At 40.9% G+C, this 72,089-nt stretch overlaps 2 protein-coding genes across 2 annotated transcripts in view; both read left to right on the forward strand.

The window, feature by feature from the left end:
• The first annotated feature begins 908 nt into the window (after window positions 1-908).
• Window positions 909-23,220, forward strand: LOC139912258 (AN1-type zinc finger protein 3 homolog). Its single transcript, XM_071900016.2, has 6 exons — window positions 909-1,249; window positions 10,927-10,967; window positions 11,723-11,911; window positions 13,823-13,888; window positions 16,293-16,496; window positions 20,576-23,220. Exons 1-6 carry the CDS (start codon window positions 1,173-1,175, stop codon window positions 20,728-20,730), a joined length of 732 nt encoding a protein of 243 aa, XP_071756117.1. The 5' UTR covers window positions 909-1,172; the 3' UTR covers window positions 20,731-23,220.
• Window positions 23,221-70,837: 47,617 nt separating this feature from the next.
• The window catches only part of mdga1 (MAM domain containing glycosylphosphatidylinositol anchor 1), a 187,054-nt gene continuing 185,802 nt past the window's right edge, over window positions 70,838-72,089 (forward strand). The window contains exon 1 of the mRNA XM_071900079.2: window positions 70,838-70,921. Coding sequence (XP_071756180.1) covers window positions 70,855-70,921 — 67 coding nt within the window. The 5' untranslated portion in view covers window positions 70,838-70,854. The remainder of the gene's footprint in view (window positions 70,922-72,089) is intronic.

A 72,089-nucleotide genomic window follows, 5' to 3' on the forward strand; every position in this document is an offset into this window, starting at 1 on the left:
GATTCAGAATCACATTTTTATTTCAGCCTATGCATCAGTAGTTAAGGTTAATTATTAAAGTTATTAGGGACCAGTGATGACCACTACACAGGGAAGATGACATACTATCACCAAAGTTATGTAGCTTTTAGGGAGCAGATAAATGTGCTTTCCAAAGTTCAGTGTGATTCAAAACACCAGTGTTAAGAGATGTTCCCTGAGCGAGTTATTCACACAAATATGAGTAGGCCTATGGGTGCAAGGCATAGGTCTCATACCTACCTAAGTAGCCTAACTCTTAAATGTAGGTGGTTATAAGGGTGGGGATGAGATGGGTCATTCTCTTACTAACCTACCTAACATGGAATGCATCCCATTATGTTATGGTGGAAAGTGAAGGAAACAAAATAATTTACTTCCCAGCCATCCATTAAATTCAAACAAATCACACACTCACTATATTTCCTTATTTAAAAAGTACATTGGCCTTTATGTGGTTCATCACTGTCACATTTTAGTTGCTTGATGTGTACAGGCACCAAGACTTTTAGATTATTGTTCCAAGATCAGATTTTATTTATTTATTATTATAACTCAAAATATTACAGGCCCTGCAAATCGCTGCAAATACATTGTAGTCAGTGAGTCAGTGTCGTGGGCTTCCTGGACTATTTGCAGGAAGATAGTATTGAATGGATCATACCATATTAACTTAAGAACTGCTCAAAACCCTACATAAAAACGCAACCATTTACTACCTTTAAATGCCATTACTAAGCATGACCCATAAAAAATATATTACATACATTTTTTTTTTTAATCACTTTTTACTCACCAGAAATACGTTTGTTTAACTTTTGATTGTTAATTCTCTACACACCACCCCTCTTTCCCAGTGGTTCCTTCCTCACTCCAGCTGATCGGCCCTGGATTCCCCGGTGGCTCTATCCGTCGTTGGCTGTAACTACTGCCCTGTCTTAACGTCAATTTAAACAGTTTTAATTGCTACGGTTTCCGTGGCCGCTCGTGTCGGCAAAGTATTCCGTGCCCACTGACACTTTAAAGGATATATTTGACCGGACTATTGTGTCTGTATTTGTTATTAAAGCCAGGGGATCTAAACACAAATACGAGGCCCTTACCCCATCCCCGGATTCACCTGCTACGCCGAGAGCCTCAGACAGAAGACCGACATGGGGGACACGGGGAGCGAGCGCAGCAAGCCTCCGAGTAACGTTATACCCCCGCGCTGCCCCTGTGGGTTTTGGGGGTAAGGCGAATAACCTGTAAAATGTCTTATTTGATGCTGTCTTGCTATGCAAAGATCTATTTGAATCGCTAGCCACTAACGTTAGCAGCTCAAGAAAGGATGAGCTGCTTTCCTTGTTATAACCCCCCTCCCTATTGTTTTGTAGCGTTAGCTGCTAGCTAACATTAGCTGTCTAGCTAGTTAGCTAAGTTGCTCAGTCTGGGCCGTCTCCTGCACAAGAGGCAGGGTTGGGGTGGGGGATGTTAGCTATCCAGGTACTGTGACAGGTGTGGCAATGGTGTTAAACTAGTTACCATTAATTAAGCAATTGGCTATGTATAGCATAGGCTACCGAACGATTGTTCAACCACACATTGAACTTGGGTAGAAACCGGTAGAAACCTAACGTTAGGCAGAGATGATTTTATGAGTGTCAAGTTTGCTGACAAGCGAGCTACATGGCATGATACTGCCACATAGCTGCCACAGAATAGCAAGGAAACCTTGGATACATATTGGTCCTGTTGTGTTGCACATAATTGGACTGTTGACTGAACTGAAACGCTACAGAGGTGTTTCCCAAATAAGGCCAGACCTCAGACTGTTCAGTGATCTTGTAAACATATGGGGGGCTCCAGCAAAAAAGTAAATACAAGAGTTGGCAATTGCAGTTTTCAATGGAAGCCATGTTCACTCCTGCTGCATGACGTTTTCTTGGGTACTTGGACTTCTAGGCCAGCTGATATTTAGTATTTTGGGGAATGGAGATTTTATGGAGGACATAGTTACAGTCCACAATTGTCAGCTCAGTTCTAGTAGAAACAACATGGCACCCAACCAGGCCAGACTTACTCGACTTGTCGTGTGCGGTTGGTTGTAGATAAGGTATTGAATTTCTTGTTTTCTTCCTGATAACTGACCTCTAGAGCAGTGTTATACCTACCTTCCTCACTGTTTTGGAAACCGTGAGGGCAACGGATTTATGGGTGATGTCTCTAGTTTACATTGATGTTCAAATTGCTAGCAAGTGCTATGTCAGTTAACAGATAGCTATCTCTCAAGACTATAATAAACTGCAGGCAAACAAGATATTACTTACATTCAAGCATTGGATTTCTCTACTCTTAAAGGATAAGGCTGGTGTTTTTTAATGCATTGCTTACCGTCAACAAATCCTATGAAAATAACAAAATCAGCAATGATTTTGTTTTGCCAACAAGTCTCGTCCATGTAGCCGGTGCCCAATGAAGCCATGTCCCAGCAGCCATAGAACTCCATTGTATTAAAAAAATGATTAAAAACACGTCAAAGAGCCATGCCATTGCTCTGGGCAACATATTTCATCATCACGATGCACCGGGCCAGCCGACTTTTTCCTCAAACAACTTAATAAGCCGGCTGTATAGTTCCGTAGCACTGAAAATAGTCCCCGGCGTAATGAAGAATTTGTTCCCATTTGAATTTGATTTGGTAATAACTACAGTAGTCGTGACTTTTCGTGGTAACAGTTAGCGATTTTTAAAATTGAAACTATGTCTTTGTGAGCTGTATTTCAAGGTTTTTAGCTTACAATTGGAGCCAATGACTTCCGGGTTGACGGCTAAAAACGGTACGTGGGAAGTCAGAAAGTAACGGGAGTAAAGTAAACGCATTGTTGATTTTGTTATTTTCATAGGATTTGTTGACGGTAAGCAATGCATTAAAAAACACCAGCCTTATCCTTTAAGTGTGTAACCTACTTATTGGATATGAATCTGCAGATAAATCATGTTGATCCTATCAATTTTGTGGTCAATTCTTATGTTCACTTTACCCAATGTTTGCATTGTTGGCTTGTAACATTCAACATGTCATAGTGTCCCAGGGTTACATTTTACATTTTAGGCATTTAGCTGATACTCTTATCTAGAGTGATTTCCTTGGTCAAGCAGTGTTGGTGAGAGGAGGGTTTGTGGTTCAAGCCACACTGAGGGCAAGTGCAACATGTAGTCTGAAAGAAACACAGATGTTAAAGAACTGTAACGAGAGTGAACGCTCTCTGTTTTACATTTTTAATAAAGCATGTTAACACTTGCTTTAGATACCCATAACCACACACATACACTGCTCTTCTGTCCTGATGGGAGTGGTCTCTTCTGGGATGACTTACCCACTGAACGGTTGGATGAGCATGAAAATGATGTAAACCAAAAGCTATTGCAATCTCGGTCACCAGATCTCAATGCAATTTGATTCCAGATTTGTGCCCGAGACTGTATTTTCCACTATCATCAACAAAATGTCAAATACATTTCTCATGAAGGAATGGTGCCACACCTCACCAGTAGAGTTCCAGATAATTGTAGAGTCTGTACCAAGGTGTATTGGAGCTATTTTGGCAGATCATGTTGGCCCAAAGCCCTATGAAATTGATGTTTTGTTCTAAGTTGGCGTTCCTTTTATTTTGGTAGTTAACACAACCACATTAACATGTGCTATTTGGTGGATGGATCTATCCAGTGTGCCTTAAAGTATCATGAGTCCAGCAGACAAATAGGCCTACATTTTCAACAACAAAATACACTATAAACATTTAATTTTAATCCTACACATAGTCTTTATTTGGGTGGCCTGCCCAGGAACATTTACCGCCAAGGGATTTGTAAAAATTGTATTCGATTTTAATCTCAAGTTCTCCAAATTCATATTACATTATAGAGAGCTGACTGTGCAACTGTCATGTCATGATGCACAAACCAGTAGCATTACACCCAATACAACAGAGCCCCCCGATGTGAAAACTAAAGTGAATCCAAACTCGTATGTATTTAACCATATTTGTAAACAGTAGCTTCACACTTAAATCAGAGATGTGTAAAACTGACCAATAGCCTACTCAAATAGAAAGTTAACGTGTGTGCAGTGCTAAAACAAGCATATTGCCCCAGTTCACCATTGGATTCGACTGGACACACCGCTCTCACTGTAGGTAAGGACAAATAAATAATCCATAACCTATGACAGGCTGTGATACATTGAAATAAACTAACAAGTAAAATGTCAACCTGTGGGAAACACTGTTAATAATAGTGTAATAGTTGATGACACACAAACCATATTAGTGAAATTCATGTTGTCTACTTACATTTGTAGTCCTCGAAATCAGACAACCACAGCGCCAATATCTTTCTTGTCTGCTGCTGAAAGTGACGCACTGCACACACAGGTTACGCAGCAGCAGTGGTTTACGGGACATCTTAGTATGTCTAGTAACATCAGGCAGCATACTCAGATAGTCTTGCCAATGTAGTGTACACCTGGGAACTTCTTGCGTGCACAAAATCAACAATACTATGCAGGGGAAAAACACTACATACTCATTTAACATCATGCATAGTAGGCAAAGTATGAGTAGTACCCGGTGTCCAACCAATCGCTCTTTCTTAATATGCGTTCGTGTGTCCTCCATGACACATTTTACTGCCAAAGCATGATTCAAAAACAAAACAACATAAGGACGGATAAAGGTCCCAGAAGTTTACTTGCCAGCCGAGGATGCATCGGATGGTGGTCTACAGTACAGAGCTGGATGAAACTGGGGAAAATGAACAGGTGTGCGTCTTAATTGATTGTGCGTGTGTGATGTCAAGCAGTCCATCTCAAACTGTAAGGAAGCTTCTCTGTGCTTACTTTCATGAGAAGACCATTCTCTCCAAGACAACTTGGGAAGAACTTTCTCCACAAGGATACAAATATCAACTTGGCATTCTTGGATTTGATAATCACCCAGTGTCTGTCTCTCTGCTTCTAATTTGGTTGAGGGAGGCACACTCAGGTGGACCCTGTGTGGTTTTGATTGCTGCTCCGGCCGTGGCTCATAAGCCTTAATTGCATCTGACATTTAGCAGGAGATGTCAAATTAATCCCCGCACCCCCTTTGTTATTCCCCCCTGAGAGCAGCAGGCTTGATTGGCTCAGAGTGATCTTCGACAGGGGAGGCGAAGGAAGAAGGGGAGAGGAAAAGTTGAAGCAAAGGGACTAGAAGGATTTTTGCCTTAGCCTAATTTATTTTCCCCTTTTGTCGACTTTTTTCTCAATGTGGCATCAGAGAGGAGTCTCTGGGACTCTTAATGACCAACTTGCTCCTGAGATTGCTTTAGTAAAATGGATGTTAGTCAATTCGGCTGTGCTGAGCTCACTTTGGCTTTTACATTTTACCATAATGAAGCAAGGATATTTAAGGTCTAGGTTTAGACTGCTTGTTTTAGGGGAAGAGACAAGCTCTTTAATCGTATATAGGCTAGGCTAACTCCAGTGTGAGTTAGTAATCACAAATGTGTTTTTTTTTGTTTTTTTTGAGGATTTCAGGTTATTGGGACATTCATCTTCCATTCACTTCCAGTGAAGTTTACCCTTTTTCTGCTTTTTCATCACTTGGTTATTTTCTTCTTTCTTCTTTTGACTTGATCACACCTGTAATGGATATATTTTTAATAAATATTGAGAATCTGCTAGCTTATGCAGATTCAAGCTTCATGTTATCGGTCCTGTTTGAACATTAGCTTTGTCCTTGCAGGTGTGGGTTGTTTGTGTTGGACTCCATTAGCTAGGTGTGTGTGTGCGTGTGCCTGCACGTGTTTGTCAAGGTTGCCTAGTGTAGCCTACCTGGGGCCTGTCTCACGAAGCAAGATGAACATAGGGTATCTTTGCGATAGCTGGCTTCACAAAACCAAATAGTGGCAATCCTAGCTAACTGGTCTCTCGAAGGTGGTTATTAACTTGGTCTGTCAACCCAGGATTTTCCAATCCAGCTATCAGCACGTTCACATAAAAGGGGTGGTGTTTGTAATGAATAGCCACGTGCAACATGGACAGATCCAGAGCAGCGTATTTAAGATAAGATAAAATTTTATTGATCGTCATGGGAAAATTAGGTTGTTGCAGCAGTAGAAAGTAATAAAATTCAGCAGGGAAAAGGAAATAGAATGTAAGTACATAACTACAATATAAAAATCTACAATAAAAAATACAATAATAAAACAATAAAAGTAAATTGGTTATAAATAATTGTAAGGTTATGCAAACATAATGCTATCGACAATTGTAAAAGTGGCACATATGGGAAAGAAATTGATCACTTGCATTTATGTTCTTGTCAAGAAGAACAAACTATTATAATGAATAAATATGAACAATACAAAAAATATAACACTGAAAAGTAACACTGTTGCTGCTGCCAACGCGAGGAGGATTGCTGAAAGAAAACTGCAGATAGTGTAATACGTAAGTAAATAGGCTTATCACTTACCCGTCATTAAGGCACAGTGTTCATACTTTTCATTGATTAAGTATTGTGTCGGCACACTGAGGCTATGAAAGAATTTTCTATTCACAAAGTCCGCTCATGTTTCCCAGGGCTGCGGTGATGGGAACATGGGGGCAATCTATTGCACAAATCCTATGAAATAATTTCAGCGCTCTTAATATGCAACAGTAAATTTCATTAATTGTTGGTAACTGTACTCAAATAATGTAAGCTACCTTCTATTTGAAGACCTCTTTAATAGCCATAGTGGGCAAATTGCCTATTTTTTTTATATCTGTGATATAATAAATCTTCCACGGGATCCAATGCAAATGGTGATACCATTTTTCAATAGAGTTGAATGGTGAGGAGGTGGACTCTTTATACAGTTGGACCCGATAGCCTGAACATAAGGTGCTCCAGAGTGGGTTAGCTGTGCAGCCTAAGTTACCATGGCGATATACCCTGCTTATAAGTGAGCCACCGTTTCTTGAGACCGAACCCTCAGGGTTAAAGTAGTAGTTCACCCAAAAATGAAAATTTGGTCATTATCTACTCATCCTCATGTCAGTAGAAACACTGGTGAAGTCTGTACTGTATATCCACATAGTACACTTGAGTTTGTTCTCCAAAACAAGGGGATTGCATTGTAGGTCCAAAAATCTAGATTTTACATACTTGTTCTGCCCTGCACCAACCATCACAACAGTAGCAAGCAGATGCTACCTTCAAATGCTGTCAGAAATACTGTAATTACCGGTAGAATGCGCTTGAATGACCCAAAAAAGTTAAAAAAATATTTAACATGATACCCAAGATGCCACAGTGTGACATTGTCACTCCAATAATAACCTTTTGCCAATGAACTTATTGGAATATACAATAGTCACCATAGTCTGCTTTTGTTTCAGGGTCCATTTTGTTATTTCTGACTAAAAAGTACTTGAATACACAACAAATTGTATTTACTGTAAAACCTTGATGTAGGAACTAACAAGGAGCACATGAAGGCAGCAAGACTCTTCCACCAGATCGCTGCAGGGTGACCAGAGCTCTGTGAGTGCGGAAAATAAGGAGATAATGAGGTAAATATTAGACTTTTGGACCCACAGTGCAGTAGTTTGGCTTCAGAACTCTTGGATTATGCTGCACAAGCTATTTGGAGTAATTTTATGGTTATTTTTTGCCCTTTTTGGAACATGCAGCACTAGCAAACCTGCTGCGTGTAATGTAGCTATACAAACTTCACCAGTATTTCGACTGACACGAGGGTGAGAAGATAATGACCAAATTTTATTTTTTGGGTGAACTATTACTTTAAGCCCAAAGTTAGTTTGGTAAGCCACTAATCTTGCTTCAGGAGACAGGTCCCTGATCCACTTGTGCTGTCTACATTAAAGATGACTACACAGCTGTATAAATCTAAGCAGCAAAGGCTTGTGCTACTTTGCCTTTCACAGAATACCAATATGCTTGTTGGTATAAAACTATTCAGATCAGTGTTCCCCCTGGAAATTTTTCATGTGAATGCCCCTAAATGCTCCATTGAAACCAATACAATTCAAATTCCTTTAGGTGGGGTGAAAGTTACTATTCACATATTGGATGCTCCTTACTTTTCAGTGGTTTGGTAAACACTGATCCAATAAAAAACAGGCTAATCACAAAGTGGGCTATTGACTTGAAGGTTGCCATTTTGACTCGTCAGACTTGATGGGGAAAGTGAATGAGTGTCCTCTGCCTCAGTAACTACCGTTGACGGGCCCTTCGGCAAAGCACTGAACCTACAACTGTTCTGATGGTGCTCCTCAGTGGCCAACAGTACAAGGTTGTGGAAGTACTGGCCATCTCCCAGGTGTGAGTGTATAAATGTATGTAACACTCCCCCTGAACTACTTTCCCAATGTGTTGCTGTAAATAAGAATATGTTTTTAGTCAAGTTGCCTGGTTAAATAAGACCTGAATAAATCACTCAATATATACAAGTAATGCCAAAGAAAGCCATGTTAATGTTATGGCTGTAATTCAATCTCGCATGGGCTGTGGTTGTCTATTGTGGTGCCCCTTCTCAGGCTGTATCTAACAGCATTAAAAACAGATGTAGTGATTGAGACAAAAATTCAAAAGCACATTTTCAGATTAGATGATGGATAATATTTTTACCACGTGTGACTTGAACAAACTTCCATCTCTATTTCATTGTTTTGCTTGTTTTACTGCTCAAGTCAACAGTATGTAATATAACTTAATCCCATTTGAAACTTATATCACCCATCCAACTCTTTGCTCTCTCTTTCCTGTCACTCATACGGCATCACCAAGGTGACGGAGCCCAGCTGCCAGTCTTTGCCAATCAGAAGTTCTCATTAGCAGCAGTGGTGGTCCAACTACAAGCGTTGACTGATTGTCTGGATCTGTTCAAACTTCACTCGGCTTAACAAGCATGCAATCTTTTTTTGTTTCGTCTTTCTGTCTGTCGGTCTATCTGTCTATCTTTGTTTCTTTCTTTTTCCCCCCGCACACTCTCATTCTCTTACTTTTTCACCTTTTTCATCTCCTTAATTAGCCTATGATTATGATTACCTCTGATTTGTGAGGTTGACACCAGGAAATGATTGTTGTTGTTTACCTACGGTTGACTTCCTGCCTACTGGTATGTTATGATGAGGTATCTCCTATCCTTCCTCCTTCCTTCCTCCTTCCCCTTCTATATCCAAAGTGACCCATAGACAGACTGACAGACAGCCCTCAGGTTGACTGCTACCGACCCCGCATTTAGAAATGGGGACAAGGGTGTGCAACGGAGCGCCCAAAATAAATAGGATGTGACTGATAGCAGCGACCGTCACGCTCGACGGGCGGACGGCACGGACGAGGGCTAGAGAGGAGACGAGAGGAGCCCTCTTAGAGAAAAGCCAGAGCCATCTGTTTAGAAAGAGTTGTGCCACGGAAATCGGCAAGGCCCAGTGAAAAGGCCCTGAAGATCGGCTACAGGAGTTTTTTGGGCCTTTGAGTTTTATCCCTAATTGGGAGGGAAAATTCATGTTCAGGTCAAACATTAAAACAATTTTCCACCTCAGCACATGGACGAGCCAACTATTAGAAGCTTGCCTGTAAATGTAAGCAGCAATAATGGGGAAAAAAACAAAAGCCAGAGAGGAAATTCATGAGGTTGATCAAGCCTCTTCATTCATTCCTCTTGCCAATACAGGAATCAGCAGCTACCCGTTTTGCCAACATACAGGCTAGGTGCTGCTGGCTGTCTTTTCATGGGACGCAACTGTGTGTTTACAGTTGCCGGGGCCTTTTAAAAGCCTTGAGCCGCTTTACATTGTCGAGTCCGCTGCTACCAAGCGGTACAAGATATTGCAGGAATTGATCATCATTGTCAGCACAAGGGAACAGTTCATGGTATATTATCAGTGGAATATAAAGTGGAATATATTCTACTACAATATATCTGGGAGAGGCCAAATATCCGCCTATAACATCAGTGCATCAACATCTGTTGGGGGTTAACGTTTGCAGTCCTTCCCAAAAAATGTTCAATTCAGTAACACTGCCAGGAAACAACTTCAATTCCTACCAGTGCGAAGAAGTTTGGATAATATTGCTTAGCAACAAAATGTGTCTGGGAATAAATAACAATCACATTTTTTTTTTGCACCCCTCGGTGTTGCAACTGTTACAGATGCCAGGTTTGTAGACAAGTCTGGCTAAGCTGAGCGGCCCACCTGAGATGAGCCCTTTAATTTCAGTCAATTCAACGTATCCCATTACATTGCCGCATGGCCATCTTGATAGGCAAACAGCAGGTGTTTGTAATCAAATAACAGTCATCCGTAATCAAATGGCAACAACAGCAAATGAGCTGTGCTTACAGCAGTTTGTCCCATTGGTAGGAAATGCAGGCAGTATGCCACAGAAGTATCATTAATAAGACTAGACTAGACCAAAGCTGACCAGCCAATGAATTTGGACTGTGTACAAACAGTAATTTCTGCTTTGAATTTTTAAATTGCAAATTCCTGGAGGGACTGCAAGAGCTACAGCATAAGATCCAAACAAAAGTCAGACTTCAGTTGATGTAGCCTCCTTGCTAGTTTGCTGGAGCTCAACGACCTCCTCGAATGGCAGCTTGGGAGCTAGATGTTTGACCAGTGAATAATTTAATGCTGTAGCCTGGATCACTCTCTATCTCGGGCTTGAATTTTTCTCAGCCAGGATCCCAAATGAGAAATTAAGTGTCAGCCTGGGACCTGGGCTCATGGAACATCGTATTACTCTTGCCACGTGGAGACCCACCAGCAAATGGCACATTACCCTTTTTGAGTCCTGTTCCATATTTTAGGAACCCCCACAGAAGCAGATTACTATTTAACACATTTTCTTTCCCTCTCCCCTCTCTCCTCAGGTCGAGCAAAACCATGAATCTTTGCTCAAAATGTTTTGCAGGTAGGTGCTCGTAATTCTATTTTGCTATGTGTGTTTGGGTGACTGACCTTTTGTCTCACATAATAGCATAGACCCATGTGTGTGTATGTCTGTATCATAGACTGTCTCACAGCAAGAAGAAGGCTGATAAAGACACCCAGGGGTATAATAGAGTGTTTATTTCTCCCCCCCAACTTTGTGTACATATTTTTATGAAAAGGTTTTTAAGACAAGCTGCACAATTTCAAACTGCAGTTTACCACTTTCTCAGAAATGTCTCATAAAACCTAGCCTGTATTCAACCTGAATGAATCAGTCTTTTTCCTTTATTAATTGTGTAAACGAAGGCTAATGTGTGTCTAGTCCACAGGCAAGTCCCGCCAGAATGCCTGTACGCTTGTACTTCCTCCTCAGACAAACCAATGCCAGTCATGAAAGGAAATTAAAATGCTCTGGATCCAGGCTACATAAAACCTGATAAATGCTCACAAGAGGACAAAGACCTTCTAGCAGTAGCATTGGCTTTGAGGAGGAAAGTAGAACCATTGGCTGTTTTCATCAGATTTGACATTTGACATTGATTTTCTGAGCAAAATTGAGCAAAATCCCAAGATGCACCAGAACTCACTATATGAGTGAGTTCCTGACTGCTCCATACCCCAAAACTGAGAGATGCATTCCACATGTATGCATACATACATACACACACACACACACACACACACACACACACACACACACACACACACTTTTCACCGTTTCACTTTTTCCCCTAGACATTCAGAAGAAACAGCCAGACGAGGATTGTGCCCCAAAGGCCGCCCCCTCCTCCAGCAGCAGCCAAGCAGACGTCTTCTGTAACGAAACAAACAGCAGCATCAGTCAGTCCCTGATGTCGATGCCCGACACCTCAGAAGAGCCTTCGCCAGTGGAGGCGGCGGTGACATCTCTACCTGCTCAGGAGGGTAAGACGGCGCTTCGTCAGGGAGAAACTAATGGTATCAGATTTTCCTTTCAGCTCAGATGGTTTATGTCGAGGGCTCTTAATTTATTTTTCAGCTCGGGACTCAAATGAGTGATTTACTCTTGCTTTGGAGTTCATAGTTCATTAAAAGATAGAATTTATTTTTCATGTGGGGACCCATCACAAATAGGCCACTTGCGCCTTTTGGCTTCTGACCCATAGATAGTGGAGCACTCCTTCTCTGAAGGGCCAGAATTGTTTTCATTCATTTGAATAATATAATTTGAACCGTATGTGATCTAGCCTGTTTGATTTGTAATTTTTGCCTAAACACATTCAAGTGATGTGGCTGTATGAACTATGGTCCTGGCATAATTTCTTTCCTTATGTCTGCATTGCCGCTGTATTGTATGGGAGGCTGCACCCCTTCTCTATCCTACTGTTTGAACTATAATGTTCTATCCCACATCTCCCTGTTTGAGTTTGTCATGCTGATAATCATTTGCCATTTTTGAGTTTTTCTTTTTGTTTGTTTGTTCTTTCTCTTTTTTTTTGGGTCAGGGAGGGTCAGGTGGTAACACTGTCAGTGGGGTAGGTTTCACACAGAGATTACAAAATGTTATGCAAGCTATTAAGACTCACTCAGAGGCTTTATACATGGAGAACATATTGGATGTATCACGTTCCCCAGATTCAGATGGTTAGAAAACAAAACTTGGGTGGAATGCCAAATAATTTAATTGCCAGTGAAAAAGCTGCTTCTCCATAGCAAGGCAAAATAATTTTTTTGGATCGAATCAAATTCTTTCTAAAACTCTGTCAAAATCGCTTTTTCTTCACAGAAAGGTTCTTTTGTTTGTCAAATTCAGAAATGTGGATAATGAGCAAGCCTTGTTTGGCCTTATTCTAGTGGTCAAAACCAGGTTATTGTAGCTTTTAGTCCAGAGCTTGATATTGTAGAAGACTGCTACTATTTTCTGCCAGGCAAAGCAGCAGTAGCAGCTGCAGTGCCCCTGCTCTGGCTATATTTGTCCTAGTGGCACAGATAGAGGGAATGATAGGAAAGGTTATGTATTCAGAAGAGAAGGTTTGAGGAAGACACTTCTGGTTGCCTGGGTATCCTTCATCACTGGACAGAGACAAGGTTATTTGTTGAGAAAAGAGGCTAGTGTTGCATATGGGCTGGAGGCTCAGTGAATGGAGGTGGTATTAAATGGACTACAGGACAATGCACTGGCCGCCAAACGGCAGTGCGGAAATTGAACCTGTGAAACAAATTTGCCCATGTGGCCCTGGTCCTGTGTTACAGAGGGAGTTATTTCAGTAAAATACATGAGTGCCTTGACTCTTGCTGAAAATGTAACAAAAGAATCATGTTTTAAAAGTTAACAATTATTTCAGCAGTTCAAAGCTTTCAACTCGGTAAAAGAAAAACAAAATATGATAGTATTTTGTTACATTACAATATTTTATTGATTTTTTTAAAACATTAACAAGACCATGAATGCTAAACATATACCACCATAAACCTTATAGTTGTGTATTAATGGGTGAATTGGTTAAACACTTTCATCGTCTTTTAAAACAATATCAGTACTATACTGATTTTTTTAAAAGCTATCACAACAAGCTTCTTTTAACAATGGTTTTGGGTTTTTTGAGTGGGAATTTTTAATGAGAAAGTAATTTGAGCAAGGTCGGGTTCTATTAGAAAAACAGTTGTAATCTGTATCATGAAGTAAATAACTTACCCTGTTGTATTCTGTTTATATTTCTCTCTCTCCCTCCCTCTCTTTCTCTCTTCCTATCTTTATTTCCTTCTCTCTCCTTCTCGAATTATCCATCTCTCCCCTGTCTCCTTCTCTCATCCTGTCTCTGTCTCTCTGTCTCTGTCTCTCTATCTCTCTTTCAGAAGTATCCAGCACAGACACAGCCTTCGGCACACTCTCCACTCCCACAAAACGGCCCTTTGAGTCAGGTACGCCTCAGCAGAACCTACAGTGGTTTCCTTGTCCAGGTTGTGTTTTGCACTGCGTGCTTGTCAACTCCACTTAAGGAGCCAGAATGGAGGAACCGGTGGCATCAGCCGCTTTGGATTGATCCAAAATGGCCGGGTTAATTGGCCTTCCAGGGGAAACGGCTGAGGGAAAGAGATTGGGGACGCAATAGAGCATGTCTGTTAGAGGGTGTAAATGTAAAGCCAATCAAGTGATCACTGGAGTGGATGTTGGTGCTGAATACATACAGGTCACAGAACTCAAAACCTGTAGACGTACCATAATAGGCTTGTAGACGTTCCATAATAGGCTTATATGGACAAAATCATGTAATGGTTATAGTAATTCACCCTTGGCTGATATCTCGTATATGGTTACCTGCAACACACAAGTACACATGCGGCACTCACACATACGTGCACAACCCCACCACCACCACACACACACACACACGCACACACACACACACACACACACACACGTCTTACGACAACTGCAAAGTAGGCACGGCTCAGCAACGGTGAGCGGAGATGTTGATCCCCTGTCTAATGCAGCAGGATCATGTGAGCACCATGCCATAACACACACACACACACACACACACACACACACACACACACACAGGATCATGTGAGCATTCTGCTGTGGGTTCCAGTGGAGACCATTATGCCATGTAGTCTAACTCTTGTTTACAATGACTCTAAGTGTATGTCGACTCAAAGCCTGGATTTACCTTGTGGCTTTAACAGAGTCTTTTGTGCAACCCATCACACTCTCAATTCAAAGCTACATTCTGTCAGGTTCCAGGAAAAAAAACATTCTCTTTGGCTTCAAGCGTCTTATGAATCTGTTTTTTTTTTTATGAACCTGCATTCTTGTTCAATCAAATTTAAAGCAGTGTTTCAACCGGTGTAAATTGGCCACAGAGATTTTTTTACCAGGATAACAGAAGGCAGGCGGGGAGGAAGCAGTTTTTGGCTCACACACATGCACTCGCACACCTACAGACACACATGCTCACACACAGGGATCGATGTGGCAGGCTAGGAGGATATGGCTGCTCAGCTTGGCCTAGTTCTCAGAGATTTATTGAGCGCTGATCTGCATTCGGCCGGGCCAGGGAAAAAGTCTGCAGGATTGATGAGAAAAGCTGAGTTGAAATTCCAGCCGACCAATGGAACAAGCTACATGCTCTTCCTGTCTCAGGTGCTGGGTTGAATGGAATCCAATACAGGGGAAAGATTAGAACTCAACGCATTATACACCAAAACACATTTTATTTAACACAAAAAGACATTTCTGTTCTGCTCATCATCAGGACCTCACTAAATCAGAAATAATGTCTTTATGTATTAAATGAAAGTTGTCATGGAGCATAGTATTAGAGATGCTATGTTTTCTCTCGAAATTCTAGCCTAACTTGCAGACCTTGATAAAATGGTAGATGAATGAATTTTGGATTTAAAAAAACAAAACAAAACAAAACAGGAGAAGCCTTGGCTGTGAGTGTAATGCTAGTTCAATTATTTAAAACCATTTCTAGCAGGTCCTTTAGCCTTCACATGCTTCTGATCTCTGTCCACTGTCTGTCTATTTAATTCTGTAATTCTGGCTAATTAATGTGATTATTTCAATTAGGGCAGCATGATTATGGCTAAAATGATTGTGATTATTTTGCTAGATATTGTGATCGCGATTGGTAATCATGATTATTAGTCTGGTTAATTTAAGATACCGAATTATTTTACTGCACTGTCTGCATTTTATATCAACATCTTGGCTATTTTCAAAGACTGCGAACAGGGGGAGGGAGGGAGGGAGGTGACCAGATTTGAGCTCAAGCTCACTCAGTCTGCGGGGCATCTGGCAGGAACCTAGCTGTAAATGTGCTGTGCTTGACTCTAGTAGTAGAATAAAGATGTCTTGTCCCCACTGTGGACCCAGGAAGTGTTTTACTATTCATTTTTACAAAGATAAAAGCTGGTTCCATATGTTCAGTTGTACAAAGAACTCTAGCAGTAGATGCATGATCTCCTACAATTTCAAACTGATGTGAAAAAATAATATGTTCAGTAAAAAAATATGAGGTACACTGTTTTATGTTGTTTATTGGAACCACAGTAAGGGTGTGACCTCTGTGATCTCTAAGAGACTGTGTTATAAATCCTACAAATGTGCCTAGATGTAGATTTGAGATAAAAAAATAAATGTATGAATATTGACTTTAGGATTACCAAACAGCCTCTTTACAAACGTAATTTATTGCTTTGTCTTTTCCCACTTGTTTGTGCGTGCACGTGTGTGTGTGTGTGTGTGTGTGTGTGTGTGTGTGTGTGTGTGTGTGTTTGCGCCTGTGTGTTTGCGTGTACTTACGTGTGTCTGCAGCCTCGGAGTCGGAGAGTGACGTTTCTCCCGAGAAGCGAGCGAGAGTGGTCGAGGTGCCCGGGGCCGAGGAGTCTTCATCATCATCGTCGTCTTCATCGTCATCCTCGTCTCGCAGCGGCTCCAAACAGCGGAGCCGCAGACGCTGCCATCGCTGCCAAACCAAACTGGAGCTGGTACAGCAAGAGCTGGGCTCCTGCCGCTGTGGTATGATCCTGCGTCTATTCAGTCTTCTATTCAGTCTAGTCAAATTTATGTTCGGAATTTGAACACCAATTCAGTGTAAAGTAAAGCTGGAGAAATATCTGTGCAAAAATGCCACAGTAATTTGTGGAACTTGGGCTATCAGCGGGAAACTGTGGCAAACAGTCTATTGTCGTCTGCTTGAGGTGAGGGAGAACCGCAAAAAATCTAAGCTAGGTTAATGGAGACTTTGTTTAAATTCAAGCAGTTTAGCAAAACTGCAAGTATTAACACTAACATCTTGAATCTACTGGACGTGTAACTGGCCTAGTTTTAAAATGATGTCACACAACAATCATCCATGAGATAAAGTTTATTGCACGAGATGCAGCGTACCAGGTAAAAGGTGGAGAGAGACCGCTTCAGGAAATTGATCACTATTAATTCTGTCCTCACTCTGCTACGGGATGTTTAGCTGGGTCAGCTGTGTAAAGACGGCTTAAGATATTCTCCTACCATGAAGTCTCTGTTTAGGGCCAAATAGAATTCAAGTTTACTTTGAACCTCTATTTATCTAATTATCAGTCACTGGGTATTTAGCCTTAAAAATGTAGACATTTTTGACACGCAATTTCAAAATGAATTTTGAATTCATCTACATTTCTGCTCCAAAAATCGAATTCGATTTTTTTGTCGAAGTGACAGCCCTCCTACATGCACACACATATACAGTAGCACACACAAACAGATGTACACAAATACATGCACGTGCCCACTCAAATACGTGTGCATACTTCATATACTGTGCTATGAAAGTCCCCAATCATGTATGTCCTGCTTCTACCCTCCAGTAGAACTGCCGCACCTTTAGCAGGTTATTCTTAATCAAATGTAAAATTGCAGCCTATTGTAACACGATACTCGTGTGACCCAAACAACTGGTATCAAGATCATTCCATCTGCCTTCTGACAGCTGAAAACAGAAATCAAATTATAAATTTGCCAAACAATTTCTTTTGTTGTGGAGCACTATCCCAGGAGTATTTCAACGCAGCATGCAACACATGAAGTAAAAAGCGACTTCTACAGTGGCTACATTTTTGCCTCAGACACATAAATACATGCTTGTTCACGCAGACCCAGTTTCAGTGAATGTTACGACCAGTGAAGTGCATTTTGTGTTTGTGTGTCTGGGGGAAATGTTGATGACCGTGGTGCTTTTGCGAGCCTCGGGGGAGCATTACAGAAGGCCCGACTGTTTACACATCGCACATAAAGCATAAGCCAATTACCACAAACTCTAATGCAGTTTAAACCAATACTTGGCCCGCTAATCAACTTGCTTGCATACAAATTAAAGTACTTAAAAAGTCACAACTCTTCACTGCTTAAAGACCATCTGCTTAAACCCACACAGTCATTTCCAAATTGGAAATTGACTCACCTTTCTTCACCAGGCGCCAGTGAATGTGTAGGCCATCCGTCCTTAAAATTCAAATCCCTAGTATGAAAACATATTTTATACAGACTGAATGGGATAATGGTGGTAGTTGCAGTGATTTCTGACTATTGCAGTAATTGCAGATTACTTTGCTAATGGTGCTGCATGAATGTTTCACAGTGTAAGCTAAGAAGGTCTGATAATGAGCTGAAAGCATGGGAGCTTTTTAGAATGTAAATGGGGTAAAAACGATAGCCTCAGCTGGGCTTCTCACCCAATGCTATCGCACTCAATAGACTTCCATTGTTGGCTAATGAGACTATAAGTAATTGTGTGTGTTATACAGTGTATGTATCCCTGTCACTAGGCCTTAGTATAACACAGAGTACAGATACTGGAACTTGAAGGCTGATAAAAGCATACTGGTACTCTTATGATGTGGGGAACCAACAGAAACGAGACCACAGACCTGCTACTACTTGCCATGTTGCACGTGATATTTACTATCATCAGCTTGAATAAAATTCACATTCACAAACGTAAATCCTTGAAAAAACATATTTACACACAGATGAGGTTTGCCTTACAGTTAACCAGAAATCATGTTCGAGATGACTTCAGGTCATTATGTGTTCCATTCGTATGTCTGTGTTGTTTTTATTATGCCCTGCCTCCATGGTACATGGTATGTCAGACTTTATTTCGTCATGGTGGTGTCTGTCTGTCTGTCTGTCTGTCTGTCTGTCTGTCTGTAGACATATCCTTTGAACTCAATAACTGAAGAGCAATACATGATACAAACATACTTACACCACAGGTTCCCCCTATAGAGCTGACGATCTGATTAGATGTTGGAGCACCTTGCTGCATAAATTTGCATATTAATGAGGAAAAACTGTTTCTTCTTGAAACTACTTGGCTATAACTCCTTAATGCTTGAGGATATGGAGTTCATATTAATACCACCCATGTGTAATGTGAAGACCAGTATCTTGACAGAATTATTTGCTTAATTAATGCATTAATTAGCTTAATTAATGCGCTTATTAGCATTAGCAAGTTTGAGATATGGTGATTATGGCTGGACATTAGGCAGGTTTTCCTTTTTGTTTTGTTTTCGAAGGGGGAGAAAAATATAAAATAGTTTTTGTATAACTACTGCAGTTTAAACAACTTGCAGTTTAATCAAGTGTTAGCCTAATTCATGTTATTATTTTTTTGTTTTGTTTTATTTTAGAATCGAAACAGCAATACCTGTGCTGGTATTGGTATAAGTCAAAACAATAATAGCCTAAGTTTGTAGTAGTGTGTCCATCCTTACAGCGTGTGTTCATATGCAGTAGTTCCCTAATTTGTGGCCCAATTTTCCTGAATTTCCCCAAGGGGATTAATAAAGTGCTATCTTATCTTATCAGACACCCCCAGGGGGGCTTTTTGGAGTGGGATGCTTTTGACTTGTTTTGTGTCACCAATTGAATTAAACCTAAATATACAAAAAGGGATGCAGAATGCCAGCAGTATAATGGCCACAAATAAAAGTGAAAGCAAAAGATAGTGTTAGAATGCCGTAAATAAAATAAAATGACACCATAACATCAAAAAATGCATAGTTTACTGCCCATAGTATGTCTTGGTTTGGCCCTTTGCACTTCTACCATGTGCGTCCATATGTGCTGTGAAACTCTTAGTTTTCAGATGCTGGATCAAAGACAAATTCCTGTGCAGGTCCTAAGCATATCGGAAGTGATTCTGGTTTTCTGCTGCCGCCCCTCTTGGCTTGGGCCAGTGTCCCGCAGCCTATCCTGTGCCAGTCTCAGCATTGCGCGTCTTTATTCCTTCCACTCCACTCGTGTGCTCTGTAATCGGCCAGACTTTAATTGCATAGCAACGAGCTGTCAAGCTGGGCTTTTAATCACCGCTCATTGAATGCCAGCAGTGTTATTATGTGTATTAATGAATGAATTTAAGACGATGAGAGCTAACGAGCTTCTCTGAGCTTAACGAGCCTCCTACAGCGCCAGGACCTTTTGTTGAGAGTGCTTCAGAAGAGACAGGGAGTCAGTGAGAGAGATGAGGGTTGTCTCCCTTTGTTGAATGGAGTCAAAGTGAGAAGGTATCAACAAGGTTGTCTCTGGTAACAATGGGACCTTTTACTCACATAAGCTTGGCTGCAATAGAAGCAATAAAGAAGCAATAAATATAATTTGCCCTTGGGAATTTAGAAGAACTTAGAATTTTATAAATATCCTTCAATACTGTATACTGAAGAATATATTTATAAACCTACATTGCCATTGTAATGATTAGCACATAAAGTGTAGCAGTATGTACTGCATATTGTACATTGAGCACTCATCTCTCTGTCACATGAGCGAATACCTTTGAATAGACAGAATGTTTGCTATTGTCTTAATAGTGGCATATGTTTTAAGAATTGTAAAAATAATATTGTATACATTTAGAGTTATATGTGTATTCCACTGTTCATAGTATGTCTTGCAGTGTCCTTTTGCACTCTGTTAGCTCCTGTTGCGAGTCAGTGTGTATTTTATAACACTGTAAGCTGTCGATATGTCTCTGTACCACTGTCACCAAGACAAATCCCTATACATTTACTGATCTTGGCTAACTAACCCCTCTCCCTGTCTCCCCTCCCCTCCAGGTTATGTGTTCTGTATGCTCCACCGGCTGCCAGAGCAACACGACTGTCTGTTTGACCACCTGGGCCGCGGCCGTCAGGAGGCCGTCCTCAAGATGGTCAAACTGGACCGCAAGGTGGGCCGCTCCTGCCAGCGCATCGGGGAGGAGTGCTCTTGAACGGCCTCGCGAGGGTGCTGCCGTTTCCCCAAAGGCATCTGGGTGTTCAGATGGTGTCTACGGTGGCACTAACAGGGATTTGATTTGATTTTTTCCTTTTCTCAGTTTGTTTTTCAGGATTTCTGCAGGTTTTTTGGACACAAACCTCCGCTCATTCATTTCAAATGATGATTATTGTTTGTTATCCCCACCCCCCACCCCCCTTTCCCCAGTCATTTTCTGCTTTTGTTGGCCTGATCATATCCCTGCTGCTAAGATGCCTTTTGGGAAATCCAACCCAGGAATGAGAGAACAATAAAGAGGAGGAGAGGAAATATATACTTTGTACACTTTTTTGCAAGCTCCCGAATACACAGGAATGAAGGGAGAAAGAGAATGAATAAAAAGATGAAGAGGAGGAGAAGAAATACAATGCTTTGTACAAACTTTTGTCCCGGAAGCCCATTTGAGACTATGCTCTTTACCTCAAAAAAACAAAACAAAAAAAAAAACAGACAAAGAATGAGGAGGAGGAGGAGGAGGAGGGGATAGTTAACCCTTTGTACACACTTTTGCCCTGGCGCTGTTTATAGACTGTGCTCTTTACCTCAAAATCAGACAGAGCTGCTAAATACTCTGCGCCAAGCATGGACCTTGTGAAGCAAACCCAGCTAGCCAGCCTCACCTTAAGTCAGTGTCTTACCCCCCCGACCGCCCACCACCCCTAATCGTAACCTTTAGAAACACATACACACTCTACTCATCAGCACCACCTCAGGTTATCGGAATATCAAAGCCCAGTCTTCAACCCCCTTCGCTTCAACCCCCATCCTCCCCTTTTTCCACCACAGGACACCACTATCCTCTTATTCCTTCCTTTGTTTAAAGATTGTTTTGATGGTGTTTCTGCTCCACCGAACACCACACTGTTGAGAAATGAGGGAAAGATGGGGGGAGAAGTCGGGGTGACAAGTCCAAGTTCAAGACTTATGCTGTGAGCTGGACTCAAACGCACAACGTTGTGAGTACATGGTGTGCGCCTTACTCCGCCGAGGAATTGTGCTCCATTTTTTTCCCCCCTCATTTTTCTACCGTGGGCCGCAGAGCCTGGCCTGCCGCTGATGCTGATCTCATTGGGAACAGTGAACCGGTCGTCCTTGGATTGGGCGCAGATCTGTCTGAATGTGGGGGTGTGATTGATCAAGACTTTATCTGTTGAGGCTTTTCTCTCGCTGTCTTTCTCTTTCTGTCTCTGTCTTTATCTCTTTCCCCCCCAGCCCTCCCACCCTTCTTCTGTTTCAGCTCCACCACCATGTAGACATTTCCCTGTCACACCCCCGGCCCCTTTTTAACAACATTTGGATTACGGGTGCTGGATGAGTTCAACCTTCAGGATGACATAAAGACGCGACAGACACTGAACTGTGCTTATGACTTCTGGCTTGTCTGCGTTGTACACACCCACACATTACCATAGTTTTGCAAACACACACTCTCACTCTTTTATGTTGTATAAAGTTCAGCTGTTGTGCACATTGAGCACAAGTGGTCAAAAATAGCAGTACACTTGGAGTTTGGACTTGAGCTGAGTCGGCAGAATGCCACTCAGATTTTCCTGTTAGGGATGGTGACGGCTGTTGTAGTTCAGGTCTCTCTAACTACTATTCATAATGTCTTAGTCAAGGACTTCATTTCCCATCAGCCACCAGTCTGTGAAAATGATTTCTGTGCTAGCCTTGAAACAAGACTTCACTCTCTCTTTTTGCCCTCTCTCCACTCCTATAAATGCCAATCTCCCTCCCTCCCTCAATGCCCCATCTTTTGATTTCCAGCTAGCATGATGTGCTCTCTTGCATCCTCCTCCCTCTGCCTTTCTCTTTCCCTCTCATCTTTCCACTTTATTGATTGCTCTATTTTTCTTTATTTTGCCCGCTCTCTCTCTCTCCCCCTCCTCTCTCTTTCTTGTCTTTTAGTAAACAAGGGAAGGGTGTGGCGGTAGATGGGGCTGGGGGCGAACAGAATGCTGGAAGTTGAAATCAGCACATTATTATTTACTTTTCAAATTTTTCCTGGTGGGCTTTAGAAAGAACTGAAAGAAATTGAATAATGAATGAATATCCTGTATCTTAAAGAAATCCTTATTTAACCCCTTTTTGCGTTTCAGATTTACTTACACTTTAGTGTAGAGCTGCATTTTTTCAGTTGTAATGTGGTGCAAAATGGGAAGATGAAAATGGAAAATTCTGTGTTTCTCTTTGTTTCCATTGTTTTTCTTTTTGCTTCCCCTTTCCTTCCCCTTTTCCCTTTTGCTGAGAAAGAATAAACTGGATTAGACAAAGTGTTAACTTCTCCTGGTGTGCTTATTAAGATGATGGATGGAGGGATGAAAGGTTGGTTGCAAGTAGATAGGAGAGAGGAAAGATAATGGCAGTCTTATCAATAGATAAACTCAGTTTTATTGATTCTTACACTGGTTCTATTTTGCAGTGGCGCTCTGCACAAGGAGAAATTTCAGAGTGGGATGGTAAACGTGTACCTGCCATTAGGAATAGTGTGCGTTTCTGTGCGTGCACATGTGACAGTGAGTGGGGTGTGTGGTGTGCACGTGTGGGAGAGATGAAGCCTTCTTGCAACATGTTGCTGGCTCTCTGCCGTCTTGGTGCTAGCACCTTGCCAGTTTTTTATAGTGATGTAAACGTCTGTTTACTGCTCACAGAGGGCTGCTATAAAACTACTCTCATTTACTTAACAAATCTGTTTGACTGTGTTAGTGTGTGCCTGTGTGTGTGCTTGCTAATGGAGAATTTCAGCAAAAGGGGTTTCTGATGGCATTGATGAGTCTTGTGGGCCGGCTGCACTAATTAATGTTGTAAAAAAAAAGAAAACATATGTAGGCTTGATCAAAAAGCATCCTCAAACGCTGCCAAGGTTGGCCGACTGCCACCCCGGGCAGAATCCCACCCTCCTCTTTGCCCAAACTCAGCCAGAAATATGGAGATGGGATGCATCTTGTTAGCACCTAGTTACCCGTCGCAGTTTCTCCTCTCTCAAGCTGTTTGAGACTTTGAGCAACACTGATGTGTAACAGTGCCCAAAGAGAAGTCTCAACATTGCTATATTAATCGCATCTTGTCAAGAAACCTTTGAAGAGACTTTTGATCCTGTGTTTCACTTTGTTGCCTGTTGCCGGGAATGTTACCCATCTTCTTTGCCCTTAAGAATTGCCCAGTGTATCACCTGCTAATTCTTTCACATTTTCCCTGTCTATGTCTCTCCTATCTTTCCACTCCATCTCACATTATGTCTTCATTTTGTCACTGACTTTTCTTCTCACTTAGCTTCCCTTTACTGGCATTTTCTTTCTCTCCACTGTCTTCTCATGCGTCTGTCTGTCTCTCTGTCTGTCTGACATTACACTCACAAGGAGCTCTGCTCTCCTGGGTCACGTTGTTATTAATTGGTGCTGAAGCATTCCCTAGGCCAGTTGGCATTACTCTAACACTGACACCTGTTGACAAGGAATGAAGCAAGAATAAAGCAGCATCAGGTTGCTCAAATGGTCATTTCATTTCAGATACTTTCAACTTTTTCATGAAACTGTCACATTTTGTGACAGCAGATACCATACATGCACGTACTGTATATACAGTATACACACATATAGACATATACAGGGTTTTTCCACATTCTTCATTTCAATTCATTTTTTTCTGAGTCCTATTTATTTCTAATGAAGATTTCCTATTTTCCTGCCATTCCTGGTTTCATTCTTTAGCCTTGACACAGTGGAATGCATTGTGGTTTTTTGTTTGTTTCTTAGCTTCCCTCAGGCTTTTTAGAGTCCCTTGTTTGCGTCTTTTCCTGCTTGTCCCCCATTAGCTTCTATTTTTTCTGTTGTCTTGATCACATCTTGACACTCGGGGTAAAGCAGAGTGCCGGCGGTGGCTGGCAGTAGGGAGCATGAGATTTGTAATTGCTGGAGGCTCACTAGTGATAGAGAGGGATTTGGAGGATAAGATGTTGTGGCCGGTGGTAACTAATCTGCTTACAGCTCAACAAACAAGGAAGCCTGTCATTCTCACTGCCTTGATTGGCTAACATAATCTATATATGCCACCCTGGTATTGGATATCTCCTTGTTAAGTGCTTCCTACTGCTGCCTTTGCTACCTCTCTGTCCCTCGATGTCTTACTGTTTTCACTTTCCTTCTCTCACTTAAATCTCTCACTGTCTTTCTCTCTGCCCTGTCTCTTCACTTTATCTCTCCTTACACACACGCACAAACACACACACACACACACACACCCGCACGCACACACAATGATTACTTGAACCACACAAGTGTAAAAAAAAGAAAAATGATGACATTGTGTTAGTCCTAACTTAAAAAGGAGAACAATTTTTGGATCAGAGTTAGACATTTAGTGTGAAGGTTAGAGAATGTATGTTCTCACAAGTATAGTAATTAAGACAAACTAGTGCAGTGCCCGTTCGCCCCGCTGCTGCACAGAGCGCTGTTCGCTTGTTTATTCAAAGTTTATTAATATTGAACGTGTCGCATGTCCAAATTGCACCAAATCCGACACTGCACGTCCTTGGGTCCCCAGCAATACACCCGCCAAGTGTGAAGTAGATCGGACGAACGGTTCTCGAGATATGTGAAGGACACACACACACACACACACACACACACTCACACAGACAGAGATTCCTTGCTTTATAGTATGATGATGATGTGTATGTCAGTGTACAGTAAATGCGGTGTAATACTGTCTAAGGTAAACTCATGCAGGATCAGTTTCATTGTCTATAATATGTAATAGGCTGTTTTCCAGGCAGCGCTGGTGTCACCCAAGGAAATGGTGAAGTCCATTATTAGATTTGGTGAGCAATTGTCTGCATATCTACAGTTACATCTCGGATGCATTACATCCACTTTAGCACAGATGATGTTGCTAATACATGACAAAGTTGTGGTCATGGCCCTCTGAAGTGTAGATCTAGTTCAGCGTGTATACTTCAATAAAAAATATTTTCCGTGAGGAGTATCTTGCAAAAAAATAGTTAAATATATACAGTTACTCATGAATACCCAAAGTGAAAGGCCCTTCCACTTACAATAGCAACTTACATTGAATTTCAATTTATTTCAGCACTCTCAAGAAGCCTTCATCAATTCACATGGGGAAAGTAAAGGGTTACAGTTACAAAGTAGCTGTCAGAGAAAGTGAATCCTGAGATTTTACAGTAGCATGTAATAAGAGATCCCTGCTTAAGTAATGATATCAAAGCCAGGAGTCCTTACCATTATTTTCCCTCTTCTGGGGGAAAAATTGGCAAACTGTTTCTCAAATGAAAGGTTGCCCATCAGTTTGATGGTTCATAAAAACAGCAACATTTCATCCTTGAGAACCCCTGATCTAAGTAGACTAATTTATGTTTTGCCACACATCTATCATCATTGTCATAACAAAAATAACCTCACATTAGGACACTTAGCAGAGGAAACTGTGGCAGCGTTTCATCAGTCATTTTAACAGGCCGACTTCCCCTCGGGAGAATCCCTGCTGCCATCTTGACTGCTGTTTCATCACCCTGATGACTCAGGGGAACTTTCTGAGATCGACCCTTTGAGGGCGAGGGAGCGAGTCAACAACCAGAGGTGAGTCAACTTTGCTCCAGTCCCAAGTCAGTCTCAAGTCTTGAGGCACAAGTCTCAAGTCAAGTCTCAAGTCTAAATGTAGAACACCACGTCAAGTCCAAATCAAGTCAATGTCATTAATGTCAAGTCTCAAGTCTAAATGTAAAACATCAAGTCAAGTCTCAAGTCTAAATGTAGAACACCAAGTCAAGTCCATGTGATTAATGTCAAGTCCCAAGTCTAAATGTAGAACACCAAGTCAAGTCAGAACAAATCATGAGTCCAGTATCACTTTAACATCTTAAAGAAAACTAAATATCTAGGACTTTTCAATGCAATATGGTTTTAAGAGGATAAAACTTGGAGAGCATCATGAGTTTGAATTCTATAATCAGTTTCAACTTCAATAAATTCAGTCATTCCATACAAATTCAGAAAACAGAATTTAAATTCAGTCGTCTGGTGGAACAAAACTTTCACTAGTAATTTACACACAAGATCTTTTGTCAAGACTTTAGAAACCTTTTCAAGTCATCAAAGGTCAAGTCAAGTCTCAAGTCTTCTCTTCATGCATCAAGTCAAGTCTCAAACAATTAAAACTATGACTTGAGTCTGACTCAAGTCCAAGTCATCTGACTTGAGTCCCAACGTCTGGATCTAGCAGCTAGTGCCCTCAAGTACATTCTGGATTTATTCAATCGTCTATCTCTGTCTCTAAAGTAAATCTAAAGTAGGCGCTTACTTGCAGCAGGAGTTTTTTCTTCATAGATTATTTTTGGGTATTTTTGCCAAAACTGCTGCAAGGATGTTCTGCTGGCCTTGCACTCGCTGAGCGGTATGTTTCACGGAAATACAGATTTTCAGTAGTTTCTATGCTTTTAATGTGACCTTGTAAATTGAGAATGTCGGCATTGAACAGGCTTTCACCTGTAAGTGTTTTGCAGATACTATCTTCTGTAAGTTATGCCAACTTTACAACGTTACAAAGGCAGCTTATGTCTCTGTCATATTTAACCATGTGTACTTTTCTTTATTCCAATCAGCACAAAAGCAGGAGCCCTGATGAAATTTTTGTCGTGGGCGATGATGGCAGACTATACTACAATACTACATGTCAGTATGGCTCGCTCCAGTGGGAATCAAAGCCCTTATCCTGGTAGTATAGTACCAAGCTTTATTCACTCTGGACTAGAGAGCCATTCATTATTCATTATTCATCCCTCTACCCACCATAATCCTTGACCAAAAGATTTTTGTACATTTTACATTTGAACATCTAAGTTGTGAATGAGAGCGCTGTACAAAAATTTATTTTATAGTTTATAGGCTGTCACCTTAGTGGAGGCCATCATTCCTGAGATGGGACGTCCCACTCCCATCCAGGCTTGGATTCCTCCCCAGGCTATTGTCAAAGAACTGTGACTCTAACCTGCAGAGCCTCCTGACCAGATCAGCCGCCAACGCACAACGCACGTTTGGAGTTCGGTCCCTGACAAACTGCGTTTGGACTCATTGTTAACAGCAAGAGGCAACAGAGAGACTCCGGGGTCAATATTCTCTGTGGGTCCAACTTACAGGTATGTAAGAGACAAATTATATGTATTGAATTGAATAGAGAAATAGAGAAATAGAGAAATAGAAATAGAGAAAGAGAGAGAGAGAGAGAGAGAGAGAGAGGAACAGAGAGATTGAAAGGAAATATTAAAAACCAAATAACAGGCCACGGACAGACGTGTGCAGCTCAGGTGATAATTATAATGTCTAAATTCAGTTAAATGGATTCAAACATGCTGGGAGTGAAGTGAAAGTCAGTTAGTAACTGTGTTCTTTTTCAGGCCGTGAGTCACTACAGTCTGGTCAGTGTGCTGAGCCACATCGGCTCCACAGTGGACTCAGGTAAGATCAGCACACACTGCAGTGGATGGCAGCTAGGGCTGCAACTAACCATTATTTTCATTATCGATTAATCTATCGATCATTATTTCAATTTAATTGATTAATTGTTATATAATCTATAAAATGTAAAAAATAATGACAAATGTCGATCAAAAGTTACCAGAGCCCAAAGTGATTCTTAAAATTACTTACAAAAACCCTAAGTATTGATTCTATAATGATATGAAACAGAGAAAAGCATCAAATCTTGCCATTTGTGAAGCTGTAACTAGCAAATGTTTGGTATTTTTACTTGATAAATGATTAAAACAATTCATTTTCTCTCAATCAACTAAGTGATTAATTGACTAATCGTTTCAGATAGATATATAAAACTCAATCAAGGGTGGAAGTACTTTTTTGACTATGTTTTTAAATCAGCAATTTACTTTTACTTAAAGTTACAAGATTCTTGTTTATCTTGATACACATTTTGGTGATGAGCGGCCGTTGTTTTGGTGTTTTGGTGTTTTGCACTCAATGTTTACACCAGTAAGTACAATTTCAGCAAACTAACAATACTTGCACTTGAGTAGGTATTTTTTTCACCCTTTTTCTTAAAACACTTCATCCAGACCTATGACAATACACACATACACACACACACACACACACACACACACACACACACACACACACACACACACACAGTATGCCCTACAGAGAACCTATGTGAGTTAAGTGAGCAGGTGAGTGTCTTTAGATGTCCCATGTAACAGTGTGTCTTCTCCTATCAGGCCATTACATCAGTGACGGGGCCTATTCAGAGGGAGAGTCAGGCGACCTCTGGCTGGCTCTCTTCTGATGATGAGTGGGTCAGTGAGGTGACCGGCACGTCAGTCTGCGCCCTGCGACAGCACACAGCGTACATCTTCTTCTACGAAAGACAGGTAAGAGCACAGCACTGTCATATCCTGCACTTAAATCAAACAGATGATGTATATAATGTGGAAGATACACTGATGTTCTTTGATTTCGCCAGTTTCCCCGGATTGCAAGTCCAAACACATCTCACAGTCCACATGATTTCTTGGTCAGATTCAAGATCTTGAAAAGGATTCTGGATGTCACCCATCTAATGTTGATGAAATCCACTAATACACTAAGTCTTACATGTGTTGTCTGTGTTCTCAGTAGTAGAAGAGGTGGAGGTTGGTGGGACGGTCCTGCAGTATGCTGGATGGCTGTTTAGACCAGTGGCTCTCAACCATGTGCCATAGAGGCCCGACAGTCTGCAGGTTCTCATCCCAACCAAACACCAAACGTGATTACTTCCTCCTCTTTGGTTGAAGGTGTGCAAATCAGTGAAATCAGCTGCAGACTCTCAGGCCTCGACGGCACATGGCCAAGAACCACCGATTTAGACAAACAGCTGGAACATCCAGCGACCTGGTGCTAAGAGCCTGGACCTGACCACCAGACCACTGTGCTGACACGTGTACCCGCCTGTAGCAGTGGCCTTACTACATCCAGTTGTCCATGTCAGTTCACTGGCTAAGATATTGTAACTTCTTAAAAGAATGCCTTGACATTTTGAAATTATGTCTATTGTTTTTCTTCACTCATGGCTGTTAAAATTTTGGTCATTTCTCATTTAAACCAAAGGGTACTGCCACAAACTAGTAGCCCATTGAGCTGAACTGCCAACACTGAAACATTTTCACTGCATTGTAGTTTGTAGTCTGTATTGTAGTCTGCATTGCCTGGTAAAGAAAAAAAAAAAATTCAGGAAGGTAGCTCTATAGTCTTAAAAAATCACTTTCTAATGCTTACACCCCCATACATTCCTGTTGATATTGGCATGCACCATGGGTTCAGACATTCTTTTTTATTCTTTCAATGTAATCCCATCCTCAAAGAAGCCTATAATCCCCTCCCATACCCTAACTAATGACTGCAGCACCATACATTCCCATCAAAACCATCTTAAACCACCACAAACTGACAGCGTGCGGCAGGAGCTTCAAACAGCCGTGCTGCTGACATTTAGTCAGGTTTAAGAGGAAATCAGCAGTGACAGTGGAAGATCCCAGTGTAGCCATTATTGTCAGTTGGCCCTTTTATCCATCTGACCTTTAAGGAAGAAGCTGACTGCACACTTCTTCTCTGTTACTGGCTGACTTCAACAGGGCTGAGATAAACCAGTGAAAAGGATGAATCTTTAATGAAGAATTAGTGATGAATTGGGGGGCTTGTGTTACAGTGAGAAGGCCTGTGATGGACGACAGCAAAGAGAGGGAGTCGGGTTTCAAACTCCAAAATGATGAGCTCAGTTACAAAATACGATAAATCCATCTTCGAAATAAATCACTTCCAGAAATTCATCATTCAGGATCCAGTCCATGTAAGTATTTACATATTTTGTCATCAAAGGACTTGAGTTACTGTCCTTCAAAAAGCAACATCATTTTGTGATGTCATTTTGTGTCAGTTTCAAGTGGCGCGTATCTCATTTTGGAATTAAACTCTTTAAATATTGCAAATTTGGTCAGTACTAATGTTGCTATAAATACATGCTATACAGTAATGTATTTATACTGTATAATTAACCTTTACTTACCCAGGGTTGGCTGACAGACCTTTTTTTCAGCACCCGTCTTCACACTCATTCAGTCACTCACAAAAAAAACCCCCACGATGCACTGTATATTGTGGTTCAAACAAACAGAGAGAGAGAATGGACGGCACAGCATTCCCACAGTCAATAACATATTCAAACCAACTCCCGATGGATTCATTGAACACAGCCCTTGCCCTAACTAAGGCTTTGAACTCTGATGTTTCAAGACGTGGCAGGCTATTGTATGTAGAGGTTGCAGATATCTTGAAGGATTTCTGCCCATCGTTGTCTGAGCTCTGTTAGCATCTTTTTAGTCTTGCACATTGTAATATGGATTTAACAACACAAGATGACCATGAGGCAAAAGAGCATATTGTCAGATTTGAACTATAGTTCTTAAGTGACCACGATCAGCAAAAACCACCAACATTTTTTCTGAGTGTGGATGCTTGCGTTGTTCCTGCAGCAACCATTCTCTGCATATTCCTCATGCCATGGCAAAACCAGGCCACAACATGAGATGGCATCTTATTTTTCCCCCAAAAAGCAGTTTCCTTATTAATCTGTAGTCATCATAGCCTGTGTGCTACTGTAAAGACGCCATTATTTGGCTGTCTGGGTGGCTGCCATTATTGATTTTCCCTCTGTCTCTCACTTCTCTTAACAGAAGCCAGAGGGACAGTTTGTTTACTTTGGATCTTTCTCTCTTGCACTTATCTTTTCCTTTCTCACCTTTATCTCTCTCCAACTTATTCCCTCTCAGCTTTGCCCCCCTTCTTTCTCATTGGCGTAATGTTCTAGTCGAACTCTGTCACTGGTATGCTTGGTCTGTGTCCAAGACCCAGAGGTTACAGAAAGTTGAATCCGGTTTGGCCTGAAGAAGGAGCTTTGATAGCTGCAGCATAATAAGCAGCAAAACAGCCTGTCCGCTTTGTCCCTCTGTGGATTTAAAGGAATGCATTGGCTTTTTTGGGACAATAATCCCTTTCATCAACTTTTTGTCATTTGATCAGAAGTTTGGTAGAAGTTTTGCCTCTCTGTTGTCAGTATTTAGTGCACTATGATGCTTTTGAGATGGTGCAAATGTGGCTTGTGTTGTCCAGTAAATATACACCAGGTGTTGGCATGCACTGTAGTGTGCCATAAATACTGGCCACCAGAGATGGAAATGCTTCCAGTGCTTCTGGCGCACAATGGTACATTGATCAAAAAGCTTGCTTTGCCAGAAAGTTGGTATATTGCTGTAAAGACACACAGTTCATAATTATTTGATTTCTAGAATATCCAGCCTGTAAGTGTTATCATTTTGTCAAAGAAGGACTTAACTTACCGGCTTTCCATTAAATCCTACCATAATTTAAGTATGTGCTATTCATGATTTAATAATAGCAGGTTTCACTTTCTTCAAGTGGTGGATATTTAATTTTAGAATTAAACTCTTCCTGTGTTGAAAGGAAGATTGCACACTCTACAAACTGCACTTACAGCTGTTCTGAAAAAAAAAAATCACATTCCTATTAAGAGTTCCAACTTACTGTGTTTTATGGCAATGAATGTGAATTTTGGACTTTTATGTTCCTGCTAATTGCCCTCTAGGAGAAAATAAAGCCAGAGGTTGCACTGAGTTGGATGGCACTGTCTTCAACTCAGTTAGTAGCTTTAGTGGGCATAGCCACTAAAGAGGGATTGTTTTGATCCATCAGTGTCCTTATAGGTGCCGTCCAGTGGGTGTGAGTTTTTATATGTGATCTCAGGCAGAGTGCATGTAAATCACAAGCAGCAATTACTGGTCAGCAGTGGTCTTACAGTTATTGTACCCTTGCTGTAGCATTTCTAATTTAGCTTTACAGTATGTACACTAGCCAATTCACACCAGTTGTAATAAAAACCACAGTGAGCGAGCCTACCATTAATCTTTGATGTCCTCTAGGGTTGGGATCAACTCACAATCTACAATGAAACTGCTTTTGATTGATTCATGATATGTTGTAGGCGTTATTTATTCAGGGAAGATTGACAAAGCATCCGTGCTCTTTTTCCACAAAGCCCTGCACACATTCACACCGGGTGCTGCCGCTGCCCAGCAGCCACAGTCCTCCACTGTCAGCCACTGAGCCGGTCCACCGGAGCAGCTGGGGATGCCCTTTCTGAAGAGCACTTCGAAGATAGCTGTTGAGGGAACGGAGAGTATTTGTCCAAACTCCGCCAAATGCGAGCACAACTCGGTCAAGAAAATCCTCCTTAGGGGCACGGCCAAAGATTAATACATGAAGAAAGAAAAGCCAGCACTCTTAATGTCCTTATATCATATATTTGAATGGGCAGCTATAGAGCACAAACGACGGACGCGTTTCAGCAATAAGCCATCATCAGCGTTGTGTTGCTCCAAGCGGAAGTGACACTTAAATACATACATGCATACAGTTCAATTAATTATACAATCAATATGAAAAATACCTGATCAAAAAGTCACTATCAAAGATAAATCAACGTACCAGGTTCCCCCACTCAGTACGGATAGCTACCAGGAATACACAATCCACAGCATAGACATAACACTTAGGAGAAAATAAAGATCAGGAAAAATACAAAATAAGAATAGAAGAATAAAAAATATAGCTAAATGTCTCTGCACATATATCTCACAAATTGTTATCATTTCAAAAAACAGGTCCTCTACACAGAAAATGGAAATGAAGGGAGGCTAAATCTCCCCTTGTACAGGCAAAAGATATAACCCTTATGAAACAAAACAGCCTGGGCTCTCCTTAAAGTTGGGAGTAGAGCCACTAATTAATCGCCACCCTCCGCGTATCCCAAGACATATGAGCCCGACAACAAAGTAGAAGGACTGAGTGCAGCACATATCAATACACACCAAGAAAAAACTTTAAATATGTATTCAAGAAAAATTTTTTGCATATCAATTTCACAAATCCAAGTTCAGACAATTTCAGAGAAAACACCCTAATAATAATTCCTCATTCAGACCTTTTGGGTGTTGAGTTTATAGAGTATGTATCCAAAACGCCTCTCTCTGCAAAAGTGTCTTATCCCTATCACCCCCTCTTTTCAAAGGTCTGACTTCTTCTATACCTTGGAACCTCAAGGAACACACGTCATGGCCTGCTGAGTTAAAGTGTCTCGCTACTGAGGACTTCTCATCCCTATTCCTAATATTACTTTTATGTTCAGATATCCGGGTTTTTAGTTCTCTTTCAGTTTTACCAACATAGCACATCCCACATGGGCATTTCAAAAGGTAAACCACATGCTTTGTCCTACTCTTAATAAAAAACTTTTTGCCAGAGTGTGGATGTAAAAAAGACTCTCCTCTGATCATAGCATTACACTGAACACAATTAGAACATGGGAAATTACCGTTGGGTAAATTGGATAAGAAATGTTGAGGATGTGTGTAACAGTCAGCTCTAACTAGTGTATCCCTTAAGTTCCTAGCTCGTTTGTGGGCAAAAATAGGAGCATTCTTAAAAACATGACCTATATGGGGATCACTAGATAGGATGTGCCAGTGCTTCTTAACACACTTTTTGATTTCATGAGAAATGGGGGAAAAGGTGGTAGCACACACAATATTGAAGTCCCCTGAGTGAGAGGGTTTATGAGTTAAAAGGTTCTTTCTGTCAATATTTCTTACTCTCTGCAGACAATCATCTAGGACTCTGTCGTCATAACCCTTAGACCTAAACTGTGTACATAACTCAGCAGCTTGTTCCTCAAAAGCGTTCTCAGTACTACAAATTCTCTTAATTCTCAACAACTGACTATAGGGCAAACCCTTTTTAAGACCAGGGGGGTGATAGCTAGCATAATTCAAAAAACTGTTGCCATCAGTTTTCTTTCTATATACCTTGGTCTTCAACTGTTCTGCTTTGTTCACCAGTACATCTAGAAAAGCCACAGATTCCTGACTATACTCTAATGAAAATTTTATAGAAGGCATTCTAGAGTTAATATAAATTTTGAACTCCTCCAGTTGATCAAGTGTCCCCGTAAAAATAAAGAAGACATCATCAATAAAGCGGAACCAACATTTCAACAACGAAAAGAAAGGATTATTGTGGTACACAAACTCTTCTTCAAATTTGCCCATAAATAAGTTGGCATAATTAGGAGAACATGGACTTCCCATACTTACACCCTGACACTGTAAATAATATGAGTCTTCAAACTTAAAGTAGTTCCTGTTGAGAATCAATTTAGCCATATCCACCAAAAATTCAGTAGGGGGAGTAGGGTTTTGTCTCTTATTCAAGTAGTAGGTCATAGCCTCCAGACCCTCTGTATGGGGTACATTAGTATATAAACTGGTGACGTCCATAGTACAAACAAAGTCACTTTCCTGAATGTTCTGTATAGAATCTATTTTATTCAAGAAATCAGTAGTATCCTTCAAGTATGATGGGAGCTGAGACACTAATGTTCTGATGTGTAAGTCGATATACTGAGATATAGGCTCAGTCAGAGACTGTGTACCTGCCACTATAGGGCGCCCAGGCACAGGCTCCACACAGCTCTTATGTATCTTCGGAAGTGTGTAAAAAATGGAGAGTATTTCTCATTCACTTTCCTTGCCCAGTCTAGGATAACAAACCTGTCACTTTTCAATGACAAACCCACTTTTCTAACCTTTAGGCTACCGCCAGCACACATGCAAGGCAGTGTCAGAGTGTATGAACCATTTTAAGATTAAAAACAAAAGAAAAAAGAAAAGAAAGAGGTCCTCTATATTTGAGCTGAGCTGAACACAAATTGTCATCCATGCAGGCTATTGTGACTAACTGCTGTCCAGTGTGTCCCAGCAACAGGTGTCTGCACTGCAAACAATGTCCACGTTGTTAGAGAGTGACTGCCCCGTAATTGGAAGGTCACATGTTCAATCCGTAGCCAGGCAATGTGTGCCCATCAATAGCCATAGACATCAACATAGTGTCTGTGGTACTGTGAACCTGAACAGCCATCCAGCCTCAGTGCGTCACACCGAGGGAAGGAGGCACTGAGGATGAGAAATGATTCAAGTTGGTGCGTCCGGACTCGCATCCGCTATGCTCTTTGTTCTCTGTCTGCCTCGATCCCTCCATGTTCCTTCAGATTCTGCCGGATAGGGTTAAATTATACGTTAAGGGAAAAAGACATCTTTTAAGTTCAAATCCATACTTCAGCGCGTGTGAAAGGTGCTCTTTGTGATTTAGATCCGAGCCTAAACCCTTACAACTCACCATCTGCATCACCAGTAGAAAAACAATAACAAGGCATGAGCCCATTATGAACTTAATACACATCTGGCTGATCTATTGTTACCACTGTACTGAACACAGATGGCTCTGTGGTCCAGACATGTCCTGAATTACCCTGCTATTCCGATCAGGCTGCATAATTTGGCAGGTTTGAAATGGGTATGGAAAACAATAAACACATTTTTGAGGAAGCTGAGTGCGGGAGCATTAAGTCTGATCAGATATGGTTTAGCCTCAAACCATTTCTTTGTGCTAAAATATCCTTTGTATTTCACCATGTCTATACTGTATGCCTTGCTGAGATGGTGCTTTTGATCCATTCCCATAAATTGCAAGTGTATATACAAGATTCAAAACTCTGTTACTCAAAAAACAATTCAACCTAAGTATTTGTTTTTTGTATTTTGTATTTGTATACTTTATTATCCCCGTGGAGAAATTTATCCTCTGCATTTGACCCATCCTATACACACACTAGGAGCAGTGGGCAGCCGCAGTACAGCGCCCGGGGACCAACTCCAGTTCTTTTTGCCAGTGCCTTGGTCAGGGGCACTGACCGGAGTAACATACATGTCTTTTAATGGTGGGAGGAAACCGGAGCACCCGGCGGAAACCCACACAAACGCGGGGAGAACATGCAAACTCCACACAGAAAGGACCTAGGACAGACCGGGGTTCGAACCCCAATTTTTTAAGAGTTTAAGATCTAACATGAACGCATAGTTTGTTCTTTCTTTCTTTCTTTCTCTTTTAAAGCGGTAGCTTTCTCAGGCCAGGAGTGGTATGTGGGTGGGATACTGTTGCGTATACACGTTAACAAATCAAAATAAATCTTGTAACAAAAAGACAACACTGCCAATTATCCCTCTGCTGGTGTTGCTGTCAAACATGTGACAGAGCTGTGTATTTGTGTCCTGTGATCTGTGAGCAGTCGCTGGGTAATGAACGGCCATTTGTGCAGCGGAAGAAAACTCTTGTGGCTGTTCAGATGTCCTTGTTCGACATGCAAAATGTGCAGCAAAGTGGCATACCCACTTTTCATTTCTCCGCAGATGCAAGAAGGTACTTCAGAGCTGAATGAAGAAAGTGTGTAAGCTCACACACACTGCTACATCACATCAAGAGTCCTTCAGTGCCAGCTCAATCTAAAAGACCACCATTTTCCACCCTCTCCCCTGTATAATTTAACATACACACACACATATGAGTGAGCCTGGGAAACCACATACATGGCTTATCAATCATTGAACTGCTCTACAATCCATTTCCTTCTCCTTCTCTCCCAAGTGGTAAAGCAATCCAAGCAGAGGTCCATCTCCTGAAATAGGATCTCAGATAACACAGGATAAAGGGTGTGTGTGTGTTCATGACTGTATGTGTGTCTATATGTCTCAGCAAATGTGTGTATGCGTCTCAGTGTGCGTGTGTCTCAGCGTTTGTGTGTGTCAATGTGTCTCAGTGCGTTTCTGTGTGTGTGTGTGTGTGTGTCTGTGTGGATCTGTGTCTATAACACGTAAATGTCAGACTGCATCAGGCTGGTTAACTTAACTTCATTGCATTGGTTTTGGATGTTTTAGAAATGTTATTAAATAGCCTTGAAGCAACTCAGAGTTAACATACACACACACACACACTCACTCACATGTGCGCACACACACAGATACAGACATATAGAGATACAGACTCAAACAGTCTCTCCCCCTTTTTCCTCTGTCTCTTTCTTTATGTCTTTCTCTGTCACCTTCTCTCTGTCTCTCTCTCTTTCTTTGTCCTAACTTGCACGTCTGCAAAATACATCTAAATAGTATTGATCCTACCCACTCTTCCATGATTTGTGTGTGTGTGTGTGTGTGTGGGGGGGGGGGGTTAGTCGAGTTTATAGTCAAATAGTAACCACTGGCAACTCAATCCCATCATATTCTCTCTCTCACACACAGCTATCCTTATCAGCTGTTGATCTATCCACTTTATAGGATGGAGACAGGCCACTGTGTGTGTGTGTGTGTGTGAGAGAGAGAGAGAGAGAGAGAGAGAGAGAGAGAGAGAGAGAGAGAGAGAGAGAGAGAGAGAGAGAGAGAGAGAGAGAGAGAGAGAGAGAGAGAGAGAGAGAGAGAGAGAGAGAGAGAGAGAGAGAGAGAGAGAGAGAGAGAGAGGCTGACAAGGAGAAGAAGAGGAGGGAGGAGGAGAGATGTGATAGGATGAGGCAGAAGCAGAGGGGTCGGGAGGGGTCCCACCTACCGCTCCACTGGTCAGCATCAGTGTGTTTTACTCTGTGGGCAGAGCTAATAGGCAGAGCGTGGCACTAAACCTGCCGGGGCTCGGACTTTGATTCCAACTGGGGCCACCCATGCTGATCAAGTATGCAGTAAGAGTGTGATTACTCATTAGGTTACGTCCTGTTGTGTCATGTTATGTCTTATGTAGCCTTTATGCATACCCGTATGGGCAGGCACATGCATTATTTGAGCTCAGTGTAGCCATCTTTAGGTCACTCCCTGATTTTGAGGGAAGAGGGAAGAAGGTGATGCACATTTAGTTTTGTGATTAATTGTTGATTAGTTAGATCTAGATGTGCTTGTTCTCTGTAAAGTCCTTTGAGACGTGCTTTGTGATGAAGGGCTATATAAGTAAACTTGACTTGACAACAGCAAACTTTGCAGTGTTGATTTTTAGTGTTGTAGTCGAGACCACCTAAACCGAGACCGAGTCAAGACCAAGACCAGAGCATATCAAGTCCGAGTCAAGACCAAGACTTTGAGGGGGCGAGACCGAGTCAAGACCAAGACCGAGGGGGGGCGAGACCGAGTCAAGACCAATGCGAGACCGTTTTCAAGACCATGACTGTAATCATAGTGTTGGCTCGACATTTACACCATTCCTCTGTTAAAATTCCCAACGAAAGAAAGCATTATTTAGCAATTTTAGTAAAACACAAATGGATGTACAGAATATACTCAGTGACAGAAGGCAATCCTTTGATCTGAAACACTGCAATTCCATATCACTGACCTTCAGAAAGGCTCAACACAGTGGGCAGAATGAAACAGAAGTGTAAAAACACCTTACTGCTGCTAAATTATGACTCCCCCAAATTGTCACATCAGCCACTGATTGCTAAATTATTCAGTAAGTAATAACCTGTATGATGATACAGTATATGATCTGTATGTGGGAGTGTGCTGTTAATCAACCAAAGCATGAGTCTATAGTGGTTATATTGAAAAACATATTTATTTGAAATGTAAAGCCTGTTGGCCTGCAGTAGAAAATAATTTCACAGTGGAAAATAAGTTGACATATGGTGCCTTCAAAAGTAGCAACCAATAACTGCTGTCACAATCAATGTATGAAGAACATATCTACACTTGAAAGGTGAGTCTGTAATGAACCAAAATACAGATATACTAGATTTTAATTTTTTTTTTGACATTTTTCAATATGATGCATGCCAAAAGTGGCGAGGCAGTATGACTCTAACCTTGGTAATATTACTCTACAGCTGGAAATTATTCTTCACAACAAACATGGCAAAATGGGAAATGAATTTAAATTAGAGTTTGGTTGCATTTTAGAAACATGAGAGATTGCAACATTCTGTGACCTAAACGTGCTCGGTGGGGTCTCATTATAATGCCTCCTCGACTGAAAACCCTCTCCACTGGTGCTGAGGAGGCAGGGACTGACAGCACCTTCAGTGCCAACATGCGGAGTTGTGGGAATCTGTCGTGGTATTTTTCCCAGAAGACAAGTGCATTGTCAATGTCAGAGTCCTGGATGACATCAAAGTATTTGCTGATCTGTGTTACAATACTTGAATTCTGGCCTGAGCTACGCTTCTTGTGGGCCTTGTAGCAGGACAGAAGGCGTGGGCATTTGGCTGGTGGCGAGTCATTGGCTGGATCCACATCAGTGGCCCCTGAGTCAGTTGTATCTCCACTCTCCATGATGTTCTCCACCTCCAAGATCAAAGTATCTGAAAAACACAAAAACAAACAAACAAAAAATGGTTACGTTAGATTTAAAGGGTTAGATAGTTCACTTTGCAATGACATGATTACATTATATACACTCACTGGCCAAAATAAGTGGAACACAGTTTTCCATAAAACATAAAGGAGCTGTCAAATGCATTATACGCTCTCCTCTCTTTGTGCATTCAAACCTCTAACGTTAGGTCTCTCGCCCAAGTGAGAGAGCGGTGAGACATGGCAAAATGCAGCAATACATGCCTGAAAACTGCCACACCAAATTAAACCACAAGCACACAGAACTTGCCAGAGGAGCGTAATCTACCGTTGATAATAAAAATTAACTGGCATTTTATCTATGTGACTTAACATCACTAGAAATCAATGCCTATGTAGTTTTTTGCTGCTATTCTGTCGGCGATCTGCTTCTGAGCTAAAACGAGACAGCTATTCACCTCTCACCCTTGTCTGTTGTGGATAAAACTATGATTGAATATACATTGGTAATATATATTATATACAATATACACATTCGCCGAATCTCTTAGTTATTGGAGTCATGGGGATGCGGGGGAGAGTTGTCATAATGTTAGCTAAGTTAGGTTATTTGCAAGCTAACGTTAACTACTAGTGGGATGTAACGTAGCTTCTGACAAAAGAGGGCAAGCGCTGAGAAATTGTTGGTCATGTGTTAAGTTTTTGCTTGTGGTAAACAAAGAAGAGACAGGGCACATAATGCTATATAACGTTAATTAATAAATAATAACTACATTAACGTTGTGTTGCTAGCTAACTTTGCTAGCTTGACACTTACCTTTCCTTATGTTTTCGTTCAAGATGACGATAAAAGTTGGATGTGGTCCCAGCCGTCTCAGTGAAGGTTACTTTACAGATCTTACATTCTGCTGAGTGTTTTTTCTTACCACTTGTTTTGCAAAGAAACTCTTTGTGTTTTGTATAAGCAAATCGTATGATTGACGATTTGGACGACATCTCTGCAGCCATAGCTGGCGCACTGCTCTCTCCCTTGTCTCCTTGTGTTCTCTTCCTTGGCACGTGAGGGGGGGGTGTCAGGGTGGCAGAGCGGTAAAATGTTCAAACTTAAAATAAGCAAAGTTATTGGTTGCAATTAAAGGGGGGAGTTTTACATCCAATCACAGTAAAAATAAAAAAAATAAAAAATCAGACAATACACAGGCAGGTAATGATGTCACTGCGGTTGTGGTCTTGACTGGTCTTGAAATAAAATTCCGAGTCCTGCTTGTCCGAGACCGAGTCAAGACCGAGTAAAAATGCAGTCGATTCCGACACGAGACCGAGACCTTCAAAATGTGGTCTCGAGACCAAGACCGATCTCGAGTACTACAACACTATTGATTTTTCACTGACAGCTATTTGGAGTTGACAAGTGTTGATTGAAGAGTTGTTTGTCCACTCATAGAGCTGATATGGCTCTGGGGCAGCCGGTCACAACTGTCTAAAGTGTTAAATTAACTCTGATGGGTCTGTACTTATATAAACACTGGCATAGTGTTGAGGTTTACACTCTCAGAGTTAAATTAACTGTGACAATTATGCTGTGACGCAAAAGTTTGCTGTGGTCCAATAGAGCTCAGAGAGTAGAGCATAGCACTAAACCTGCCAGGGTCAGGGTTCAGGGGCCTCCATATTGAAAACTATCAGGCACTTTGGATTAAAGTGTTTGCCAAATGGCACGTTATGTTATGGCCAGACAAGGGGTCTGGGGGGTGAGGCTACGTCGGGACAGAGAAGGTAGGAAATGTGTGAGGAGGCAAAGAAGATGAGAAGAAAGAGAAGGAGCAGGAGGAAGACAGCGGAGGGGGTGGGGGGAGGAGGGTGGAGGGGGGGTCTGCAAGGAGAAGCACCGCTCGTCTGTCAGGAAGCCCTGACAACACAATCTCTCAGCCCCCTCCCACCTCCCACCCGGATTCCATTACCCAAGCAGTGATAAAATTTCCCAATGACACCCAGCACTATCGCATCTCCAAAAGGCGCAGATAGAAACATAAATTCAACGCACCCGTGCTGTATAGTGCCTAATTGCTAATTGCTGTAATCTCACATTACAGGCAACGGGTGCTAACAAATAGCAGTGGCCTGTGTGTGTGTGTGTGTGTGTGTGTGTGTGTGTGTGGAGACAGGATGGAGTGGGCAGGAAGAGGGAAAGTAAATTCATTTATCTAGAATGATCCATGATATCGGACAACCCAATCCAGATTGGGTTTCAGAAAGGCAGCAGCTGTGTGTGTGTGTGTGTGTGTGTGTGTGAGAGAGAGCGAGAGAGAGAGAGAGAGTTTATGTGAGAGATAGAGAGAGAGAGAGAGAGAGAGAGAGAGAGAGAGAAAACCATGAACAGCAGTCCAACCTCTGACCTTATCTAAATGCAGAGAGGCTGCCAGTGAAATCACCGTAAACCATCTGCAAAGAATATGAAACCAAGCAGTGTGTGTAGACTGCTTATAATCAAACCATACACTTTCAAAGTCTAATAAACTATTTTGTAACCTTTATTGATCCAGGGAAGGTTTCCTGAGCATGCATGCTCTTTGACACTAAAGCCTTGCTACACATTCATATAGTAATATACTTACCTGCTATCCCTATGAAAAGAAAATGAGTAATATACTTGCCTGATTTACCTGGCGGACACATTTTTTAATCTGCATATGCTTGTGCTCTGTTTCTTACTAATTTGTTTTTGTTTACATTAGCTCAAAACGTTTTTTCTTATTTCAGAAATTAATACTAATTCCTTGAAGTGCTATAAGGAAATGTTGTTTTACTGTAGCAGAACATTACGTTAAAATGCTGCTCCCCCTAATGGATTGTATGAATTATCAGTTTTCATTGTTCATGTTAAATGATTGTGCTCAAAAGGTTTTATAATTGAGCCGTTCAGGGTCATGCTTTTTGAAATTCATTACTTTACATATTTTTGCATCCTTTTTCTAGCGTCAGTTACTTGGGTGCCTGCCTTTATCCAAATATTAAATAAAAAATGAGTAAGTGAGCAGTTTATGGGTGATTATTTTAAATGAATTGACTGTTACTTAGATATATTTTCATAATGTCATAACCTCACCAAATGGGATGTAAATAGTTTGTATAGGGGAAGAGGAGACCAATTATATATAATAATATAATAATAATATTAATAATCTTAAAAGTTTTCAAACAAATCACTTTCAAATATTTGTGTGAGTGACGGTAACAGGGTTGACGTGTGTTATCATTTGTGTGTCAAAAATGTGCTCAAAATCCACAGGATTTAGGTGCCTGAGTTGGACCAATGTGTTTTTGTGCAAGTCAAGCGTGTTTCTGATAGAATGTCAAAAAGATGGAAAATTGAAACTTGAAACAAATAGACATCACTGTGTCCAAAAGACACCAATACTGAGGAATGACTCACCTGTTCTTTGTAATGCCATCCCCAAAGCGCCCAGGCTGGCTAAATCAGTGTCTTCTTTTAAATCACTTTTTTAAGACCAATTTCTACAGATGTGTTTTTTTGTGATGATAGTTCTTTTTATAGTTCTTATTGTTTTTTTGTTTTCCCTTTGCTTTTGCCGCTGTCCTCTTCTTTTGTTGTGTAACTCTACAAACACGTGTTTGATCAATCTTTTTGATTACATAAAAATGGAGAGTGAGAAAGGGAATTATACGGGTAGGGTCATGTTAGACTTACAGAAGGCTTTCGATACCGTTGATCATGGTATTCTTTTAATGAAATTGAAATGTGTGGGCCTTAAAGACATAGCTGTGAATTGGTTTAAATCCTACTTGGCAAACAGGAAACAGGTGTGTAAAGTTGGTAAGGCCCTGTCCACAATTATGGAGGTCACATGTGGGGTACCACAGGGCTCCATTTTGGGACCATTGTTGTTTTTAATTTATGTCAATGATATGCCGGCAGCAGTGACATCTAAAATGATGCTTTACGCAGATGACTCTACCTTATTAGTATCCGGTAAAGATACCAGAGTTATACAGGAAACTCTTAGTAGAGAACTATCTCTGGTAAGAGACTGGTTGATTGACAACAAACTGTCTTTACATCTGGGAAAGACAGAGTCCATTTTATTTGGTACTAAACACAAGCTTAAGAAAAGCGATACAATCAAGGTACAGTGTGAAGGAAATATTATTGAATCCAAAACTAGTGTCAAATACCTTGGAGTCTCTCTCAACCAATCTGTCTCTGGGGAGGAAATTGCAGCTACAATCTTATCTAAAACTGCAAAAAAGCTTAAGTTTTTATATCATTACACTCGTTTTTTTAATATTACGGTTAAGAAACGTTTAGTTGCCTCATTAAACCAGTGCCACTTCGACTATGCCTGCTCTGCATTGTATAGTGGACTTTCCCAAAAGCTTAAAAACAAAATGCAGGTAGCGCAGAATAATGTTATCAGATACATGCTCAATGCTCCTCCCAGAACACATATAGGACCTGTAGAAATGAAGGAAGTTGGATTATTACCTGTTGAAGATCGAGTTAAACAACTGAAACTTAACCATATGTTTGATATAATTCACGAAAGGGCCCCAGAATATATGAACTGTCAAATTGATATGGTTGGAAGCCAACATAATTGTAACACAAGAGCAAGCATTATGTCATGCAGTGTTCCTCGTGTTAAAGGTAAAATAGCAAGAAGCTCATTTTTCTCCTTATGGAACAACCTGCCCCTGCATATTAAACAAAGCCAAACAAAGGCAATTTTTAAAACAAAAGTTAAGGCGGCTTTGTGGGGAGTGTTGATGGGTCACTTTTAAGGGAGGGGGTTTGAACCATGGGCGAGGGGTTGCAAGGGGGACTAGTAGCTTTATCCTGTAATTTTGTTTGTTTCCATCGAATTGTTTGTTTCCATGTATTGTGTTTGTTTGTTTCCATCGAGGACCACTTTGGAAATAAATGTTTTTAGTAATGCTTTTAAGTGCTATCCTCTGGGATTTTGTGTCATGATACTCCTTAGAGTTGTTGTGCTTTTAAATTCCTAATAAAAAAAAACTAAAAAAAAACTTGTTAAGCCCCTGTGATCTTAATAATAAGAAAAAAGCTTAAGGATTGCAAGATTTGTTTCTTTATTGCAATAAGGAGAGGAACAGGGAGCGAAAGAAATGTCATGGTCTGTCTCAAATTATTTTTACATACATCTTTTATAGCCTGGCCTGTTGGCAAGCTCAACATCCCGTCTCCTGGCTTTGCATGCAAGTTAAACTCATGAGACACCAACAAGGTCAAGACAAAGTCATCAACAGACATTTAGTCACCAGGAAAATATTTGGCAATAACAAGAGGCCTAACCAGGCCTGAGAGAAAAATACGAGAGAGGAAAATGCAATACACAATGAAAGTATTCATTCATATTCCAACAAACCTTTTTTCTGTCTTCTGGTTGTTTTGATTGTGACGTACTTTGTAAACTTTATTTTTTTTTTAAAAGTGCCGTGCAAATAAAACAAAGAACTTCTGCCTGAGGAACCATAATTTTTGGTGTACACAGTGTATCTCTTTTGTTTCCTAAAAGCCTGTAATAAGGACTGGATGTACTACTCACCTTCACTGCCCACTGGGGCACAGATGGGTGATGCCTGGTAGATTTCAGAGGAACCATTGTGAAGTTACCTTGGAAACTAAATAACTGCCCAAAAAGGAAAGCAGGATTTCTACCTGCCGCCATGGCCTGCATTGATCTCTCTCTCTCTCTCTCTCTCTCTCTCTCTCTCTCTCTCTCTCTCTCTCTCTCTCTCTCTCTCTCTCTCTCTCCATTCTCTCTCCCTTCTCTAACAGTGCATCTCTCTTTCTTTCTCAGGCCACACACACACACACACACACACACACACACACACACACACCTCCCTGTTGCTATGGGAGTGCGCAGTCAGCAGTGGGAGTGAGTGAAAAAGCTGCTTTTTAACGGCTAATGGAGAACACCTGACAACCCTCTCTACTGCTTTTTCTCTTCTTTAAAAAGAAGAGTGGAGTGGACAGTCCAGCCTTGCTCTGGTTTTTAATAGACTTTTCAGGTAGGAGTGAAGAGAATGGGAAAGAGAGGCTTCAACCATACACTGAATGCACATTGTTATGGGATATTGACTGTTGAATGTAAATATGCAGAGTGGCGTGTGCAGTCTGTCCATAGCTTGTCTCACACTGTCCTTCTGCACCATACAGTATGTGAAGTCCAGTTGTCCTCAGTTGCCAGTACGCACTTTGAAACTCTACACATTGTCAATACATTTCTGCACCAGTGTCGCCAAGACAAATTCCAATAGATTTATCATGCTTGGCGATTTAAGTGATTCTGATTCTAAAAGACATTCTTGTCTTTTTGTTGTAACAACTGTCTTATCAGTTGTTATCACCACATTCAAACCTAGGCTCCCATAGGACAAGATCAGCGTACTTTACCTAGCTTACGCATATTCTGTTGCACCTCAGCTGGTTGCCAAGGCAACTTACCAAATTTTTCCAACTGACCTCTGGTCATTGGCAGACTGCTAACTTGCGGAAGGATGTTTTGGACGAATTGATTCCCTCAACCACAACCACATGCTTACTCACTGCCCATTTCCATTTTCCAAAGTAAATTAATTATTTGTTCAAAAATTTAGAGCTTAATCCATATTTCCATTTCCCTAGTTCTAGGCATAATTTGTTTAAAATGCCTCTTTACATTTTCCAGGGCAAATTCAATATTTAAAAAAAAAAATGTTAAATGAGCATTAGTTCCCCACGGTGTCCATAGATTACATGACTATTCTGCAGGCTGAATGGGAATCGGGCAACAATTTGTAAATTGTAGATAATATGGCAACAATTAGCTCTTAAAAAATCTTGAAAATCAATGGAGTTGTTTTTTTTTTCAAAACAGTCAAAAACATGACAAAGGCAAAGTGCAAAAATTATAAAACCCAGCCATGATGTATAGATTCATGTTTCTTATTTTTATCAGTGCAACAGAACTGATATAACTATCTTTTATGCTAAAACGTATGGTGTTTGTGTGTATACTGCAGCTACACACACACACACACACACACACACACACACACACTCAGTCACAGTGTGAGTATGTGTGCATTTGCTAAGCTAAAATAGACAGTAACCTTTGGCTCAGGCACTATACTCATATATTGAACGTTCAAACCTCTCCAGATTAATGGCTTGCTTTTTATATGGATTACATCCATTTCTGGCATCTATTTTTTCTGCAGTGGCAGAATAAGTCATATCTACTTATGGTGTTCATTTCTTTCTTTCAGACAGACACATGTTCTGGGACCTATGCTGTTTTCTTTATATATGCTGCCTCTTGGACAGATTATTAGCCGTTTTAACGGCATCTCTTATCATATTTATGCTGATGATATCCAGTTGTATTGTTCTTTTAAACCTGATGAGAGTAACAAATTGTCTATTTTCAATGAATGTTTGGATGCCATCAAGAATTGGATGGCTGACAATTTCCTTCAGTTAAATGCAGATAAGACAGAAGCTCTTATAATTGCTCCTGAAAACTTAATCCCAAACATCAAGCAGTGTACTGGGTCGTTAAGCGTTTGTGTTCAACATAAACTATGAAATTTAGGTGTCATCTTTGACCAATCCCTGTCTTTCGATAATCATGTCAGCCAGCTCATGCGCTCATGTTTTTTCCAACTGAGGAGCATTGCTAAATTAAGATCTGTCGTGTCCAAGGTTGAAATGGAGATGATTATTCATGCTTTTATTTCTTCCCGTTTAGATTATTGTAATGCTCTTTTTACCTGTTTGAATAAAACTTCTTTGGACCGTCTCCAAACTGTCCAAAATGCAGCTGCTCAGCTTTTAACTAGAAACAACAAGAGATCACATATTACGCCAATCTTATCCTCTCTGCACTGGCTTCCAATAAAATTCCGGATCCATTTTAAAGTACTGGTCCTAACCTTTACAGCCTTGCATGGTCAAACACCTGAGTATCTTGCTGACCTTCTTCCCCCCTACACGACCAGTCGGGCTCTTAGGTCTTCCGAACAAAAATTACTGGACGTCCCTCGAACCCGTTTAAAAACCTGAGGTGACCGTGCATTTCAAATTGTTGCACCCAATTTGTGGAATGCCCTCCCCTTATCGTTTCAATCCTTAGACTCTTGTGACATCTTTAAAAAGCAGCTGAAAACGTTTTTATTCAGACAGGCTTTTGGTTAGCCTGCGGTCATTTGTTCCATTTGATTTTATTTGCTCTTATTGGTTTTATTTCCTCGTCTGTGTTTGGAACTTTTGTCCTTTATACTGTACTTGTATATGTGTCTCTGTTCCTGTTTTTGTCTGTTGTTGCTGTTATTTTAATTTGTAGGCACTGTGCTGTCTGTTGTTATTGCTACTTTTTAATATTGTAAAGCACTTTACTTACTTACTTAGGGTTACCGTGTTAGATGCTGTGCTTTTAGCCATTTGTAATGAAATCTCTAAATCTCCTCCATGAGATACAGAGAATCCTGACTGTGGAATAGTTCCATCCACACTGTTAATGAATCTAAACTGCTTCAAGTTTTCCCTCAGTAACTAAACACACAAGTTCTCTCTCTTCCTCCTCTCTTTCTCTCTTTATCCACAGAGCCTCCCACTCATTACCACTTTCTAATTTCCCGTATGACTTCATTTTCTTTACCAGTGCTATCTTAAATTGATTTTATTTCCCTTGTCATTTTTTGCATCTTGTTCTACTATTTTCCTCCATGTTGTGTTCTGTTGTCATTTAGATCCCATTATCCAATCCTGTTGTGTCTTTGCTTGCCCTCTTGATTTTCTTTTTCTTTCTTCTTCTTCTTTCTGAAATGTTTTCATAAGATCCTGTAAAGAAAAAAAAAATGTCTCTCTTTTTTATCATTATGCTTCATCACTGTTTTTTTATCACTTCACTTCTGTGTTTTTTTTAACTGTGCATCTAAACTGAACTAAACATAGAAGCACAACACAGACATTATTATATATTTTAGCCATTCCATAAGCAGGATCCAAAGGGAAATAGGTAGACACCTGTGGCTCTGACTGATGCTTCTTGTTTTAACACTTGGTGCGATGTGTTGATTGGTATAGCAGCTGGCATTTAAAGCAACATTTCACTTTGGTACAACGTGTTAATATTTCATCACATTTACTTGTTACAGATCCACCACTGGCATTTCTTTTTTACTTGTAATTGGACAAATTCATGTCTTAAAAGCAAGGAGTTTTGTTTATTTCTTTCCTTTTTTTCTTCCTTTTTTTGGGCAATCTGCTTTATTTGGTACGTGTTGAAAGTATTTTCATTTGAAGAAATAACAAATGTATTTTGTTAGGAATAAAGAATAAAATACTCTGGGAATGTGATAATCCAGAGGTCACACGAGGCCATGTGATAACTAACAAACTTGTACAGTTGTTAGATGCCTTTGCTGCAAATTTTCACATATTTTCTTGGTGGTGTCCAACAGTCTTAATGATCACCATGAACCCACGTTATTGGAATATGGCTTTCATGTTTTCATGCCAGCTACAACATCCCAGGAGGAGCACTAACTACTTTTAATTATGATTCATTTTCTTGTCAACAAATGAAACAGCAAACAGATGCAACAGAGTTTGTCATAACGCATGCACATTTCATATTTTGGATCAGCTAAGTCCAGGACTTCTGGGTGTTCAATTTCATCCTCAACTACAGCCCCCTTCCTTCCCTCATTAGATGAGTTTCAGCCTTCATGCATGACATACACTCTCCATGAACCCAAATTGTTTCTAAGTCCAAGCGTTGTTGAAAGTGAAACTGTGTCCAGTATGGATTGCAACCCACCCTGCAGGAGACAATAGCTTGCTAACAGAAAGTGTTAGTGGGCACAACGGTGTCAGCACTCATACATGTGAACAAAAACATCAGGAGAAATTTACAGGTCAGAGAGAGAGAGAGAGAGAGAGAGAGAGAGAGAGAGAGAGAGAGAGAGAGAGAGAGAGAGAGAGAGAGAGAGAGAGAGAGAGGAGAGGGAGAGGGAGAGGGAGAGGGAGAGCTTATTAAAGTAGACAACTTATTCAAAGCAACAGCATCTCCCTTCTCCCCAGTCCTAATTGTGGAAAGAGATGTCACACTGTGATTGCTATTGGAAATTGAGACTCTCATCAGTCGATTCTCATCACTCTCCCATGGCTGAATGGGAAGGTCTCATCAGATGCATGCTTATTTATTCTAGCGCTCAATTAACACATGCCAGCTACAACCTCCCGGGTGGTTTGTGATGAGCTGTGCTCATACAAACGTTGTGTCCTTCTCTTCCCTCCTATCCATCCATCCAAAAATCCTCTTATTCTCTCTAAATTTACACCTGAATTCAAAGAACCTAGAGACATGATTCCACTATGCATTTTGTCCTCTTTATTTCTTTTGTTTTAAAGAAAAATTACATTTGGTCAACACTTTTGTCCAAAGTGTCTTGAATAGCCACAGAAGAAATCAAGTCTGTTACCCTGGTGCCATGCTCAACACACTGAGCTACATTGGACCACAAAAGAAAAGAGTAGATCACGTAAAGAAAATGAGACAAAAAAGTGAATTTGATTATCATATAGTATGTTGGAATAGACTGGAATGATTATCCAGTCAGTAGTATGAGTATTGGGACACAGGGCTACAGCCAGTCCAGTTTCTGCTGCCAAATCATCTACACAGTGATACAGATTTTACATTAAAAGACAAATTGAGGTTGCAAAGAAAATATTGATGATAAAAAAGATGATAAAAAAAAACGTACACCTGTACTTTGAATTTTGAAGAACTTGCCCACTGATGTTGTACCATCAATTATGAGCTTTTGATGCAGGCCCAAAAATCCATGACATGAATCAAATATCTCCACTCTGACCACCTGGGCAGCATTAGATGTGCCTGAAGCTTTTTGAAACCCACTTTTAGCCAACAAACATAATTCTGCAACAACAGGTCGAACATGTAGCAGGTGATACGATCTATTGTGTGTGAAGAAAGAGACACGGGGAAAAGAGTGGCAGGATAGCTGTCCTGTTTCTGTCTGATCCCCACATCATAAGACTATGAGAAGAATACTTTAATAAGCCGGAGTCCCAGGGCGAGATTAAATGGCTCATTTGGGTTCCAGGCTGAGAAAGTTTAAACCCGCAATAAACGATATCAGACCTTATAACCAGTCCTGAAACTAATGTGTGCTATGTGGATATTTCACTGAGACATAATAAACCAATATCCACACAGCAGGCCAGCTGTGTTTCACCTCTTTTCTAAAGCTTGTTGTCAAATTCTGCTCCAGAACGAAGCTCCTCCCGGTCCATTCAGTAGCTTTTTTTAAAACTAGCTCACTGTTTAACAGAGACCCTCACCCCCTCCCATTCCTGAAAAAAAATCTCATAATGGCGGAATCAATGAATCGAGCAAGTAAACTTGTTAAACTAGTTGTTAAACTTGTTAACTTCCTCTTCACTTGTCACTGTGGGACATGTAACCTTCAGCGGGAGAAAGATCTGTCAAAGCAAGACTGGTAACCAGTGACACCTAGCTTAGCTATTAGCCTTTATACACGGTGCTTTGCAATGTTTGTCCTTTGTAGGCTTCCGTAGTGCAGTGTTTTTGGTGTGCTTTGTTTACAAATGTTTTGCGTTTCCGTCGGCTTCTAGTGGTCAGAAAATTTAGCTTATTACAGCTTTAACAACCCCTGGGTTATGTTATCAACTGGAAGTGGTGTCTCTAATCAGCTGTTTATGCATGGCCAAATCTGAGCAAAGTCTCTTCAGTCAAGATCAAGCATGAGAGAATTATCTAAAAAACTCAAACTGACCCAAGCCCAGACAGCAGGTTTGGGATTCAATCTGGTCCAGGCATAAAATCCAAATTGTTACCCTCACTTGACCTCTGTTTCTCTGTACACTACAGTTTCAATTGCAGGCAGGGCCAATATTTCAATGCCATTTATTTGTTAAAAAAGGATCTATTACAAGAAAGGCATTCATGCCTAACAGACACTCTGGGCAAACTGCCAGCTCCAGCTCAGTCTATCTGCGAGATAACCAGACTTTCTGTTCGCTACTTGACTGTGTGAATGACTATCGCAAGGATGCCATTGACTTGACTACCATCAATAGAGGCAGTTTGAGGAAAATGTCTCCACTGCTAACCACACACACACGCACACACACACACACACACACACGCATGCACACACACAAACACTGAGGGGATGATGGTGACAGCACATCTAAGAGATGGGAATGCAGCGACCTAGACAGAGTCTTAGTGGCAAACCATTATTTATTAATGGCCAAGTCTGATTCATACACAGTATTTGATGTAGAAGCAGCCTTGCTGCTTTGAGGGCATGATGGCTTTTCAGGCCGTGACTGAGCTGATACAGTGAGCGGTTTATCTGTGGGGTCAGAAGATGAGGACCGACACTTCTCTCTGCTGATGATTTTCTGTGTGCGTTCTGCTTTGTGGACACTCTGCCCTTTAGCTGGCTTATCTCAATATCTGCTGGCTGGCTGGTCAGGCTTTGTGTGTGTGTGTGTATGTGTGTGTGAGGGGTGGATGGAAGCGTTGGACTGGGTTAGATGGATGGAAGAATGCATAGCTAATCAGAATAATCCGTCTCTCTTCCTTCTTTCTTCTCTCTATTTCCTTCTCTCTTTCCCTCCCTCTCTCTTGCTCTGCTCATTGCTATGCAGGATGCAAAGAGCTAACCCTCAACATGCCACAGAACAAGGCTTATCCCCTCAGGGGTCGTGCTCTCCAATTTACTGCCTTTTCTCCTCCTCCCCTTCCCCGCTAACAGGCCTATATGGGGTTAAGGAGCTTCAGAATGGACCTGTAATTGAAAGGGAGTGGAGAGTGTCGACTGCTTGTTTGTTGTCAGAGAACAAGGGCAGGATGAGAGGGCATCGGAGAGAGGGCGAGGGGTGAGGGACATTGGCGGGGAAAGAAGCGACTGCTTCAGTAGCCCGGCTCCTCTGCTGCCAGCATGGGGAGAAACCGCAGAAAAAGAGATTTGAGGAGCTGAAGTCGCTGTGGTTTCCCTCAGAACGTGTTTTATCCGAGAAAAAAAGAGATGGGGACCGTAAGTGAGAGAGGTGGTACAGATGTAGTCCTTGTAGAAATCCCCGGTTTTACCTCATATATTGTATCCAACAGTGCGCCAGTGTTGCACCATTCCTCTGAATTTCGTCTTTTCTTCTGCCATCAGAAATCGCAAGAAATGATGTGGCAACCAGCTGCTCAGAGATATGCTGAGAGTTTTATGTTACAATATGCTTTTTCAGTTTTGCTGTCTCTTTGCCAAAAAAAGCCTACAGTACTACAGCAGAATAGGTGATATAATGCACAATGGGAGACTTCAACGATTACCACTGGCATGGCGAATGGATTAGTTAGATTAGCTAGATTAGAAAAAACCTGACGAGTCAAGAAAAAGGCATGAATGTGGTACTTGGCAAAGTACAGATTTCAAAGTCCAAAAAAAGGCTGAGCTGATAAATTATAAAAGGATGCATTAATCTTAGGATATTTTATGTAAAGCTCAAAAAGTACACACACGCATGCATGCACACAAGCCCACACACACAGATATACACACAGACATGCACACACGCATGCAAGATGTCAACATATTGAATGACTCTTGAGAATGAAGGGTAATATTACATAATACATTTCTAAATTTCAATGTGATGGTTTCCCTTGCGCAATCCAAGTACCATTCAACACATCATCTACTCTCAAATCTACCTGTAATCCTGTTTTTGTCAAGAGGAATTTGAGGATTCATAAAGGTTACTGTAGAACAAAATCGTGTTTTGGATGAAATGTCCAATGTGTGTGCAACGTGTTTTCTTTTACACTGGGATACAGTATATTGCCTGGATTATCCCTGTAACGAAGGCGCACTTCGTTACTAATCCTTTGCACTATTTGCACATTTGTATTGTACACTTGATTTATTGAATGGTTTGCACAGCATAGTTTGCACAGTAACATTTGCACAGCATTAATTGCAAACTGAGTCATGATTTAAAGTATTTCATTGAATATATATTTTACTAAACATTTTAAGTTTGTTTGTGTGAGTTATTTTATCTTGTCCTGCTGGAGCAGTTACTCAGCATGGGCAAGGATTGAAGCTCCACCTGAAGAAAACAAACAAATGTTCAGTACTTAACCTGACATGGAATGGGTTTTCATTGTTTGGTTGAATGTCATGATTTGGTATGGGCAAGTGCAATATTTCTAAGTGCAATACCTTAAAGACGAGATGAAATGAAAAATGCCTTTTTAACCCTTTTAGATCACATCCCCGGTCATACTGTGCACCTATTTAACAATATATGCCAAAAAAATACCAAAAAATCAATTTCATTGTATTCTTATATCAAAATTCAATCATGTTTTCTTCCTGTAAAACAAAATATGCCGTGTGCTTACGTAAGCATGCCCGTAACTAATTTCAACCAATAATATCATGACATCCACCCATCAATCAATCTTCAACTTTTAGCGCACAGAGCTAAGAGGCTAAGATTCATTAGTTAGCTAGCTAGCAACAGCATGGTACTTCTGTGTGTCTTCGGGTGTTATGACACACCCACTTTTCAACGTTCAAATCAAATTCCTCCCAACGTTATGTCCCGCCTGTCTTTCCTGTTTCACTCGGAAATACGTCACGATACGGAAGTTAGATACTCTCGAAATGCCGTTTCATCTCGACTTTAAGTGCAATATATATTTCTAAGTGCAATACTACAGTGGTGCAATGTAAGGGTTTTAATTGTTGGTTCATGCAATCACTTACCTGTGCTGTCTTGTCTGTGTTCCAGGGTGTTCGGGCAAAAGAGTTCCCCGGGGTGTCCGAGCACCTATATATATATATATAGTTCCGGGAGGGACCATGTGATTGGATAGCAGAGGGGGGGTGTTGTGTGTGTGTGTGTGTGTGTGTGTGTGTGTGTGTGTGTGTGTGTGTTTGAACTAAAATGTATATTGTTTATATGTTGCAGTATTTATTGGTTGAGAGCAGCATCTATTTTAACTGTATGTATTCGATAGATAGGTAGAATGGTAGGTTAAAGGGACAGTATATTGTATTGTTGAATGCTATTGTTTAAGTGACCCCTATAGTTGGTAGCATCCAGGTTAATTACCTGAGGCAGAGTATAAAAGGCTGCCAATGTTCATCTGACTCTGCTGTTGGTAGGACCCTGGAGAGCTGCTCACAGCCATGCGTCTCATTTTTGCAAACTAGTTTTGTTTTGTCTTGTTATGTCATCTTTGTGGGTGAATAAACACCTTTGGTTGCACTGTACCACCGCCTCTTTTGCTGTGAATCCAGCCGCTAATCGGGTCAAGCCTAACAATCCCACTGGGATAATCTAACATCAATACTTCTTGGTTGTGGGACTGTCTCTCTCTGCTGAAGCATGCATCACAGTGGAGTGGTTTGGGTAAACTGCTGTTTTTTTGGCTGGAGAGATACTGTTGAACCTCTAATTAATAACATGTCTCTGACAGTAGCCCTGGAGATATGTGACTTTGTGGAGATAGTAAAACATGGCAGTTTCTAATACATGCATGTTCATTTATGTTGCTGAAACAAATAAACGCCAGGCCTATGATTAGAAGTTTTATGGTAGTTTTATGGTAGTTTTTTCAGTCCGTAGACATGAATCCAAGACGAGCTGACTTATTGGAAGTCTATGTAACTTTAAGGCAACAATGCTACATTTTTATTAATTTTTCTTTTTATTTATTTATCTTGTGTGTTTTTATTTCTTTTAATACTATTTTCTTACTTTCTCTTATCAACATTATTTTCAATTACTTTTCTGTGACGCACATTGAGCTGCCTGTGCATGACATGCGCTATAAAGTTTGACTCGATTTGTGGCATCATCATAAATAGCACATAAATAGCATTTTGGGATGGTTTTGTCATACCCATCTCAAACACAGTAGTGTTGTTATGCTGGTAGCAAGAGGCTAACACCTCCGCTGGGTTATTTTGAGCCTCATGTAGCACAGATGTCAGTGTTCTCTGTGGCTTCTGTTGTGAGCGGTCAGTGGGAGAAACTTCATATAGGTCCAGAAAACTTGAAACTTATATTTTGGCTGTGCAGAATGTTAAAGTTAAAGGGGAATGCCACTCAGTTTAAGAACTGTGTTATTCTTAGGGCCAAGGACAGTCCAATCAGTGTTTGTGAACATGAACAAGCTCCTCCATAGAGAATGAATTGACCTTAAAGGTGACTGTGCAAACACATAGTGAATCTTTCTGGGCTAGAGGACACACCTTATACTTAAGCATAACATTATTATTAAATATAAACCAATTAGGTATAAAACCTCAAATGACCTGTAGTGTCCACAATAGAGTCTTCATTTCTTTCTATGTTCATGAATGCTGATTGAACCTTTTGAACCCAGCAAATATCAGTTCTTAAATTGAGTGGTATTCCTTTTTAATCATTGTATGAATACACAGAACTTCTCCTCCCAACAAATGCACACACACACACACACGCTCACACACACACACACATACACACACACACACACACACACACACACACAAACTCCAAGAAGCTTCTTTCCACCAGGGGGACTAGCCAATGAACACACGACTGACGCATGGCTAATAAGAGCTGTAGAAAAATAGAAAAGAGCAACAACAACAACAAAACAAACCAAGGAAATAGCCCCAGAGTGCCAGCAAATATGGATTTGGAGAGGAGTACATGTATATCTGGTCCCCTGTTGTCAGTTTGCAGCCGTATCAGCTGGCTACTTACCTCCTAATTCGGTAAAAGCTCAAATTGGGAAAGAGTCAAGGAGAGGGTAGGGGGAGAGAGAGAGACATTAGAGTTAGTCTTACACCGCTGTAGCAGTAATGATAGTGTTTGCCCATGGCCAAACAGCTCTCTCCCTCTGTGTTAGCGGCAAAGCGAGGATAACGCAATAGCACAGAGAATTATTAGACAGCCTAGCAGTCTGCGTTCGAGTCAATTCTTTAGCCTTATTGCACACTGCGGGGGGGAAAGGAATGAGGGAAAAGAGAGAGAAAAAGGGAGGGAAAGAGATTTAAACAAGTAATACTGTATTACACGCATTAAAGGGTGACAGTAATTACTTACACTACTCACATTTAGACAATAAGACAGCAAAACACAAGCTGTGCGCCCTCTTCCTCCCTCTCTTCCTCCTTCATTCCTTCTCTTCCCTCCCTTCTTCTCTTTCTCACCCGCCTCCCCTATTTATTTCCTCTCCTCCCTCCCTCCCTCTCTCCTCACCTCCCTCTCACTCCTCCTCCTTACCATCCTCTTTCCTTTCCTCTCTCCTTCCCCGATTCCATCTGTTTCCCTCTCTCCCTCCCTCTTCTCCCTCCTTCTCTTCCCTTCGCTTCCTCTCCTCTCCCCTTTTCTCTCCCTCTCCTTCCTCGGTGCCTTACCAGGGCGGTGGCTGCCTGGTAATGAGGATCAGTGTTGTTTTAAACATGAAATGGTGAGGGGCCCCGGCGGGGCGGAATCAATAAGAGCCATTACCTCTCCTCTCTAATGATGCAGCCACCCCACCTCCTCTCGCTCCACACACCGCCCCCTGTCTCAGCCCATTTCTCCCTGCTATCCGATATCGGATGCGAGGAGGTTATGAATTATCGAATCCCAAGGGCACTCCGCCTCGCCGCCAATTACCCTGTGAAAAATGGCCCTCTCTTGTGTGTATGTGCATGTGTACTTCTGTGTAGAGGGGTGTGTGTGTGTGTGGTGTGTGTGAAGGGGGGGGGGTTACATGGACCAGCTGGTTTTGCACACAGGTATGCCTCCTCTCTCTCTCTCTCTTGTCTTTCTCTCTCTCTTTCTCCCGCTCTGTCTCTCCAACACACACACACACACACACACACACACACACACACACACACACATCACAAACACTTACTCTTACTTACTTACTTATGGTTGTCCATTGTGACCGATGATGACCATTTTCTTCTTCGTTTATGGGTTGTTTGGAGGCTGTGTAGGCACACAGGTGACATGCATCAGCTCAAGAGGACCAGAGGATTTGTGCTGTTACTAGATGCTAGGTAAAGTATTATTTTGGTGGTGGTGTGTGTGTGTAACAATGTAACCTGTCTGTTATTCATTTTTGCTCATTTTTGTGACCCTTTAGACTATTCATAATTTCTCTCACTTTTGCGTTATCATTCAAAGAAAATAAAACTGGCTACTAGTTCATATCTTCAAAATTGTTTATCTGAAAAAAGTGAAAGATGACTGCCGATGCATCAAATCACACTCAAGCAAGGATCTGGAATGGCAAATTGGACAAAATGTGAATATCGCACAATACCACACAAAAAATGTAATGAAAATAAAACTCCTGATTAGAATGAACTTGTCAGTCTACATTGCTTCATGTTTCCTACATATTATGAAGTTTAAATTCCTACTTTAAAGGAACAATCAGTAATATTTTACTGGCTCGTTACACAAAATAACATAATATATCAGCGGGGGTTCGCAAGTATTATTGATCAATGCCAGTCACTCCACTGTTACCTCAATGGCTGCTGAGATTTCAAGGATTTCCCAGGGAGTTCAATATATGCCCAAGCTCTGCCCCCTGAACTATCCATTCGGAATTTCTTTCAGTTTCATTTGCACAACCATGGAAGAACGTACATCGACCAGTCGGTTTTGCAAGATACTTCTGCAATGAAACCTAAAAAGCCTCATTCTAAAGCCAAAAAGGCCAATAAAGCTTAGGGAGCTTAAGACTCTAAGAAACTTAAAAACCGGTACGGAGTTGACCTTACATTTGTTGTTCAGGTAAGCAACCTATGATGTAGCTAACGTTAGCCACACAAACTAGTTAGCTAACATTTCTTGTTGATGCAACATAGCAAACGTCAGCCCGCCACAACTTCACTGCGCATAAATAAATGTCTGGCAAGCAATATGCTCACAAACAACCTGTTGCTAGTAAGCAGCTAAAGGGTTTTGGGTAAAGTTGGTTCGCGTTAGCTACAGCAGCTGCTATGTTAGTGGTCAGCCGACATTGCATTGCTCGCTATTGATTGCATCTTTTACTTGACTTGCTGTATCATATTTCTGTGGGATGTTGTAAACATTTATAACAGTTTGCAGTGGGACATGTTACCTCTTTACATGACATTTCTGAACTGTAACACTACTTGGCCAGGTGGTGTCTGTGAAAACGGGGTGAGAGACGATGGGGTGGAGCTGGGGGCTTTGGCTGAGACTTGTGGAGGACGACACACATTTCCAGATGTTGTTGTAGTTCCTATGGCTGCCGTTAGATGTTAATAAAGAGAGATATTACTGATTGTTCCTTTAAATCTGCCAGATGTTGTGACTGACAAAATCTGTATGTTCTGACACCAAGACCCACCCTGATTCAGTCTTGTAATTAGCAGCATATTTATATGATCCAAAAGTAGAGGTTTTAGGCAAAATAAACTCTCTCCTACACTTTTGAAAACACAAAGTTTTAAAATAAAAACCTGTATCATTATTGGTCCAACTCAAAAAAGTGCTAAGATGCAAAAGAGCTCATTAGTCTTTGCACCATGATGCTTTTTTAGTCTGAGCATGGTTCAAAGGATATTCCTACATCTTTTTGTATGGTTAATGTATTTGTGTCTCATTTCCCCAAACGAATCAAGTTTTGTGTGTTTTGACAAGAGAAGTACACCCTCAGATCTATAAACCGCTGTGTCTATCTGACTGATGGCAGTCTTTAATCTGCCTCAGGGTTTCAGGATTCCTCAGCCTCTTAGCATCCTCTGCTCTCCTCCCTCATCTGTTTATCGACGTGTTGAGTTGTCAAATTGAGACGCCAATGACCAGATTACATCTCCTTTCAATGGAGTTATGTCTCTTTTCTTTTGCCCACTCTCTCTGCCACACACACACACACACACACACACACACACACACACAATGAAATTATTTCCAGTCTCCAGTGTATCTTTTCTGTCCATTTGGCTGTTTTTATGTGGGGAAGTGCTTGGTGTTGATATACAGCACTTTGAGCTCTGATAGAATTACACTGATGGGAACATCAATTAGAGAGCATGGTACCAGAAAATTTAACCAAGCACCTCCGATCACATTACAGTCTGTAGGGCTCTGATGGGCTGCCAAAACAAGTGCCTGGGCCTCAGCTGGAGAGATACTACAGGATATTTTTTTTTCATGGCATATTGTTTGTGATAAGCTTACAGTAATGCCAGGATAGAAAATAAACGTTTTGGTTTTGCTTAAACCTACAATACTGAAAACACAGGTTTGTTTTACTCTAATGTTTTCATACATTACCAATGAAAAACACATTTTTACAGCCCCAAAATGCAAAAATAAAAACATAAAATAAAACCCAATCAATCACAATAATTTAGTGTAAGTGTCAACTTTTCAACATCTTACTATAAACTTCTTCTGCTGCTTCCTTTACTTTGGCAGTTGATCACTCTACATGATCCCCACCTGTAATCATAAGTGGGGAGATTGAAAAACTGAACCTTGGTCACTTGGTCTAGAAAAGAGGTTATTAAACTTTTTCAGTTCAGAGCACAAAGTGGAAAACAATGTTTTACCTTGAAACGCAGGCATTTAAGGCAGATGCACAAGCTATGCAAACCCTTCTAATGCACAACATGGGTCAAAAATGACCCGTATTCATTTCCTATGTTATTTCATGCATGGCTGAATGTTTCTTTGCTATATCTTTTGAAATCAATTTATTTCATCATTTAATATTCCAAGTATTCATTAAATATCTTGTTTTTGATTACCACAAATCATTATTTTCATTTTGCCTTTCTTACTTTATGAACAAGAATTGTTTTTGTATTACTACATCAATTTTACACACATGCCCCTCCCACTTTAACCTTCCTCTACCTGTCTCACTGCTTCCTGGATGGGCGGAGCCTCAGAATCAATATAGGCAGCCAGCTCACCTGTGGCAAACGTGTTGAGAACAAAGAAGCTGGCTGGCCTCATGTGGATGCCTCATCCCTCCAATAGTTTGATCTGTGTATATGATATGCAAGTTTCCCTTGGTTTGAAATGCATTTATAGCAGCTTTAGTAGTTTATGATTTATTTGCTGTACTGACTAAGTTTCAGTAGTGGTAAAGTTATTTCTTCATTCCTAGGTTTACATAGTAATGATGTGGGATAAAAAAACAAAACGCAGCCACCACCCAGCCACAGGAGGACATCAGACAGGAGGGCCAAGTGAAGAGAAAGAGGTACAAGATCTGCCCAGCTGCCAAAGACAGAAAAGTCAGCAGCTGGTGTTCCCAGTGCACCAGGTTTGTGTGCAAGGAGCACAAACATGTACATAGTTGTCATTTGTGACATTTGTGAGGCATGTAAGCACTGAGATGGCAATTTGCGCTGTACCCATGTGATTTTATTTCATCAGTTTTATTTTCTTTTATTCGGTCACATTCACCACAGTTCACTACAGTTACACTACAGATACACTACAGTTCAATATCAGTGTTCAGATCCTGGTGAACTTCTACCGCTGCACCATCGAGAGCATCCTTACCAACTGCATCACAGTTTGGTATGGCAACTGCTCTGTCTCAGACCGGAAAGCACTGCAGAGGGTGGTAAAAACTGCCCAACGCATCACCAGTACTCCACTCCCTGCCATCGAGACTGTCCACCTCAAGCGGTGCCTGCAGAGGGTGCGCAGCATCGTCAGGGACACCTCACACCCCGGCCACAGACTGTGTGCCCTCCTCCCCTCTGGGAGGCGCTACAGGAATCTCCGTTCCAGGACCAGCAGGCTCAGGAACAGCTTCTTCCCCTCAGCTGTCACCTTACTGAACTCTGCACCACGGTGACAGCCCCCATCCCCGGATACCTCCCCATCCCCCCACCCCACCGGTACCCCCCCCCACACACAACAACACCCAGACACCTTCCTCCAGTGACTATACATACTTACTATACACATGTTCATTCTGTATATACTATACACCATACTGTTTATACTATATATATATATATATATATGTATGTATGTATGTATGTATGTATGTATGTATGTATATATATATATATATATATATATATATATATATATATATATATATATATATAGTGTATGTATGTATATATATATATAGTGTGTGTATATATATATATACTGTGTGTATGTATATATATATATATATATATATATATACTGTATATATCTTGCATTTCATATCCACTGTTATTTATCTGTTATTTATACTGTTATTTATCTTATTACACTCATACTACCCCTTACAATTTATTCTATTTATATACTTAGCGTATTCATACCACTCTGTTCATACTGTTCATTCTGTTAATACTGTTCATACTGTATATACACCATACTGAATATACTATATATATTATTATATACATCTTGCATATTCATATATCTTGCATACTCATATCCACTGTTCATACTGTTGATACTGTTCATACTGTATATATTTTAGCACATTCATACTACCCTTATAGCTTATTTTTTATATATATATATATATATATATATATATGTATATGTATGTGTGTGTGTGTACATTACATTGCACTGCACTTTTACTGCTTCTTTTGCACTTCTGGTTTGATGCTAAACTGCATTTCGTTGCAGTACTTGTACTCTGTGCAATGACAATAAAGTTGAATCAAATCTAAATATCAGTGTTATCGGTTATCAGTGATATGTGTATGTTATGTGTGACAAAGTGACAAATAAACATATTTCAAATATTAAATGTATTGTTTGCTTCAAATCACTGCTAAAATAATTATTTTAACAAAATTATTATTATAGTATGTCTTTGTTTTTTTAAATCACACTTGCATACCTGGGTCATTTTTGACCCATGTGTGTAAAATTGATGTAGTAATACAAAAACTATTTTGTTCATAAAGTAAGAAAGGAAAAATGAAAATAATGATTTGTGGTAATCAAAAACAAGATATTTAATGAATACCTGGAATATTAAATGATAAAATACAATTATTTCAAAGATATAGCAAAGAAATATGCATGAAATAACATAGGGAATGAATATCGGTCATTTTTGACCCATGTTGTGCATTAGAAGGGTAGTGATACAAAAATGATTTTTATTCAAAAAGTAAGAAAGGAAAAATGAAAATAAGGATTTGTGATGATCAAAAACAAGTTAATTGAGGAATACCTGGAATACTGAATGATGAAATGAATTTATTGCAAAGATATAGAAAATAAAAACTCAGTCGGGTCACTTTTGACCCATGTTGTGCATCAAAGGGTCACCAGAGACAGACCTGCGCTCAAAAAAAAAGCACCACAAAAAAACAAAACAAACAGACAAACAAACAAAAAAAGAAACACAGCTGTAGACTAATTCAATATTGGACTAGCTGAACATTCCTGGCTCCTGTTTCTGAGTAAGAGTGAATGCTAATACATGCAGTCTCTACAAATACAGCCTAAATACAGTCTGTCATGTCATGGTCCATCTCTATATTTTCCTCCTTTCATAAGTAAACGTTTCTTTCAATGGACTGAACAACTCTGTGTGTTTTGCTCTGATTGGCATTAACAAGTACGTATATACAGTACAAGGTGATTTCAAGGAAGATCGTTGTGAAACACTGATCTAATCTCCAGCTTCCAGCTGTGTGAGCACAGAAATGTTGAGATGCGTGAAAAATTTGAAAGTGTGTATCTCTGGGCCAGGCTTAGGGAAATTTACACAAGATGATTTTTGGACCAATGAGACATCAAAGAGATCATCCCAGACTGTCTCTTTAATCTGGAAGTCTGACAAACTCACTCAGCTGTTTGAAATACTTTCCTTTGTGAGATTCAGGAGTGCACTTTTCAATTGTCTTAATTCAAAGCTGAATACCTCTTTCAAAAAAGCACAAACAACGGGTTTCTCATTGGTCACAGGTAAGGACTGGAAAGTGTGAGACCGCAGAGAGACTCACTACAACAGGATGTTATTAAAAGTTATTATTAGTCCTTGGTGCCATAAATGACGCACACAGCATAAGCGAAGAGATAAAAGAATGAACATAATATAATGAAACAGGCCCGAAGCCTCTCAGTGTGTGGTAGAATACCTTACTGTACACTGTATGGCATCTACAGCTAATAGGCATGGAAGTATAATTAACGTGTCACTGTGGTCATGCAGCTCCTTCAAGTTACTAAGAGCTGGGTAAGGTAGTGCATGTGCAGTGCTGTCAAATGAGTGAATTTGGCAAGTGGAGTATTTTGGTGAGCCTTTTGTCTCTGTTCACTTCTCTATTGGCTCACTTCACCTCTTTATTGCTTTTCTAAGAAGCCTTCTGCAATTCAAAACAGCATGGTGTCCATATAGTGGGAAGAATGTGTGTGTGTGTGTGTGTGTGTGTGTTTGTGTGTGTCTGTGTCTGTGTGGCTGCCACCCAAGGTTGTTCCTACAACATGTTGCCTTTTAAGATGCATTGCCTTAAGCAGTGATGTTGCGCTCTCAGCAAGGCATGCCAAGACTGCTGGCTGTAGCCCAAGATGAGCGGGGAAAGAGAGGATGGAAAGAAGGAGACAGATATTTGAGCCAGATTCTGTGATTTTGTTTATTCTGAATAAAAGATTCATTTGAATGGAGAGCGCTAAGTAATTACTGAGTGCCTCGACTGTTTAGGAATGTTGGATGAAAACCCAGAAAGCTTAGAGGCCATTCTTGCCTAGCATTTCATGAAAAAGTGTACAAAACTGACCGATATGCTAGATAGACAAAATTTGCGAAACATTTTCCTCTTCACAGAATTTTGTTCCCAATGATCATTATGTTTCAGTTGAATAACAAAACATTTTTTCTAAACGACGAGGAACACCGTAGCTTCTGGTTGCGGTGGTGAAGTGCTCATTGAACTCAGAATGACAAATAGATTCATTTTTCATTCCTTTTGATGCTCCAAACATCAACAATATCTGCGTCTCCAAAGTACGTGGAGTCAGTTGGGGTGATGTGTTACTCTCTTGTGGGATTAATTGATCTTGCCTGTTTCAACGGAATTAATGGCATCGGGTGTGTCTGAGAAGCTCACAGTTCATGCTATTTAGTAGGCATGTAGAGTATACTAGCACAGAACACTTTGAAGTTTACTGCTAGAGCCATCAGTAGCCTACAGATCAGAGGAGTGGGCTTGTGACTGGAGGGTTGCTGGCAGAGGTGTGACCAGGTCAACTCTGCTCGAGTCCAATGTCAGTTTCAAGTCTTAAGATTTAAGTCTCAAATCAAAGGCCGAAGTTTAAATGTAAATAACAAGTCAAATCCATGTCGTTAATGTCAAGTCTCCGGTCAGGTCTCAAGTCTACATGAACACCAAGGTCAGAACAAATCAATAGTTAATATCTGAAAGAAAACAAAATATTGAGGACTTTTCAATGCACTGACAGTACTGTGGCTGACAGCTATCAAGCGACCAAGCCTAAAACCTCACTCAACAGCCAGGTGACTTTAGCTAACATAACGTCAGCTTTAAATTATTATAATCTTGGCTAGCAAGCAGTATCTCATTACACCCAACAAATAAAGTATAGATAATTTAGGGAAATATTCTGTTTTCCAGTTGTCAGAGATGTAAGCTACCTGTGACCTGCGGACTGGGATAAAAAACAAAAAACAAGGTTTCCATGCTCTGTCCATAAACGTCACATCTCGGCAACTTGGGGATCATAGAAAAACCCGACTTTCCCAGTCGTATCTACCCCCTTGTTTATATCGTTCATGAGTTCAGGCATTTTTTCAAGTGTCAAACGAAATTCGACTTGGTAGAAAGCCTGTCTGAAACCCTGGTGTTGCATATTTGTATGCTGTAAAACGCTTGGCATTTTCTACTGTAAAGTCTTTGAAAGCAAAAGACCCAATGCTGATATTAAATTAATATACGAATCCACGATCAGTCAAACACACGGGCGTACCTTCAGGCTCAGCGTATCCAATCAGAAAGGAGAATCGTGTTTCACAACCCCGCTCCTCCATTGCTTGCAGAGTTGTATCCTCAGTGTGGTATCCATGGGAACACTGCTGCCCCTTTAGCACACTTTGGCTGCAACGACATTTTCAACAAGATCTTTTGTCAAGACTTTAGAGACGTTTACAAGTCATCAAAGTACGAGTCATAGTCCAGTCCAAGTCACCAGAACTCAAGTCAAGTCTCAGGTTATTCTCCTCATACATCAAGTCAAGTTTCAAGCAATTAAAATCAAAAGTCTAATTTGAGTTCATGGTTGTTGGTTTTAATCTCAGATCAGTTAGGAAAATTAGCAGCAAAACAGAATGAGAAATGCTCTCCCCAGCCTCAATAACTATCTGGGTGCCCTTGAGCAAAGCACTTAGTGTGTGTGTGTGTGTGTGTGTGTGTGTGTGTGTGCGTGCGTGAAAAGCACTACTGAAAAACAGTGTGTGCACTCAGTCAACCTCCCATGGTTTAAAAAAAAAAAAAAAGGTTAAAAAGTAGTATTTAAGTCCCAGAAAAATGAATCAACTGCAGAAAAGACCACACAGTAATTAACTACAGGAGATGATTAATTCATAAGTCCTTTAGGAAATTCTTATATTATCATACAGCCATCTGATGAAAAACAACACAGCACAAAACACAGGCTGCACGATTCTCGCATATGCTGTCAGCAAAAATACAAAGACTAAAACGTAATTGACAGATGAATGAAAGATTAGATGCAATATAGGTTAGGCAGACTATATTTAAGAGACAGCAGGGAAAGATAAACTATTTATATACCCAATGAGGTAAATGGTCTATGAGGCTGCAAGATGTTAATGTTGCATTATGTTTTCAGATTATCATGTTGTTAATTTAAATGCATTACTACTGCATTGTCTTTAGTAAATAATAGGCAATATGAACTTTCCAACATACCCATTGTCCTGAAACTGTAAAATCCACCCACTCAGTACTCCAAGCAGGCTAAAGCAAACATTAACCAAAAAGATTTTCATCTGTAATTGATGCCCAAGGTTAAAATATGATTTTATTTCTTTCTCATACAGAATTATTCAAGTAGGCAGAACTGGCCACATAACAATGAATTGCAAAAAAACACCCCGAAATTGGACAATTTCATCTCTCTCTGCCTTCAAGGACTCTATCACAGACATTTACTGGCACACATGCAACTGTTTCGCAGCAAAATGACTAAACTAACTGCTCTATCAGTGCTGCTGTCGTATGCTTTGCCGCATGTTTTTATTGGCTGTGGTGGTGTCCTTGTTGTTGTTGTTGCATTACTGTTTGTATTGTGTTTTCTGTTGCCTCCTGCAAATTACTAACCTTACTGTCTTGTCTCCTTGTTCTTGTTCTTCTTCTTCTTATCTCCCCCTTATCCCAATTCCCCATCAAGATGCATTTTCCTCTTGATTGGCTTCCCTATAGTTAAATAAATGTTCAACAGGACAAGTGCTGAGAAACTCATTTCTGACTGCTGCATTGTATGAAAAAAAGGCAATGAAACATTTTTTTCTGAGCAAAAACATTCTTTCTCTTCAAGAATAGTCTAGTATTCAAAGACAGATTGCTTGCGGCACTCTGACACTTAGCAGCGCTGCCTGATATTATGTGTATGTTTCATTGCATCACACAGTAAAGAGATACTTTATGATAAACCAACATCTCTCACAGGTGAGGTGAGATGAGCTAAAACACGCCCCCTTGTGGTCGCCTTGGGAAGTAAAAACCCGCCGGCCGAACTCTCCGTGGGAAACTGATGGAGAAGGGAGAAGCGAGAGAGAAAGAGTGTGTGTGTGTGTGTGTGTGTGTGTGTGTGTGTGAGAGAGAGAGACAGAGAGACAGAGAAAGAGAGAGAAAAAAAGAGAGAGAATCAGTCAGTCCATTTTCTTAAATTGTCGCCATCTCATGCTCTCATAAATAATTGGTCCAAAGGGAGGGGAGGATGGTGAGAGCTCCTCAATTATAAGACTTGCGGAGCGCCTTTCGCTCTTAATTGGCACCGACGAGTGGTGGCACCACAGTCGCCGAATTCAACCAAAGAGTCCACAAAACAGAACAACACAAAACCCACTGAATCCCCCTTCGGCTCTCAAAGACATCCTGTGGCGCCCCAGGCTTTCTAGACCGAGGCGAGCCCAGGCGCGTTGCCCCGCCGAAACCTATTAAACAACACAGAGTGTGTGAGAGAGAGTGGGAAACCGCGAGGAAAGGAGACAGAGAGGGAGAGAGAGGGGGGTGTTATTCTTCTGACAACCTGTTCAGTGTGGAGAGCTGGTGAGGCTTGAGCGCGCCTATGTATAAGCCTCAGTCCACCCCCCCCCCCGCGCTCCCCATCTTCTCTCTCTCTCTCTCTCTCTCTCTCTCTCTCTCTCTCTCTCTCTGTCTCTCTCCCTCTCTCTCCACACAGACTGGGGCGGTCGTTCTCAGTCTGCGCACATATTCCACTTGGCCAGCATCACTTGGAGTCCACAGACACAGCGCTGATTGAATGAGCGGAGGGGAGCTCATTTTCAGAGCGCATGACTGTGTAATAGGGGCTTCACTAGACTGTCACCGGTCAGAGAGAGAGGGGCCAGTAAAGCCATTTCAACAACGCTGTAAGAGTAAATAACCCACAAAGAAGAGACGGGGGGTGTAGGATTTTGTTCAACTACCCTTGCTGTCGTTGTCCAAAGGGAGAAGTGCTTTTGTTTGATTTCCATCTGTGAGAAGAGGGACTTTGTGGATACGAGGAGCGGTGCGCCCCGGAAAGGAATCCGCTGCGCGCTTCTCTGTGCGTAAAATAAAAGTTACAGCCGCGGAGATTTTTTTTTTTTTTTTTTTTTAGAGATCTCTGGGAGCCCAGCAAACTCCCGATTTTCCTCCTCGGGGATTAAATAGCTGATACTGGACGCCCACTTGAGGAGGATATATAACTTTTCAACACATTTGTGGTGAGGCACGGAGGCTCGTTGGTCTCGCGGAGAGCGGAGGAATCCTCTTCGCTGAGCCGGGAGGGCTCCGCGCATCGCCGGGCAGGAGGCTGACCCAAAGGACGCGGCACCTCGGAGAAAAGGTTAGACCACCTGCCTCCCGCGCACAACATTTGTATTAGATTGCGTTTGGAATAGTTGCCAGAAAAACACTGATTTATTTAATCTCGCTTGCCGTGTTAATTTTGTGTCCGTTTAAGAATCAAACGCACTTCAAGTTGTATGAATATTTAAAAACATGCTGTGTGTCCACATTTGCAGACTATATACTGTACAGTATTTAATATACTCTGCTCTGCATCTCAGTATCAAAGTTGGCCACCCAAAATTACCGATGTTCAACAAGATGGCCCATCGGTGACACCCATATTTTGGGTGTAATAACCCACCTTTCTTTCAGTTTGTAGCTATCAATGATGCCAGTTAACGTGCTATTATGTATTGATCCTAGTAATAGCCTATCAAATTATATCTTCAATAGCCCAATTAGCCAATATCTCTTTTGTTTGCCTTTAGCTTCCTCCAGGAAATAGACCATGCCGATCTACAAGACTACATTGCAATATTGAGACTCGTGCAGCACGTCATGACATGAATGCAGGCTATTAACTCACATTGCACAGTAATGAAACTTTTATCAGGGCGCGCTCTGTAAAATGCATCGTGACAATGCTACCGACTTGTAACCATTATGCGAAATAAAGCTGCTATTTAAAATGATTTGCACGTCTGGAGAAACGGTCACATTTGGAGGGAAGTCAGACAAGAGGCTCGATTAGCCGCTAATTGACTTGAGTTGCTTTTCAGGCTTCATGCTGCACGTTTACTACAGGTTGTGAAATGGCACTAATGTGTCGTGCAGAGAAATAACCAGAGCCTCCAACCACACATTTGTGTCACAAGGCAAGTTATCCTAACGAAAAAAAGAGTCACAGCAATCCTATGGTAAATTTGGATGGATCCTAGGCTATATAAATATCACAGCAAAACAAATATCTACAGTACAGGAATATGATGATACCCATCATAGGATATGGTCAATATTCACTGTTGACTAGGGCTTCCACTGACAGTCCCTGTAGGAATATTATAGAAATATTTTAAGGAGGTAAACGGAGGGAGGCGGGTGGGTGGTGTGTGTGTGCGCGCGCGTGTGTGTGAGGGGGGGGTCTCAAGTGCATGACCCCACATGTTGTACCTTAATCCTCGATTAGTATTGTAGTCTAATCCGTAGTTGTGTCCTGTCCTGTCATTACCTGCCCCGTTGCTTTTGGAAGTGAAGAGAGAACATCCGACAAGTGCGCCGGACCAATCCCGTCAATCTCCAATTCTGTACAGCACACAGCCTTGGTTGTAAGCTTTCCATAATCCACGATTTGTGATTGAATTACCCTACCTTTAACTTGAATGAAGCGATGTAGGCTACGCAGCGGGGCCGAAATTGCTTTGTAATATTATTCTCCTGGCTCAGGGGGTCGAGTGAGACATAGCCGAACATGAAAAAAGCGATTGAAACACACCCAGAGGCTTAGTACCTATTCTCCCCTTTTGATAACAATCACTCAGCTGTCGCCTCTTGCTTGTCACATGAATCTGCAGACTGGTCCCCTCTGTGAGCCCTGTCTTCACCTCTCTCTCTCTCTCTCTCTCTCTCTCTCTCTCTCTCTCTCTCTCTCTCTCTCTCTCTCTCTCTCTCTCCATAGGTTATGACGGAACTGAGTTGAACATGGAGCTTTTCTGGATTTTGTTATTTTCTATTGTCCATCCTTATGCCCGGGGCCAAGGAGTTTACGGTAAGAACGCGATATTTCCAATTCAAAAGCTGCACAATTCTTGTTCTTATTCTTATTCTTTACAAAGCTACTTTATAAGTGCAAGTTGACTGAGCTCTATTTGTCTTATTCAGCAATGATCTTAATTGGTTCAATTATTAGCCTATAACAGCCTTAATTAAACGCCTCTCCATGCAGCATTGTCTGCATTTCAGTTAGCCAGCAGTAGTAATAAGAGTCACTGTAATAACTGGCATTTAAACTACAGCGAGAATAGCTTTAGGGAGATCAGCTGCAAAATTAACTTGAAAGGGAGACACTATATTGCTTACAGATCCCAGGAGGTGGCTGGGAAGACATAGAGATGTAGTGGGCTGACAAATCTTTATGGTGAAAAGTCAGAGTGCATCATACCCTATATCAAAATGATGTAAGTTATAGAAGGTCTTATAAGGGGAAAAGTGAATGTCACTGATGGGAGGTCATAGTTTAATTTTCCTCTACATCACCTGGATATGTGCACACAGGCTCAAAAACATACAAAACACCTCTGAAGAAGCAGGGAAGACTCGCGGGAAGTCTCCAAAAAGTGGATTGTCTTTGTCAGGTGAAAAAGGATCGTCACAGTGTGTTTTGGAGGATAACAAGGAGATTTGTCCCTTCTTAACACCGACTGACTGCACTACTGAGGCTCAGTTTCTTCAGCTACAGGCGCTTGGCCAGATATGCATCCTGTCGCTTCGGGCAAGGCAAACACACAAACTGATCTGTCAACTTTGATATTTTGATTTTGATGTTTTAAGACATGTGACAGCCATTGAAAACAAGGTCTGTTTAGCCACAGCAGTGTAGTGCGCTGTCATAAGCAATCCTGCAACCTGCCGTCACACAGAGAACTGCTGACAAGCTGTCGTTTGCTGAAGCATATAGGCTTATGTTCAGTATATACTAGCCTTCATACTAACTAACCTGGCCTCTCCCACTATAATAAATATACTAATATACTGCACTGGATGTGCATAATATCCTCAGTATAGACTTTAACCAACTAACTTGACAGTTCCCCCTAAATCTTTACCTTTATTATGTATGTGTATTGCGTTTCCTTTGGGGCTACCAATAAACCTTGACAAACAATATCAATTCATTTTATCAAATTCTATTGCCCGTATTCGTCTGACCCTCAGTC

The sequence above is a fragment of the Centroberyx gerrardi genome, chromosome 1 (assembly GCF_048128805.1).
Source record: "Centroberyx gerrardi isolate f3 chromosome 1, fCenGer3.hap1.cur.20231027, whole genome shotgun sequence".
NCBI classification, from domain to species: Eukaryota; Metazoa; Chordata; class Actinopteri; order Beryciformes; family Berycidae; genus Centroberyx; species Centroberyx gerrardi.

Coding starts and splice junctions, on each gene's coding strand:
- LOC139912258 (XM_071900016.2), top strand. CDS start 1,173: ATGGGGGACACGGGGAGCGAGCGCAGCAAGCCTCCGAGTAACGTTATA. Junction 1,250..10,926: donor TGCCCCTGTGGGTTTTGGGG/GTAAGGCGAATA, acceptor CTCTCTCCTCAG/GTCGAGCAAAACCATGAATC. Junction 16,497..20,575: donor GCTGGGCTCCTGCCGCTGTG/GTATGATCCTGC, acceptor CCTCCCCTCCAG/GTTATGTGTTCTGTATGCTC.